The sequence below is a fragment of the Eschscholzia californica genome, unplaced genomic scaffold (assembly GCF_041429995.1).
Source record: "Eschscholzia californica isolate CP2 unplaced genomic scaffold, dmEscCali1.0.p SCAF_5, whole genome shotgun sequence".
In the NCBI taxonomy this organism is placed as follows: domain Eukaryota; kingdom Viridiplantae; phylum Streptophyta; class Magnoliopsida; order Ranunculales; family Papaveraceae; genus Eschscholzia; species Eschscholzia californica.
In genome coordinates, this window is record NW_028238472.1 from 33,017,949 (window position 1) to 33,090,037 (window position 72,089).

Sequence of the window (72,089 nt, forward strand, 5' to 3'; positions counted from 1 at the left end):
CCACGAACTAAATTCCGATCAGTATTCGGAAGATAAGAGCTCCAAGTGTAGCTCCTCTACTTGAGACACCGAATAATGACTTGAACTCCCTCCTTTCAGTCAGCTAGGACCTTCTTGAAGGTTGAGATGAAGAACTCCTTCTTCTTGACTAGATACTTGAGAAAACTCCTTTTCTCTCTCTCTCTCTGAGATGTATATTCTGAAACTCATTCAGACTTGGGAATTTCTCTTCTGAAATTGCCTCTTCCTTTAGGTTGTATAATTAGATATATATAGAAATCCCTAGAAGAGGTTTTAGACCCAAACTAGGATTCCATAAACCTAATTATTAGGCAACACCCAAAATACCCTCCATTGGGTCTCTTTAGTGTGGCCGGCCAACATAGCCCTTTATGGGCTTCCTTGGCCGGCCCACTTAGGGCCTAGCCGGCCCACTTAGGGCCTAGCCGGCCCACTTAGGGCCTAGCCGGCCCACTTAGGGCCTAGCCGGCCATCACATGGCCGGCCCTATTGCCTTGGCCGGCCATCACATGGCCGGCTTCCCTAAAGCCATTCCGGGCCTCCCTTTTGGGCCCGGACATGTTTATCTCTTTCGGACTTCTCCGAATCTTTCTGGACTTACCAATAACGGATCCAATCCACTTATTTGCCATTTCCCATCTAGTCAATTCTCTCCGTTCAAATCATTATTCTGTTGTGTAACCCTTGTAGGATCCGGTCTATGTTAGCCTCGAATCAACTCTTGATTCGACGATCGTAGTTGGCTTCTAGCTAAGCATTACGACCCCTAATTGGACCGGACTAATGATCTTCCGAATAAGGTCATTAAGATCCTAATAGCCAAATTGCACGCATTGCATCCTTGGTCGAAGGACACTCCTTCGGAAGGATACCATTCCTTCAGACTTTAGGCATCATATCCTTCAGTCTCCCACTTGTACTTAGAACAAGTGCAATGCTCGATTCCCATGTTTTTTCGTATCTCATCTGATATGTCATATTTATCAGACTCTATTGATCCCGAGAACAACTTCCAATCCAAACGATTAACTCTTAATCCGTTTGAGCACGGCCATGCATTTTTCAGTTGTTTCTCATCAAGTGGCCCGGAGATACTTTATCCTGATTTTACTCAGGAAAACATAATCCATTCTTGTACTCCCACTCAATTTCATGTCTATCCTGTCTCCCCCAGTATGCCGCTTTTATAACCACTTTTTACGGATGGCGTTTGACGGTACCAAAGTTCGACATTCCTTCCATAAACTGAGTGAGTACTCATGTTTTGAGGAATCTCTCCAATTTGCTTAAATGAGAGTTATGACATCTTATAACTTCAACTCTTGAAGTACTCTCATTCGGCGGGTTTCCAGTGTATCAACTATACACCCATGAAGTTGACCTTTGAATATTCCTATTCCCATAGCCCAAGAAACAGCGCCATCTTGTCAATCACTCATGCTAGTCTTCATAAGTCATTATTGTCCAACTAATGACCTGGACTAGGGATGGTAGGATGATGTGCTTCCATGTTCACTTAGTAGGGTTTCTTTCATTAGATCACGTATCTAATAAACCTACCTGGAACACTCCATCCTTTTGGACTGTCGTCTAAATTCTAAACCACAATTTAGATGACGAAATAAACCTAGTTTATTTTGGATAACAAGAGTTTGTAAAATTTGAGCACCCGCGTGAACTCCTTCACGTTCTCAATTTTACAAGTCTTCTTAGGATTCTCCTCCCGGATCCTAATTCCTTAGACCCGAGCATCTCATGATCGTTCTAAGGTGACAGTTTAGTTTCCTTTTCACTTCGCTTTGTTATTATCTTGCTTTCGAACTCTTTGTAAGCTGTTATGATAATATCAGTTTTCTCCCACTGAAATTAGCACTTCCCAAGTTCTAATTTTACTTTCTTATCTAGTAGAGTTAAGCAACGACTCCCAGCATGGAAAACTCTTTCCCATCTGTTAGCCCTTCCTAAAAGATTCCTATCTTTATTTTCGGAAGATTACTTTTATGACTTTCTTCAATCTTCTGACTTGTATGGGCGACGACATCTTTTCGTACTCCAAGTACTTTTTAGATGTACGGGTAAACAACAATCATCTCATGATCGTTCTTATGTTTTCTAACATAAGTGTCTCTCCTGTGTTTATCACGGGAGTTGGGTAGAATTTCTCTCCAAGAGAACTTCTTGTTCAGATCTCTTCAAAACTCCTTTTGAACGAGTCTTTATCATCCTCCGGTCTATCTCCATAGACTTTTGATGCCCATGGTTAATTCACCCTCGTCTTCTTGTCCTTTCTTGTATGTCTCCTACATACAGGACCTGAAACAACTCTTGTTTCACTCCCACTTACCTTCTTGTCTCACAAGATTTAACCATTCTTACTCTTATCTCTTTGGATTTCTGATCCAATTTCAGAGTGGTTTGTGCTATAGTTCTTTTGAATCTTCTAAAGATTCTTTGGGGTTTTTGAGCAACCTTCTTAACTCCTTAAGAAGTTTCCAGGCGATCGTCTCTTTGAACCATTCAAGTCGACATCCCCTTTTTCCACGTAAGCCGAGTAACTCTTACTCTCTTTCGTTTTAAAGCCGAGTAACTCTTACTCTCTTTTGTTTTAAGGCAAGTAACTCCTTACTTCCTCTTGTTGCTCTTTATCGAATCCCATTCGATTTTTCCTCCCACTTGTCTTCTTAAAAGGACCCTCCTTTTAATGAAGACACCATCGAGAGCAACAATCTCATTGTGTTCCGATGATTGGCGAGAAAACCCCGTTCTTCTTTTCGAAGAACTTATGTCTAACACGCTTTAGACATTAGAATAATTGACAATTTTAGAACTCCTTCTAAAATAATATCCATTTCCAGATGGACTCAATTTTTCACTATAGCTTTTAGGTTTTTAGTGGTTTGGCAGATACGTATTAGACTTTGTGTTTTGGAAGACCGATGACTATCGAACTCATGATCTCATCATATTCTTTAGTCATCCAGACCCACTTCTCGATTTTGGATTTGTTTCTAAAACCTCTCCACAATCAAGTCTTACGTCCATTCTAATCACACTAATCGCAGACTTTCATGTCCAACATTGTTTTCTACGATTAACTGAACTCTTGTACTCTTACAAGATTTAGAATGACTAAGTCGGATCGTTCGTTAAAATTACTTAAAAGTTAGATAGGCTCTTTTGAGAACATCATAAAATATCTCATATTTTATTCACTCCCATAATCTCATTACAGAGTCAATGTTCTAAAAAGAAAAAGAAATACTAAAACTACTTTAAAGTATCGCCTATCGAGTCTATGATCCTTCTTGAGCTTTTCCAGCAACTCTTGCCTTCTCAGCTTTCGACAGGTTCATCTCCTCTTCAATAAATACTCAGCTCCCTCTTGCTCCTGTCATTCACAATGATAAGAGTCTTTTAGGTATCACATACCTCGAGGAATGTGTATTTAATTGAATAACTTTTAATAATTTTTACCTTGACCGGAACTCCCAGCTCCGTCGTTTTGTTCTTCCAAGAATCGCGGGCAATCTCTTAATCGAATATGAGATGTACTACCGCACACAAGACATCTTTTGTTAGGAAGGATAGTTCTGGGTCTTGGTGCTTTCTTGCCCATTCTCCTGCCAGACGGCTTCCTTCTCCTAACGTCTTCCGTTCCCGTATTTACAGTCTCATGAATTCCTAGAATCTCTTCTAGAGTTTCAGGGGTGCTGAAACTACTTTCAGCAACTTCCAGAATCGCCAGTAGACTTTCGAAGGATACCCGTCCAAACTTATCTTCAAAGTTTGCTACTACATCCTTAAACCTTTCATCCAATGAATTCAGGATGATGTCAACCGCCAGTTCGACTGGCATAGGAGACCCCATCCATTCCATGTCTTTGAAGTGATCAATCATCTCCAAAACATGATAACGAACGGGTTTCCCTTTCTCCAGTCGCATTCCCAGTATCACCATTGTGATTCTAAATCTTTCTATTCGACATTGTGTTCCAAACACTTCTCTTAGCCGTCGAATAATGGTGTATGCCTCCATCTCAATGAACATATCTATATATTTTCTTTCCATGGCCATTAGCATTAAACCGGTTACTGGCGCTGACTTCCTTCGAATATCGTCTACTTGCTTACGTTCTTCATCAGAAGAAGTTTCTGAAAGCACGGGGATCGGAATGTCCAATATTTCTGCGCTTTTTCCTAGAACCTTTCTCAGGTTCCTCTCCCATTGAACGAAGTTGGTATCGTTCAATTTCTCAAGTATGGTGTAGAGGTTGAAGATGTTTGTTGTCATAATTAAACTACATGTAAGAAATGCGAAAGTGATTAAACTTGTTATCCTGACAATTTTCTTAATTTGCCTATATTATTCTACTTTTGTCGTCCCCTTAGAATAATATAATTCCAAGATCCCATTCCTGTGAAGCTAAGCGTACTTTGGCACTGCCCTTAACTTCACCCTCCTGGGTGAGTAACTCCTTACTGATCATATCTCATATGAAACTTGGTTAACGATTTAAACATTAAATCGTCCTTTAGCCTCGAAGTCCAAAACCCTTTTGCTGACTCGTTTGAGAATAACCATTTAGACATGTAGACCTCTTCATAGATCTACCCGTATTGTCCCGAGGTAAAAGATGGCACCCTGCTTTGGCATGACCCACCATCGATGAACAAGGGCTCAACAGGTGTCTTAATCTGGGTAGGCTTTACTCAAAATTCTTTTTGGGACTTATTACGTAATTTATCAAGTTGCGTTACTGTGAACTCTTGCATAACCATTCATGATTTATTACGTAAAAGTTTATGTGGGTTTGCGTAATGATTTGTTAAATCTTAGTATTACCCCTTAAAAGATCCCATCTTTTAAGTTTATTTCTTGTTCGCCTATGGTTCGATTGGATTCTTATCCAAGAACCTCTATTGACTACTCCCACTTGAACCATGATCTCATCATTCAGTTCGTCAATAGATTCTAAGACCCTATACTCTAAGTATTATTCGGGCACAACTCCTTGCGCTTAGAACAAGAAACGATAATCCTATCTAAAGGTATACTATTCTACGCAATCACATATATCCGTACATACAAAAATATGACAATCATAATAAATAAAGTATGTATCCTAGATTCGTTTCTAGGTTTTGCTATCGCATAGCTATTCGTGGGAATTTGTGACATCTCTATGTCTAATGTTTCTAAAGTTTCGTATTCTCAATACTCAAACTAGAACATTATGTTTCTTCCTTAATTGTTTCCAAAATCAAAATAAGGAAAAACTCCGTTCGGGTACTCATCTAACCCGGGTCTAAGTCGGAAAAAATTATGCTCGGAACCGGGAGAAAAGTCTGAAAAACTCCCTTTCAGATCATGGCCCAAAAAGCCCTTGAGTCTCACTCAAAAAGATCTGAGTCAACCCTGGTCAAAGTCCCTTGACTGGTTTCTGGTCAACTCTTGACTCAGCCTGGTCAAGGTCCGGTCCTCGAGACAGCACCTTCCTGCCGTGCTATGTCTCTCGGGCAGACGCGTCTTAGCCCAGCTAGACGCTTCTGTCCTAGGACAGACCATAGACATCTCTGGTGAGATGTCTAGGATGCGTCCTGGTCGCGTCCCAGACGCGTCCAGACCATCCGGTCGCTTTATATGCCTCTCGGATGCTCAATCCGAGAGCTGTTGGAACTCCCAGACGCGTCCCAGACGTGTCTGGTCTCGGGACAGCACATGTGCCATCTCGGATGTTCGGTCCGAGATGCACCCGTGCTTCACAGTCGCGTCCCAGACGCTTCTGTGCACAGACGGAGAGGCCATCCTATCTGGGATGCCTTCTGGACGCGTCCAGACGCGTCCTAGACGCTTCTGGATGCTCCGGTCGCATTCGAGTTGCGTCCGGAAGCTTCCAGTCGCATCCGAGATGCTTCTGGTTGCTCCAGACGCATCCTGGATGCATCCGGACGCATCCTGGATGCATCCGGACGCCCGTCCAGTGTCTCGGTCCTAGATCGAGACGCTAAATAGGTTCCCTCGAGCGCGTCCCAGACGCGTCAGGGATATCCGAGACGCTCCTGTCTCGGAATCCTATTCCGTCTCGGACTGGGATGTCCCAGACGCGTCCCACGCGCTGGGACGTCCGAGACCCGAGAGTCTCGGACTCCTAGTCCGTGTTGGACTGGGATTCCCAGACGCGTCCGAGACGCTCTGGGATGTCCGAGACCCGAGAGTCTCGGACTCCTAGTCCAGCTCGGACTAGGATTCCCGGTCCTTCACGGACTGGGATTTCCAGTCCGTGTCCCTGTCTGTCTCGGACTGTCTGTCCGAGACGTGCTGGTCCGGCCCGGACGCGTCCTGGCCGGTCCGGCCATTAGGGTTTCCAAACTTTTTGGAAATCCTGCCGTTCCAACTAATTTTTCTTTTCTTTTTCTTTGTTCCAGCTGCTGTTAGGTACTGTTTTTGATCAATTCATCAACCAATCTTCATGGTTTTGATGATTTTTATCAAAATTCCAAAACCCTAACACTTGTTTATGAAAACTCTTTTCATAAAACTTTGTTTCTAGTGTTTCTAGGTCATGAATCTCATCCAAAACCCTAATTTGATCTCATCAAACTTATGTTTAAATCTCTATTCAAACATTAAAACACTAATATCTAGTTGTTCAAGTATGAATCTAATTCATCTAGTCAAAGATAGTTCATGCAAACGGCTCGTGATGCCACTGTAGGGGAATAACCTAGTGTATCTCATACACCTAATTGAATAGTGTTGGTAGCGGAATCTCAAACATCATATGTTTAAACACTATATCCAGGATCTATACATGAACATACCAATGAACTAGATTGGAAAGAAGATTACCTCTTAATCGCTTTCCCACGAACTAAATTCCGATCAGTATTCGGAAGATAAGAGCTCCAAGTGTAGCTCCTCTACTTGAGACACCGAATAATGACTTGAACTCCCTCCTTTCAGTCAGCTAGGACCTTCTTGAAGGTTGAGATGAAGAACTCCTTCTTCTTGACTAGATACTTGAGAAAACTCCTTTTCTCTCTCTCTCTCTGAGATGTATATTCTGAAACTCTTTCAGACTTGGGAATTTCTCTTCTGAAATTGCCTCTTCCTTTAGGTTGTATAATTAGATATATATAGAAATCCCTAGAAGAGGTTTTAGACCCAAACTAGGATTCCATAAACCTAATTATTAGGCAACACCCAAAATACCCTCCATTGGGTCTCTTTAGTGTGGCCGGCCAACATAGCCCTTTATGGGCTTCCTTGGCCGGCCCACTTAGGGCCTAGCCGGCCCACTTAGGGCCTAGCCGGCCATCACATGGCCGGCCCTATTGCCTTGGCCGGCCATCACATGGCCGGCTTCCCTAAAGCCATTCCGGGCCTCCCTTTTGGGCCCGGACATGTTTATCTCTTTCGGACTTCTCCGAATCTTTCTGGACTTACCAATAACGGATCCAATCCACTTATTTGCCATTTCCCATCTAGTCAATTCTCTCCGTTCAAATCATTATTCTGTTGTGTAACCCTTGTAGGATCCGGTCTATGTTAGCCTCGAATCAACTCTTGATTCGACGATCGTAGTTGGCTTCTAGCTAAGCATTACGACCCCTAATTGGACCGGACTAATGATCTTCCGAATAAGGTCATTAAGATCCTAATAGCCAAATTGCACGCATTGCATCCTTGGTCGAAGGACACTCCTTCGGAAGGATACCATTCCTTCAGACTTTAGGCATCATATCCTTCAAGAAGAACGACTTAAGCAGGGAAAGGCTGAATATGCACACTTGGCTATACATAGCAAGGGTAAGAAACCATTTAAGAAAAGGTTTGTCAAGAAGACAAGTAACAAAAAACTGGAAAAATAGGTCAGAGTTCTACTTCTGCACCAAAGGCTAAAACTGATAATCCAAAACCAGAGGAGATAGAATGTTTTTTCTGTCACAAAAAGGGTCATCTGAAAAAGAATTGCTACAAATACAAGGCTTGGTTGAAAAATAAAGAAGGTAATAATAACCTGGCACTTGTTTGTCTTAAAGCTAATTTAATTGATGTTCCTTCAAATACTTGGTGGATTGACTCTGGTTCCTCTGTTCATATCTCGAATTCATTACAGGGGTTCATCAACAAAAGGGAAGCCAGGGAGGAGGAAAAAGTGTGGGTGGCGGACTCGGATGCTGAACCAACTAAAGTAAAAGCTGTTGGAACTTATAGATTAGTCTTAGAAGGAGGTTTGTTTTAGATCTAGAAGGAACATTTTGTGTGCCTAAAATTAGGCGGAATTTAATTTCTGTTTCGAAGTTGGATTCTATTGGTTTTGGTTTTCTTTTTGAGGATTCTTCAGTTTTGATTAGATTAAATAAGAAAAATAATGGTTTTTGTACGTTGATTGATCGGATGTATAAAATGTCCTTAGATGCTTGTTTTGCTTCATCATTATGTTTATCAGTCGATTCTATTACATCTTCATCTTCTGGTGTTAAACGACCTTTGCTTAAGGAAAATTCTTCGATGTTATGGCATAAAAGACTAGGACATATCTCTAAAGAACGTCTTCAAAAGCTAGTCGCTGAAGGAGTGCTTGGTGCATTGGACTTCTGTGATTTTCATACTTGTATTGATTGTATCAAAGGAAAATTGACAAAACGTAGGAAACTCACTGCTACTAGAAGTTCTGGTCCTCTGGAATTAATCCACACAGATATATGTGGACCTTTTCCAACGAATTTTTTGATGAAAGGCCCAAATTTTGGGCCCAAATACAAAAAAAAAAACCGAATAGGGATTATTAACCCACCCAAAACCCAAAAATCAACTAATATTTCAAATCAAACCCAAATACACATCCCTATGTTCAATCCGGGCCCAACTCGTATCTCTAAGACCTAATATTTTCTTCTAAACCCTCTTTTGCCCTCCTATATATATCCAACAACTCCTAAGAAATCATATCTTTCTCTCTCAAAAATCTGATTCACTTTCTCTCTCCGAAATCTATTTCACTTTATCTCTTTACCTAAACCGAAACACAAACCCTATTCAAACTTTTCCACCTTCATCTCTCTACAGCCATCATCTCTTCAATCATCATCTTCGTTTTCACCTTTCTCTCTCTAATATTTTCATCATCTTTGTTCAGTCATCACCTACAGACACAAACCGAGACACAAACCCTCTCCTTCATTCATCATATCGAGTCATCTTCTCCAGCCATCAACTTGTTCGTTTCTAGACTCTGCTTCAGCCATCAACTTGTTCGAATCACCATCTTCTTCTCCTATAAATCCAGGTAACTGTTGATGATGAAACTCTTTTTTATGAGATTTTATGCTTTTGTTCATCCTTCTTGTCTAATGCTTAGTTTCTGAAGTGTCCCTACAGTTCTTTCGTTGTCCGTACATTATTTTGGTTTTTGGTACAACTTTAAAGATTGTGTTAACACTTATTGAAATTTATGCACATTTTGTTACATGTTAACAGTACTTTATCATGTGTTAACACATTTGTTTCATAGCTATGGAATTATCACTTTGACCAACATTTAATAGAATGATCAGACATTGCTTCTTCGACCACCTGATTATACCACATATTCGAAACATTCAGTAAAATGTTATCCATCATTTTCACATAAACTCACACATTTCATATAAATGTAAAACATTCTCCCTGTTAATTTAACATTCCCACGCATGTCGGTACATTCTGTTTGGTGGCCCGACATTACACTAGATGTTCATACATTAAATAACCTGTTAGGACATTTGACGATATTTTCATAACATTTTATTCAATTTTGCAGTATGGAAATTGATAGGTCACTTTCTACATCTCAAAACAATGATAAGAAGTTAGTATGTGAATCATGGGGCGACATATTTACTGAGATTGGGCAGATATTTCCCGGTGGTGTCAAAGCTTTTCGACACGCTCTTGGTCGATATACCATTGCGACAAAGAACAACTACAAATATATCAAGAATGAGCCAGGTCGTGTGACTGCCGTTTGCTCTAAACCCGGATGTAATTGGAGAGTTCACGCGGTTGCACCATTGGGATGTAAATCTGTGTTTCTGTTGAAAGAGTACGAACCGAAACACGATTGTTCCGATGTTTTTCTCAAACCTGCGGATCCCAAGTTGTCTAGTAAACTTGTTGGCAGCCTAATTGATCAAGACATCAGAAAACACCCAGATTGGAGTACGGCTGAAGTTAAAGAAAAGTTTCAAGACGATTACGGAGTTGAGTTAAGCTATTACTTTTCTTAGGGTGGTAAGAAGGTTGCGATGGACAAAATATTTGGGCAGGAGGGTGATTCCTATGCAAAGTTGAAGTGGTACGTAGATGCTTTGGCGACTACTAATCCCAATAGCAGAGTTGATTTGCAAATTGAACCCACTACCAACAGATTTGTTCGAGTTTTTATTGCCCTTCACGCATCTATCCTTGGGTTTCAACACTGTCGCCCTGTGATCTATATTGATGGAACATTCGTAAAAACTCGTTTTAATGGCTGCATTTTAGCCGCGGTTACCAAGGACGGAAACGACGGTATGTTTTCATTTTCACATTTTACATTAACATTCTAATGTTCCTGCTAACACTTCACAATATTTTATCTGGTTTATCGAAAATATCGCGGCAGACGGTGCGATGCTGCATCATTTATATATGTCAATTTTCATTTGTCAATTATGTGTAGACATTTCCGCAAATGCTAATGCAATATTGCTTTATGCATCAACATAACTAATTTTGTATTTTTTTTTCTTTTTTTGTTAGGTCTTCTCTCCATTGCTTACGCAGTTGTGGACATTGAGAATGATCATAATTAGGATTGGTTTCTGCAAAATTTTAAATTAGTGGTGGATCTGATAAAACGTTACACCTTTATTTCGGATAGACATGCTGGAATTTTAAAAGGCGTGAAGAATGTTTTTCCCACCGCTCATCACTCATTCTATGCTTGGCACTTACGATGTAATCTGAACTTGAGAATACGGAACGGGACGCGCCAATCATGTTATTTTCAGAGTCTTATGTTTACGGCGGCACGGGCATTACCCGAGAGTGAGTATCACGCAACCATTGAACAAATGGTTGAGATGGGTGGAACCAATGTGGAGAGGTTTTTCCAATCCCTTAATCCGGAATCATGGGCAGATTCTTTTTTCCCAGGGGATAGGTATTTTGTTTACTCTTTTTCAGTTGAAATGTTGAAACACCATTAACCCTGTTATCGACACACTTTAAGTTTACTCAGTTATTTTTTCACACTTAATCATATCTTCTGTTATGGAAGGGCATTCTTTATAGTGTTCCGTCATTCTGCTACATGTTACCACATTTAGTGAACTGTTCTAACACGACACGATTTATTATAAGCATTCCGTTAACTGTTGTAACATTCGTTATAATGTTTTCTTACAGGTATGGCGCCATCACTTCTCAACTGTTTGAGAGCTTCAACAACATGGTAAAGAAAGCCCGCGTCCTCCCTATTACAGCATTGTTGGATGCCATAAGACAGAAGATTATGAACAAGATGAGAAAGCATAGAGACGCCGTTATTGGAGGGAATACATTTCTTTGCCCATCCATTAACTTGGAACAGCAAGCGAAATACAAAGTTGCGGAGACTTGGAGATACGTTGAGGCAGCCCCACTTATTTATGAAGTATATTCGACTCCACGCCATTCCGTAAATCTTGGTACTCTCACATGCTCTTGTTGGCGTTGGCAAGTAGATTCGCTTCCGTGTCAACATGCAATGCTATGCATCAACAAGACTCGTGGTGATAGTACATGTTTTTATGATCCCGTCTGGACGGTGGAGGCTTACAGAAACACATACCAACATTGTGTTTACCCCGTTCCAAATTTTGACGAACCTTATACTTTTGATCCATTAACCAAGACTCTTCCTCCACTACTTAAAAGGGCACCCGGCAGACCACTTACAACACGGTTGTAGAGTTCTAGGGATGTTACGAGGAGAAAAAGAATATGTCGCAGGTGCAACCAACCCGCTTATCACAACAGTGCGACATGTCGAGCCCAACTGTAGTTCACATTTTACTAAATGCTTTAACATTCAACGATATGTCTCAACATGTAAGAGACTGTCTCTACATTGTGTTGAATGTATTAGTAAAATCTTTTGGTCTTAGTAAATCGACTTAAATGTCTTAGTGCATATTTTTTTGTCTAGTGAATGAATCCTTACATTCTACTAAATGTTCAGTGAATGAATACTTACATGGCTAGCTATTATTTACAATGTGTCAACATTATGAAGTTTTTTAAGGACATTCTGATTAATGAATGAACATTATTACATATTTCCCAAACAATTTGCACTATGTTCCAACATTTGGAGGAATGTTCTAACATTTCTGTGTATGTTCTTCCCTGAAACAAACTCTTTGTCGTCAATGCATGTCACATATGTTCCAGAAGAAAAATAATAATATATTCAAATTTACTTCTTATTGTTTCCACATAAAATATCCCATTCCAAATCATTGTAAGTACTTAACATCCCAAAATAATTTACAAACCATATTTGTTTGTAATCTAATCAAGAATGAAGTCGTTTCGGGTTTAGTGATATGAACATAACCCGTTACCTGAAAAACTACTTCATTTTTTATTAAAAGATCCTTTACAAAAAAAACATATGTGGGGGCAACCACACTTTCAAGCTCGAGCCATCCTCCAAGATGTCGTATTCTCCTTCAATATGTTGTGGGTGAGCTTAGCCCTCTTCCTTTGTGCCAGGGAAACCCAATCTGGGTTTTGTGTACGCTCTTTGGGTTCTGTTGTCATGCAGTCTTCAACCCGCTCTTCAATTTTCAAAATTACAAAGAAACCGCAATCCGGGCTGTTCACGCCACAAAAGAAATGTTAAAGCATAACAAATAATGTTTTCACAGTCACAGACAATACTGAAACATAATGTGAAATGAGACTACATTACTAATAATTACGTGACTTTTTATCAATTGTCTGAAAACATGAAAGGTTTTTGAAATAACATTTCGCGGAATGTTGGAACAATTTCAAACCAATTAAAGCATTCATCATAATGTTGGAACAAATAAAGAGTGAAAACACTTACTTTTCTCCCTGTGTAGGGAATTCTGGCTCCCCAAGAACATCTGCATATTTTTGTTAGGTTCCAAACATTGTGAATCCCACCTCTTCCATTACATCCTCCACATATGCCGCATACTCCCTGGCATTTTCGAAACACTCCTTGCCCATCTTCTTATCAAATGACATCAAATCATAATGGGTCCACCGATGGAGAAATACATTATATATCAAGAGTGTCCAGTGCCCCCCTCCCTTGCGGTGTCCCCCGTTGTTGGGTGACAGATGGGTGCACACACAAATAATATTTCCGGTTTCCCAGCATTATTACTCAATGTACGATTGAGCATTTGTTCGATGGAAGCTTGGTTTACCTCAGCCTTTATCATTGTCTGTACCACAAACACAAAGTTATCAAAATGTTCACTCATATAAAAGATGATAGGAAAACATCCTAATCACTTAACTTACATAGATTTCGGATGGGAGGCATAGCACACATTTTTCTTTCAATTTCTGGTGATTAGTGAGGAAGGAACTCGCCCAGTTAATTATTTGTGAATCGCATTCGAGATTCATCATTAACATATCGAGCTGCTTCCCACAGATGTCGTTAATCCCGTCACTAAACTAGACCTTCTTACTGCAAAATTTGGAATAAACAGTGTCACCTTTTCTAATGTTAGGACATTTCAAGGAATGCTGAGACATTACAGTAAGCGAATAAAAATGCTGCAACACTAAACCAGACCTTCTTACTGCAAAATTTGGAATAAACAGTGTCACCTTTTCTAATGTTAGGACATTTCAAGGAATGTTGAGACATTACAGTAAGCGAATAAAAATGCTGCAACACAAACACTAATGTCACTATTAGTGTCAGTGCATCAACATTACAGTAACCTACTCGTACCTTTTGTCACTATTCCTAAGGAATTCTTCCAACAAACCCTTTTCTTGTTCCTTCACATTTTTTCAGACTGGGCTTTTTCTCCAGTTTCCAAGCTTCTGACCTTTCTCCTCTTCTGACCTTCCGGCTCCCAACTCTACAATGTCTTCTACATTAATTGTTTTTTTTCTCGAGTTGCTTTGCTTTCTCGGTCATAGTTCGGGTTCGTGGCTGAGTTTTAACCCTCTTAACCAAAGAGTTTGGTTTGTTTTTCTCTTTCTTTTCAACAACTTCAGCCATTTCAACCTTTGGCTTATCTACAAAATCGTCTTCAGAAGAACTTTCATTCTCCACGATCTCATAGTTTTCATATTCTTTTGCCACCTCACAAACCTCTGAAAAGAAAGCTGAAGGCCAAGTCAGCTGAAAGTCAACTTCTTCCATCTCATTTTGACCTACATTTAAAAAACTTGGAAATTGCTTTTCACCTGTTCCCACCACCACACGTTTAACTAGTCAACATTCGATAGAAAAACAAATTTTAACATAAATAATTCTCCAATTCTTGATCAATATATATAAACGTTATCACGGATATTCTAACATTTTACTTATTTATGTGGAGAAGAACACTTACTTGTTTGTTTCTTATCTATTACTTAGCCGACCACTCTACTGTCGTTCGTGGTAAAAGACAGTCTTCAATTGTCGTGGTAAAAGACATCGTGGGAGTACGATAGAACTCTTTTACTTATCGTTTATCAAAAAACTTGTAACGATGGCGGGACAATTTATGTTCATACCAATCATCTGACAAGTAAGTAAGAATTTCAGAGAAGATAGAATGATTCCACACAAGTTAATACGTTGTTTAAAAAAAAAACTAGAAATAAAACCAACTTAAATCTAAAAAAACAATATTCATTTCTTTTATCAATGTAGACTGCCTTAAAAACATTATGTTAAATGTTGAAGCATTCTGGTATTTGCTTCAACATTTTTAACTTCTTTTCAAGCAAAGACAAGAATGTCAACAGAAGTAAAAAATTGCGTCAGCATTTACTCACTTGACCCAGCTACTTGGTTCTCTGTCTGCTCCTGGTTTTGCACATCCCCTAAAGATTGACCCTTTACAAACTCATCAGAAATTGCCTTCTTACCCTTGTTGTCTATTTCCGCTTCTCCAGTTTGGGCTTCAGCATTATTTTCTTGTTCGTTGCGGGCTTCTACATTTACTTGTTCGGGATTTTTTTGTGCTACTTCCTGCTCTACTACATTTTCTCCACCATCTCCACTCTCTACCTCTTGGCGACCCTCCACCTCCTGTCCACCTTGTACGTCCTGCCTACCCTCCACCTCCTCTCCACCAATCACCTCCTCTCGACCAATCACCTCCTCTCGAACATCCACCTCCCCTCCGACACCAAAATCAAATTCTAAAACATCATTCTTCTCTTCACTCTCTTTCTTCATCCTCTCCAATTCCTCTCTTAATACTTCTCTTTCTCTCTCTTAACCAACTCATTCTCTTTTCTCAACCTCTCAACTTCCTCCTTCAATTTTTCAACTTCCTCATCATTCATCTCCACCACCACCCTATCAGTGTACTTTAACAAATCTTCCTCTTCAACAGTCTCTGGCACCAACTCCACCTTCACCTACAAGGATGGATACATATGGTTATTATCTCAACACTTCCCAAAATATGCATACATGTAATTGACTATTCCAACATTCCAAACAATGTCACTCAGACATCAATTATGTTTTAACATTTATTCAAATCACAGAGACATTATAGTAAATGTTAAAACACATTACCTGCTCCTCTTCAATGCTATCCAGTTCTGCTTCCAGTCCTGTAAGGAAGAATGGCTCGATCATCCATCGTGCTATTCTAGGACTTACCCCTACTTCTTCTACCAGGTCCTCATGGATCCTGGTATGCATGCAATACCAGTACTGCAAATAAATTAAACACAAATAGGTCAGAAGTGTTTTTCTGTATCATCACAAGGAATGAAAAAATATATTATAAGATTCTCAAACATTCTACAAAATGTTTCAGCATTGTATAAGTCCCCCAAAATAATGATGAAACATATTAGAGAATGTCAGAACAAACTAATTTGACTCTTATCATTATAAGAAATTATAAAACATTTGAGTTCATGATCAGGAATACTTACGGGAAGCAGAGTCAGGCAGCCTGAAGCTTTGGTCGGGTCTTCCGAGTGCTTGTTGATTCTCTCCATCATGAAGGAGTGAATAGCTCTCGGCCATGAAACTCTATTTATCATTCTCTCCGTTTAGAGATTGTGATAAAAACTCCCGACAACAGAGGAGCCGGCCGCTGAAGCAAACAGGAATGTGGCTGCCATGTACATAATCCAGAGTTTCAAGAACTTAATGGCAGGAGCCTTTGTTCTGGCAGCCACACTCAAAGCCCTTTCGATGCTGGGGCCGCCAAATGATGCAGACTTTCCCTCTACAATACAGTCTCTGAAATACTTGCTCAGAAACTGGTCCTTTGTGGCATCTAGTGTGACATTGTTTGGGAATGCTTCATATACCTGTCCTTCCATGGGGACTCCCAACAGCAAAGCAACATCTCCGGGAATGAACTGAATCATCTTCCCTCCGATGTTGAAGGCTTGGCTCTGTTTGTCGAAGCAGTTGAGCAGATCAAATATGGCTTTGTTAGGCTTCTCCGTCACATTCTCTTTTCGGAAACTCCCACTGGTTAGTGCCTTAAAGAAGGCCCCGAATGGGGAAGCAAACAACATCTTCTTTTGCTCCTCAGTCATGTCCATAACAGATTCCCGCGCCACCTTAAAAACTGCTTTTAAATTACATTTGTAATTTAAAGTAGTTTTCTTCTTCTGCTCCCGGGCCTCTGTTGGTTGAGCCTCCACCATCGGCTCTCTCATTTTCAATGTATACGCTCGATGCTTCACACAAACAGTAACAGATATGTCAGGGCATTCAACAAAATGTTCAACACTACACTGAATGCTACATCGCGATAAATAATGAGAGATCATTTTTCAATGTGTCTACACAATAAGCCTAGGCCAATGGTCTACACAATAATGACAGATCATTATGTGAAGTAACACTTTACAGAATGACAACACACTAACAAATATGCCAAACCATTAAAAGAAATGAGAGAGCACAAACATTAATTAGAGAACATTCTCATATATGTGTATAGAATATCATACCTTAGCCTGTTTAGGACTCGCTACTTTCTTGCCTTTTTTGCTAGGCCCAGCGGATGATGGCTCTTCACTAGCCCTCTTTCTAGGGCTAGCCCTTACTGGAGTCTGTTGTCTGGTTGCAGGGCCATCTCCTTTTATGGTTGCAGCTTTAACCATCTTTGTAAATTTATCTGCAAAATTTGTTATGTTTGTATTAGACACCCACATGTTTGAAACAAACCCAAAATGTATGTACCCAACCAAAATGTCTAAACATAATACTAATTTCTTTTACACAAACCTGAATGTTAAAACAAACCATTCATTTCATCAACAAAGACAAACACCCATAAATCCAAAACAAAGTACTAAATTTCTCCACAGAAACATAACTTTCGTATCACACCCCTAAATGTTAAAACAAACCTAACCTAGAAACTTGATGAAGATTCATAAACACCCAAATTACCTTCTGTGAAGATGCATGCTTCTGAAATCACATACAACAATCAAAATGTCCAAACATAATCCTAAATTTCTTTAACACAACCCAGAATGTTAAATCAAATCATTCATTTCATCAACAAAGACAGACCCCCAAATATCGAAAACAAAGTACTAAATGTCTCCACAGAAACCTAACTTTCGTATCACAACCCTAAATGTTAAAACAAACCTAACTTACAAGCTTGATGAAGAACCATAAACACCCAAATTACCTTCTGTGAAGATGCATGCTTCCGAAATCACAAAACAACAACCAAAATGTTTTATCACAAACTGTAGAGCAACTTAACCCTAAAACTTTTTTTAAAAACAACCCAAAATGTTTTATCACAAACTCAAGATCAAAGTACTGAACTTGAAAGAATAAACCCTAATTGTTTGAAAACACCCCCAAATGTTCGAACACCCCTAAAATTGTACCAACAACCCTATAATATTACCAACAAACAAAGATCTGAAAGAAGAAACCCCAAATATGTTTTAACAATCCTAAAAATTTACCAACAACAGAGATAGGAACAAGATTTAGAGGAAGAACAGAGACGTACCTGTGTTTGATGATGCTCGAACAAGAGAGAGAAGCACCGGATTTGTTGAAAGAGAGCAAAAATAGAGAGAGAAATGAGTAGATCAAGTTGCTTAAATAGCTTTGATAGAGAGAGAGAATCGCCGGTAACGTTTCGATTCTCAGGGGTTAATGGCTGAAATGGTTTCGGTTGAAAAAGAGATAAAGAGAGAGATAGAGATGGACCGTTTTGAATGAAGAGAGATAGAGTTTGATCGAGATAGAGAGAGAGATAGAGAGGAATCGTTTGAATGAAGAGAGATAATGGAGAGGTTTTTTGTGTCTAATCAAGAGAGAGGGTTTGAATGAAGAGAGAGAGCGCGGAGACCGAGAGAGAAAGAGAGAGGCTGGCATGTGGGGTTAGGTCAAATCAAGTCAGGGAGGGAAAGAGAGAGGCTGGTTGTTTGGCGGGAAATGAGTGAGGGACATAAGAGGTAACCATTTCTTTTGGAGGGATAGAGAGGTAATCTCACATTTTGGGTTTTTTTGAGATATAATTCCCTATTGGGTTGGATTTCCTATTTGGGCTCCTTTTTTGGGCCTTAGATTTATCCTCTCTTTTCCAACTCCATCTCGTGGAGGTCAACGTTACTTTATCTCTTTTATCGATGATTTCTCTAGCTATGCATATATATACCTTATTCATCATAAGCATGAGGCACAGGAAACGTTTAAGCTTTATCACGTGGAAGTGGAAAAACAATTAGATCGAAAGATCAAAGTTATTCGTTCTGATCGTGGTGGGGAGTATTATGGAAGATCAGATCAAGATGGTGTGAATCATGGAAACTTCGTTGAATATCTTCGAGAAAAGGGAATCGTTCCTCAGTATACAACTCCTGGTACACCAGAGCAAAATGGAGTTGTAGAAAGGAGGAATAGAACATATCAGAATATGGTTAGAAGTATGTTGAGTCACTCTGATTTACCGGAAAGTTTTTGGGGGGAGGCATTAAAAACTGTTGTTTACATACTTAATAAAGTTCCTAGTAAAGCTGTGCTGAAAACTCCATTTGAACTTTGGATTGGAAGAAAACCAAGTTTGAACCATTTACGAGTTTGGGGTTGTCCAGCAGAGGCAAAGCTTTATAATCCAAATATTCGAAAATTAGATCCACGAACTGTTACATGTCGTTTTATTGGATATCCAGAGAGATCAAAGGGTTTCAGGTTTTATTGCCCTACAAGGACAACACAGATTGCAGAGATGCATAATGCTAAAATTTTGGAGCTTGAACAAGACAGTAGTAGTTCGAATCATCAAAGTTCAAATTTTGAAGAACTTATAGATAACTTCATTGGTGTTTTACCAGGTGTCTTAATTGATCTCCCACAGACCGATGAAGCTATACCAATGGAAGTTGTCGTACCTGAACCTGATGAGCTGGACCAAGTGGCACCTGAACCTAATGAGCCGGAACAAGTAGCAGCTCTTGTTGATGATCCTGTACCATTGAGGAGATCGAGTAGAGCAAGAAGATCATCAATATCTGATGATTATCAAACCTATTTGGCAACAGGAGATATTCTTGATATAGATGATCCATCAAGTTTTTCAGAAGCTATGAATGGTAGTCATTCGAAAGAATGGAAGGAAGCCATGAAAGAAGAACTTGAATCCATGAATAAGAATGATGTTTGGGAACTTAAACCATTACCAAAGGGTGCTAAGATGGTTGGGTGCAAGTGGGTATTCAAGACAAAACGAGATGTAGAAGGAAATATAGAAAGGTATAAAGCTAGGCTATTGGCCAAGGGATACAATCAAAGGGAGGGAAATTGATTGTTCAAAAACATTCTCTCCAGTTTCAAAGAAAGATTCCCTCATAGTAATAATGGCATTGGTAGCACATTTTAATCTAGAACTTCATCAAATGGACGTCAAAACAGTTTTTCTTAATGGAGATCTAAATGAAGATATTTATATGGAGCAGGCTGATGGATTTATAGAAAAGGGCAAAGACCACTTGGCATGTAAACTAAAAAAATCGATCTACGGGTTGAAGCAAGCCTCAAGGCAGTGGTACTTGAAGTTTGATCAAGTAATTACAAATTTTGGATTTAAGGAAAATCCAATGGATAGATGTATATACCTCAAGATCAGTGGGAGTCGATTCATCTTATTAGTACTTTATGTGGACGTTATTCTTTTAGCCAGCAATGACATCCATTTGTTGCATGAAACCAAGCATTTCTTATCGAAAAGCTTTGACATGAAGGATTTGGGGGATGCTTCATATGTTCTTGGAATTAAAATTCAAAGGGATAGAGATGTTGGAGTATTGTGTTTATCTCAGAGAGCTTATATTGATAAAATTCTAAAGAGATTTGGAATGGAAGATTGTGCACCAGGAGATGTGTCAGTTGTGCAGGGAGACGTTCTCAGCCAACAACAATGCTCGAAAAATGAGATTGAAAAGCGATAGGTTAATCCTATTGAATATGCATCAGCGGTTGGCAGTTTGATGTATGTGATGATTTGTACCGGACCTGACATTGGTTTTATAGTCGGAATGCTTGGAAGGTTTCAAAAGAATCCTGGAGTAATTCAATGGAAGGCAGTTAAGAAGGTTTTTAGATACCTTCAAGGAACAAAGGATTACATGCTCGTGTATAGAAATTCTGGTGTCTTGGAAGCTTGTGGATACACTGATTCAGACTTTGCTGGTTGCCGAGATAGTCTGAAATCTACTTCAGGATATATTTTTATGCTTGCGGGAGGTGCAATATCTTGGAGGAGTGCAAAGCAATCACTTATTACGTCGTCAACCATGGAAGCAGAATATGTTGCTTGTTTCGAGGCTACCCAACATGCTGTATGGTTGAAGAACTTTGTTAGTGAGTTGTCTATAGTAGATTCCGTTCATCGACCGATGAAAATATATTGTGATAACGCCGCTGTTGTAAGGTTTGTGGAGACTGATAATCTGTCTAAGAGAAGCAAATATATCATGATCAAGTATCTCTATGTGAGAGATAAGGTTCGAGAAGGTCTCATTGTCATCCCTCATATTTCAACTAAACTCATGATTGCAGATCCATTAACTAAAGGACTTCCGCCTAAGGTTTATAAAGAACTTGTATCACTTATGGGAGTTGTAGAGTCCTTTGTTTGAGTTTATCAGTGGGAGTAATTGTAATTTCTTCTCTTTTTGAAATAAATATTATTTTTCTGCATTACGAATAAATTTGCACATGCAGAGTATATTTAAGTAGTAGCCCAATGAGTTTTATCTAAGCTCTGGAAGTAACTTGGGCTGAACATGGCAAGGCATCATGTTTTTTTAAGGCCTTCATCTTGGATATCAGGTGATGGTTATTCGTATAACGGATGTTGTAAAATATCAAGATGACATGCACAAAGATTGTTTATTGTAGTACTCACAATTTGTGTTGTCACTCTAAATACATAATCTCTCAGATATATATACAAAGAACTTTAGATTATTCAAAATTAAAATATTAAGTAATAAGTTTATAAATGTTACTATATGATGGTAGTAGTACTCCGATTAGACTTGTTATTACGTCTTACGGTTAAAAATTCAACTTAAATCGAACTTGTACGTTTTGCAATTAAAAAAAATAATTTTTATAACTAAAATTAATTAAACAAAAAAAGATATACTATTTAAAATTTAATTTAACTTTTAATAAATTTATCATTCTATTCAGAATATTTGAGTTTATTCAAACGAGACCCAAAGCTTTTAAATATGTTACACTAAGACATCAATTCAAAAAGTGTTCATTTATGAAAAAATTTCATAGTTTTACTATCGTCGTAGAATAAAATACGACACATTAATAGTAGCCAGTTACTATCAAGTATAGGTTTTACTAAACCTACATTAAGTGAGTTAAAAATAATAAACAAAATTAACATAATCAAACCACAATATTATTAAGAATAAAATTAAATAAACAAAAAAAATTTATATTTACCTAAATCTTTCTAATAGATCTTTGGTTTCATCGATGTAAAGATGTTTGTTTTTATGTTTAAATAGAAAAATGTTGGACTATAGTTCTCATGCTGTGATAATTTAAAAAATTTAAAACTATTAGATAACAATATCCAGTTAAAATAATTATTAAAAAAATTTAAGTAATAAAATCTTACCGCTCATATAAAGATGATGAGATTAAGGTTTGAACTGATAATTTTTGCACTGATATCTAGATTAAACTTTTCTCTCACAACTTTGAATAAACCCTAGTAACATAAGAAACATAGATAATCAATTTTGAGTACCGGGTGGTCGTCAAGTCGAGCTACGACGTCTCCCTCACCTAAGTTTTCACTTGTATTACCCACCATTTATATTGTCATAAATGACTAATGACATTCACATATATAATGTACTAGTCGTTATAATATGAAACACCATAATATTTTATTACTTAATATCATTTAGTTATTAATTTAATTAGATATTATTATTTTAAAGTTTTAAAGTTTTTAATTTTTTAATTTTATTTATTTGAAAATTGTACTCGAGTATTTTTTAATACGAAAAGGTTGAGGCGAATATCTTTTCTGTAATAACATTTATAAATTTTTAAACTAAATTCAATCAACTACGGTTATAAACTTCACGACAATGATAAATATCATATTTAGTTATAATAACTTAATTGTAATATCCCAATTTAAATTATTAATTATGTTAGTTATATTGATAAAAAAAAAAAAACTTTAATATAAGATATCATTATTTTCGTAACTTATAAATTAAATTTGATTAATTACGTCGATAAACTTTAATATTGTTATCGCGAAACATATAAGTAAGTCTGATATAGATATTTCTAAAAAAACAAAATGCTACATTTATTAATTACGTTTATAAACTTATTAGTTAATATTTATAACTTTTAATTATGGTTCTTTTTATAGATATAAACAATAATAACATGTACCACATGTTTGAAGATTATTTATAAATCCTTAAAAAAGTTTAAGTTAATTATCGGGTCATGTTACACTGCCACATATTTAAAACATTAAAATACATTCTATAACTTAACATTTTCTCCATGTGGAAATTTAGTGTCTTCTTACTTTGAGATTATCAATAATAAGTAGATTGGAGTACATTTTTGTAGTTTAATTTTCTTTTATTTGTTTTCTAATATAAATAGTTATTGTTCGTACTAAGTTACGATTTTAAACTTAGCAATATAATTAATAAAATAAATAAATATTATAGTTAAAATGACGATATTTGTCATAACCGAAAAGTTTATAATCGTAATTAAGTAAATTTAATTTGTAGGTTTATAATCGGGGTTATTGAAAAAAATATTTGCTTTAATCTTCTTACATAAAGATAATCGACTATACAAACCGATCAAATTAGAAAACTAAAAACTTTTAAATACCAATATTTAATTAAAGCATTAAATAAAAACATATTAAGTGATAGAATATTGTCGTATCTCTTAACACAAAGAGATAGTAGTAATACTCTAATCATTTCGTAGAAATATCACGATCTGACTTATCGTTATGTTTTGCGATGATAATATTACTTACTCACAAGTCACATTGCTCCCCGTTTAAGAAATATTATGAAATTTAAAACACTATTGTATGCTTTCGAATATTTCAGTTCACACTTGAAGAGGATATTATTTTTATTACCGAAAAGTTTATAACTGTAACAAATAAAAATTTAGGTGATAAGTTACGAAACTAATGATATCTAACATTAAGATTTCAAAAAAAATTATCAACCTAAGTAATATAATTAATAAAGTAAATAAATTAAGATATTATAGTTTATATTATAATTCGTGTTATTAGAAATTGATGCACTATCATAAATCTTTTGAAGTTTTACCACTCCTGGGACTTTGTCAGTACTGAAGACGAAGATTTGTTGATGATCTTTTAAAAATCGAGTTAACTCGTGTCTTTCTTCTCAGGTCAGGTAATTCTTATGTATGTGGCCTGCAAGGAGGAGTTCCTGATTTGCACAAGTACAGTTATGTCGAGGCATATGTCAGCCCCTTCCATGGGAACGAATCCTGCCTCTTTCATGTCTTCATCGCTCTCTCCAGCCATGGGTTTGTCCCCAGAGTTTGGGTTCGCTTCTTTCATTATCTAATTTTGTGGTAGATTTCGCACGTTGAGCAAGAATGTGATTCCATCAGGAATCGGGTTAGGAATTCCAGTTACTGAATGATGGTAGTTTTGTTGGAGTCAGCCCTCTTTCTAGCGCCAATTCGATGATGTCAAAATTTGTCATTTTGGTATCGCTCGAGATGTTGAGACTGCTAGGTTGAATCTCGATCTGCTCATCTCGAACTGTGGGGCGAAACCTGCAAGAGACTTATAAAGTTCTCTGGCGCTCAAGACAGTCAGATTACCCTTAGAGTTAAATAATTGAATTTGGAGTTATCCGAGTTTAGGAATTGGACCTTGTTGATCGTTAAGCTTGAGGCTTAGCTTGTGATCGTGGTGTCTTCTTCAATGCGAGTTCATACTTTTATAGGCTCCTTATTGCATAGAAACCATTATTTCCTACTTGTTACATGTTAGAATTTCTTTTTGGGATTTTCTCTTATATTTGATATAGATAAGTTTTCTTGTTCAAGGATATTCAGTATTTAGGATAGATTGTATTTTTTATCGTGTTTATCTTTTAGGGAAAGGTTTCTCCCTGCGGGATTCTTGTATCCCAAGTTCAATAAATACTTAAGATCCTTACCGACTGAGATATTTTGATAGACTTCGTGATTAAGTCGATCAAGCATCAGGCACGCTTCTGCCCCCCCCCCCCCCCCCCCCCGCCGCATATTTCGAGACTGAGGTATCTGGCCCACTTAGGCGGACCATCCTTGTATTCTCAAGAATCTTAGAATAGACCTTGTTGTATTTGAGCTAGAGTAAAGTTAAGGCGCCTAGGACAATCGTACCGACCCCCTAGATCTGCGCTTGAGTGACACGACTCTTTCGGATTCGACCTTCCCGTTGACTTGATACAGGTTGACCCGTTGGGCTTTTGGTCATTTCTTGACTTATTCACGATAGTCAACTGATGACCATTTTTGGATCATCATGAGTTTCGTCACTCCTTAGTCGAGAGTAGAGAAACTAAGGAGTAGAGAAATTACGGAGTAGAAAAACATATAGGCCATGTTTGACGCGCGGGAATGGCGTGGGAATGGAATGTGATTCCCGGGAATCACATTCCAGATCATTGTTTGGCTCGCGGGAATGATGTGGGCCTGGGAATGTGATTCCCACAAAAAGGGGTAATAGCAAACCCAGGGGGGAGGTGAGTTTGTGATTCTCATTCCCCCAGAATCACATATATTAATATTTATTGACAAATATATCCTTAACAAAATATTGAATTACCAATTTTATATTTATGAATAAAATTTAATTTTAGATAAATTTTTATTAAGGCATTTATTTATTATCTTTAAATTCTAACCCTTTGATGTTATCATGTTATTATTTCATATCTACGAATTTGAAAAAATAATGCTGATTTTAATATATAACAAAGTCGATGTGTATATTATGTGCAAAAAAGAAATTGATATGTATTTTATGTAGATTAAGTAAGGGTAAAAATGAACTTTTACAAATATTTACATTCCTATTCCTATAAGAACCAAATACCTAATTAAGAGTATGTCAGGAATCAAATTCCCATTCCTGGTCAAACCAACCAACAAACTACAGTAATCTGGTTCTCAGGAATCACGTTATGGGAATGTGATTCCTGGGAATCAAATTCCATTCCCGCGCGCCAAACATGGCTAAAAGGATAATAATCTAGCATTATTAGTTTCAACCCTTTTTTTAAGAACTTCAAAGTTTTGTGTTATTAGTTCAGACTTTTATTTAAGAACTTTAAGGTTTCGTGGTATTGGTTTAGATCTTTTTTGAAGAATTTCTAAGTTTAGTGTCATTGGTTTATAACTTTTTTTAAGAATTTTAAAAGAACGCGTTATTCATTTTTAAGAAAGTTCAGAACTTTTAATCGAAGATCTGGCCCAGGAACTTTTCGAGACAAATTTACTCATAAATTAGTCAAATTCAAAGATCGATCTATTTAAGTGTGACTTTGAAATTCTTACTTTGGGTGTACATAAAAATTATTGTCAAGCGTGTGTGGCAAGGGTATGCACTTGGTCCCCACCACAAGGGGTCAATTCTTTCTTCCTAAAAAGTAACAAGCTACTTACTCTCTACCTCCACAATTTTTCTCTCTCACACACACTGACACACACAGGTTTTTCCATCACATAAATGTTTTTTCTCTTATTATCTCTCGAGTGTTACTGATTTCTCCCTATCTCAAATCTTTTTTTCCTCTCGAACTCCTAATTTAATTTGTCTGTCTCCATACCATCTATCTCTTATAAGAAAAAAATTATTTTTTCATATAAATAATTGATTTTTTCTTTTTAATTCTTTTTACGCGAGTGAAAGAAGTCTATGTGTTTAATATTTTGATGCAGCGCGTAGTAGGCAAGAGATAAAAAGTATACAGATCGCTCCTCTATGATTAATTAAATCAAACGAAATTTTATTCAATAAACTAAGCTCCCTTAACAATGAAAATAAAAGGCCTGTTTATGGGCTTGAAACCCTAAAATAATAGAAGTCTAAAATTACTAAAACTCTAAAATATCTAGAAGCTAGAAACTGCTAAAACTAGGAAAACAACCAAAATTGAGAAACTGCTAAAAACTAGAAAATCTTCCCTAAAGCAACTAATATTCTGAAACTACTAAAACTAAGAAAATATAGAATTCGGAAAGGCCGCGGCTTTGAGGAATAAAGAAAACTCTCCCAGAAATAAAGACATGTCCATTTTCAGTCCAAAAAAGAGTTCTTTTGATTTATGCCCCTAAATCTTCATCTCCTTCTCTCATCCCCTATCTCTTGCTCGTCCTCTCCTTCAACTTATAAAGCCTAGTTGAAAATAAACGGCGGAACCAAATAAAAGATCTAGAACTAGTTTTAATTGAAGAAGCCAAAATAACCCCAGACCCAAGAAGTTCAAACAACCCTCTACTGCAATTCATAAGATAACATCAAACTACATATATTAGATCATGCTATCTAAATATGAACTACTAGAAATTAAGAAAAGAAATGGTGAAATTTTGCAAAACCTAAACAAGAAGAAGCAAAAAATCCAGAATGGTTTCTTAACATATCTCAACTAGAATTTAGAAGTAGTTAATATATACATACATAGACAAAAAAGAACTGGATCTGGTACGTAAAATCCAGCTCTCCTAGAAACCCTAGTTTTATTCAATTGAATCTTCCTTTCGAACCAATAACCTAAATCTTCGAATTGTTAATGATAAAATTTAGTCGGATCCATAAGCTATAACAACAGAATCACCACACTCAAAATCAAACAAGACTATAGGAGTTAAGATTTGATCGAAACCACCATAGTTACAACACTTAAACTAATGAAAGTTACTTTCAATGATATGAATTTAGTTCTTGGATCTGTGGAGGATCGAGCAAAGGAGTTAATACGAGAATTACAAAACATATGTGTAGCCCAATGGTCGATTATGTTAAGGGGTTTAAAATAAGAGAGATAGAGAGGGCGAGCTAGCTAGAGAGAGAGAAGCTAGATGAAGATTTAGGGGCAGAAATCAAAAAAACTCTTTTTTGGACTGAAAACGAATATGTCTTTATTCCCCCGAGAATTTTCTTTATTCCCCAAAGCCGCGGCCTTCGGAAACTACTAAAAATAGAAAATCTTCCTCTAGGTCATCCACTCCCCGTCTTGTCACGACCCCACTTAGCATAAAATTTTAATGTTATTTTGTCAGCTGCATCATTCTCCCCGGGTTTGATAGAATTCGACCTCGAATTTGAATCGTCCTCATCCGAATCATCTCCAGAATATGGTAATAAGTCTTTGACATTAAAAACATCTGAGGAGTGCCCACGACTTAGCAATTTCAGACGATATGCATTCGAATAAATTTTTTCAAGTATCTCTAGTGGTCCGATTTTTCTTATTGATAACTTATTATTTTCGCCCACTAGGAATTTTTCTTTGGTTAAACCAACCCAAACATACTCGCCCTCCTCATACTCTACGTGTTCCTCTAGGATCCCCTTATAATGAACTATATTCGATAAAGTCGCACTAGAAAATTGATTTAGTTGATGCGAACATACTTTAGAGGAGGTAAACCGTCAGATACATCTGTATGGAAAACATTCGCGGTTCCTTCCAATGTTGGCGAAACAGAATATGGAATCACCTCATCCACAATACTACTTTCCTTACCAATCATCATATGTTCAACATCAGTTTGTTCAACCTTCTCAATGAACAACCCATGAGATAACAAATTTGAAGTGTCACCTTTGTTAGTTGTAGGCACATCAATTTGTTCAACCTCCTCAACGAATAGCTTATGAGATGACAAATTTAAAGTGTCACCTTTGTTAGTTGTAGGAGGAATCTCCCTACTAGGTAGCAACACAATTTTCTTCATGTCGTATTGAAAACTATAAGTGTTCTTTCCTTGCTTCACTTGTTGCGATTTTTGATACATTAACTTGGTGTAGTTATGTGGAAGAAAAGTTGCACGCATATATTTCTTCATCTTCTCCCACGAAGTTACCTTTGATTTCCCTGTTCTGGACCGCACCAACTTATGTTGCTGCCACCATGCAGCAGCCCTGTCACGAAGTCTAGTAGCCACAAGAGGAACCTGTCTCTCCTGAAGTATCCCCTTAAACTCTAGAATATCGTCAACCGCAGTTAGCCAGTCGAGGAATTCTTCAAGTTGACCACACCCTCTGAATTCTGGGATATCAATCCTCAATCTCGTTTCCCATCTCCGAGAACCGTGATTGGTTTGGTTCTTTCTTCCCCGAATGTCCCTAGCAAAAGGATTATGAAAATCATCTTCAGTAGATTCATCATCCCTTACCAAGTGACGATTTGGTGAAGTCAGTTTCCATTGATGAACAATGTAGACATCTAACCGATGCGTTAATTCTTTCATCATTCGAGTCATCTGTTGCCGCCATTCGTCAACACCGTCTAATCGTTGGTTTATAGCTTCATCTCTTTCATTAACAATATCCATGGGATCCTCCCTACCTCTAGCAGCTTGTCTTCTCGGTAGCATTGTTAAAGATCAACGCAAGCTCTGATACCAACTGATGCAGCGCGTAGTAGGCAAAAGATAAAAAGTATAGAGATCGCTCCTCTATGATTGATTAAATCAAACGAAATTTTATTCAATAAACTAAGCTCCCTTAACAATGAAAAAAAAGGCCTATTTATAGGCTTGAAACCCTAAAATAGAAGTCTAAAATTACTAAAACCCTAAAATATCTAGAAGCTAGAAACTGCTAAAAACTAGGAAAACAACCAAAATTGAGAAACTGCTAAAAACTAGAAAATCTTCCCTAAAGCAACTAATATTCTGAAACTACTAAAACTAAGAAAATATAGAATTCGAAAAATGCTAAAAACTAGAAAATCTTCCCTAAAGCAACTAATATTCTGAAACTACTAAAATTAAGAAAACATAGAATTCGGAAACTACTAAAAATAGAAAATCTTCCTCTAGGTCATCCAATCTCCGTCTTGTCATGACCCCACTTAGCATAAAAATTTAATGCTATTTTGTCAGCTGCATCATATTTATTTTGGAGTCCACCTTTTTATTTTCTTCTTGAATTCTAAAATAATACTTTGTACATCTATATAAAAAATGACATAGGGTTTGGTGCAATGTCATAACTTTGGTTTATAAATCTCGGTCGTCCAATTTTCTTTTGTAAATCATGACTCTTCATTTTAAAAGATAAAGACATAAAATCAAAATAAACTACCCACTTCCTATAAAATCTCACACTATCTCTCTCCCTATTTCCTCTCTTTCTAAATTTTCACGAGTCTCTTTCTTTTCTCTTTTTTTTTTAAAAAATTTCACATTATTACAATTATCATTTTTGTTTTATCGACTTGAAAATTTCTTAATGACCAAAGCATATGTCGATAATTTAACGTAAAATACTAATAGAAAACTTCGTGCCCTACGGGCACGGGCTATACCCTAGTTGAAATAAAAGCCTTCTTAAATTTTTAATTTATTAGAAAATGATACGCTGATAATATGGGAACGCCCTGAACTTTCATTCTAAAAATAATACTTTGTAGTAGAAATAAAAGCCTTCTTAAATTTTTATTTGTTTAATTGTCTCGTATTTACATAAGAGTGATATAAAGAGACTGGATGAGAGAGAACGAAGAAAGAGTGGGTGCGTGAAAGAGAATGATGGTGTTTGCTGAGGATAAAGAGAAGATGAAGAAGAAAAGTAAAAACTAATATTTAAAGTTTAGCTCTTAAAATAATATAACTTTCGTTTTAATCTCAACCATTAGTTTGGACGACTTAGATTTAAAACAAACCCTTTAAAGTTCTAACAAAAAGTTCTGGATTTTCAAAGTTTTAATAAAAAAGTTTCTGAACTTAATGATCTACGACTTTTAATGTCCCAAACCTTTAAAAGTGTTTGAACGTTTAAAGTTTTTAACATTTATGTGTTAGAACGCTTAAAAGTTCTGAGATCTTTTGAGATCAAAAACAAAAAGATCTAGTAAAAAGGTCTTAACGAATAACAGACCCTAAGACAACTTAAATTTCCGCAACATAATACTTGCACCTAACTTTAATGTCCAGCTATTGTTTCGCCTGTTGGTTGTACATTTACCTTGAAAATCCGTCATATTCGATTCATGGTGGAGGTAGAACCCACCATCTATATATTGACTTGTGATAAATGGTATAATCAAGTAAAACGTATGAATGACTTTCGGCTTTGGATCCGTCATATTCAATTCATAGTCGGCGCCTAATCTTTGTTGATGCTCTAAATACAACCGGGTCTGCTCTGGTACGACTCTATTTTGGATCCTAAAGCAGTAAGAGAGGTCTACGGAGAGTGGGTCAGATACCTTCAATTCCAAAATTTGGAGGTAGAAGCGTACTTATACTTCCCAACCTAAATCCTAATCTAATCTAAGGTTTTGAGTAAAGAAAACTCTAGAATCTAAGTAACTCTGCGAACAAGAGTCCGTCGAAAGGTAACTTTCTATACATAGTATACAAAATCGTAAGAAGATTTATCTAAATACAAAATTTACGCAAAGAAGGAAACTTATCCTTGACCGCCAAAGTGTGGTTCAGTATAAGTCGGTGATTTGTCACTGCATCATCTCAGCCGCTTATCAATAACCGGCTAAACGAGCCTATATAAAGCACAATGTTCGCCTTAAAAGGGCCATTGAAGGAGCCAATCAAGATCTAATACAGCTAACCCATGGTTCATTTGTTGGACATTGTACTACTTTTAAACAATTGCTACTGCCAACCCCATGATTTAGATCCAACAGGAGCCAATGAAGAATCTCAAGGACATATTGAAGATAGGAAAAAAATATTACAAAACTTGGTTCACATATACTTATCTGCTCTAGATTTGGTGGAAGAACAAGAACGAATCTCACTTTCGCAACAAACCCCTAGACCTGGATCGCATCTGGTGGCAGACGAAGCAAGAACTAAATAAAAACCCACAAATATTTCTAAATATTCATCCTTTTGTCTCTTTACAAGAAAACAAATGGTATCCACCGCGTGGAGGAAAATTGAAGATCAATGTAGACGGTGCATATCGAGCGGAGGGAGCAGCAGCAGCAACGGCAGTAGTTCGTGACTCAAATGGTGAGATTTTGACCTCTGTACAGTGAAACGATAGGGTTTTGGCTAATGTTCGACTCTGCTGATGAACTCTATTTAAAAGAATTTGAAATGGAAGGGGACTCTAGGGTTTTTGTGGCTCTGGGAAGCAAACACATAATCCTCACTCATTGCAACCGAAATTCTAATGAAGCCCCTCACTACTTGGTTGTTGAATCTTTAGTACCTTAGAGATGTTGTAGTACGACTCAAATTTCATGACTTCGCTGTCAACTTTCACTAAGAACTATTAAACTCTATTATTATAAGGATCATGTTTTTTTGTTGAAAATCATTTGGTTGTATATGAATCACAAGCTCTAAAAAAACAATAGTCCAACAATTACAAGGTGCAAAAAAAAACACTACTTTATTTTTTTTGTTGAAAGAAGACTACTTAGACTTTCATTCACAAACCAGGTCTAGTAGATATTTCAACAAAAAAAAGGTCAAGTAGATGGTAATAAAACGATTTGCAAACCGATTCAATACTTCCCATTCTCCGCCGAGCTTTGATCCAAATAGCTCAATAGACTCACATTTCCTCCTTCGCTCCTGCCGTTACTCTTCTTCATCATCATTATCAAACACAAACAACTACACACGCTTCAACAACTATCTCTCTATACTCATAGTTCATCTAGTTCTTCATCTTCCTGGTTTGCTTACCCAAACCGATTCATTCGACCAATTTCACCTGGTCTCGTAAGAGCAGTTTCATTCTCACTCGATGTATCTTTTAATACTCAAGATTTGTTTGCCAAAGAACCTCTTGGTGGATTTTCCTCCTAGTGGAGAAACTTAGTTGGGTTTGATTTAGTAAACCAAATTCGAGGCCAAAGAGGTTTTCTATGGGTCGGTAGGGTTAGGGTTAAGGGGAGTCCATAAATACTACCTTAATATAATGTAGAAGTGTGCGAGAAGCACAAACACAATTAGAAACACAAAACAGAAGAGATGAGAGAAAAGAGGTCTGCCGAGAGGAAGTTGTCAGCGGGTTTGTTTTACTCTTTCTTGTGAGGTTTTCTTCGTGTTTGAGATTGATTTCTTTTGGAGTCTGAGTGTCGGGTTTTGTTCTATTGGAAAAAAGAGGACGTAGTTTTTAACTTAATTGCTTATTATAGTTGATTTGGAGTGAACTACTTGTCCTTTGCTTTTTACTTCTCATATTGAAAATGTTTTTCACGTCAAAGTCGTTATCTTATTTACTTTTAGTTCTTTGTATGCTACCACTATTCTTCATATTTTTCTCGTAACTAACACAAAAGGGAAAACGACTTTTCCGTTGGACCGACTCCCGTTTTTCCCAGCACCTCCTTCATCGGATGATCGGAGCTTCTACCTAAAGAAGTAATACTTTATCAGTATGAAGCTTGCCCTTTCTGCAACAAGGTCAAAGGTAATCAATCCTCTTTCTCCTACTAATTTCTCTCAATTTTAACCTAATTCTTTTTTTATTCTTTATTGAACTCTCTGGGTATAATTCGATTTTGTGGATTTGTGTTTGAAACAGCCTTTGTGGATTATTATGACATACCATATAAAGTTGTGGAGGTAAATCCCCTTAGTAAGAAAGAGATTAAGTGGTCTGATTATAAAAAGGTACCAATTTTGACAGTAGATGGCGAAAATTTGGTGAATTCTTCAGGTATTTTCTTTCTCTACTTAAACTTACAATTTTCTAATTGGATTGGTTGAGATTTGATATTTGGGTTGTGTTGTGCTCTTTGAAAAAGCCCTATTTTCATTGTGCAGATATAATTGAGATTTGATATTTGGGTTATGTTGTGCTCTTTGAAAATGTAGGTGGGTTGATATAATCACTTGGTTCATGTGTTGTCACCAAACATATATAGGAACACTTCTGAGGCACTCGAGTCTTTCGACTATATCACAAACAATGGTAAGTCAGTTGAACATTTGGTGTCTTCGAAAACCTAGCTTTGGTGCATCATCAGATGTGTTGTGTCTAAGCACTTCTGCCTTCTTTTATTGTGTTTCTCTAGATCATATATTTTCCAACTTAAAGATGATAGGATGGGAATATTAGAATCTTCAGCTTATAGAACTTGTGACTTATAGAGAAAAAATGAAAACCGAAGGATCTGAGAGGTCGAATCAATTTTTTGTAGTTTGGTGATTACCATTTGGTGGAATTGAAGACATTGTCAAACATGTAAGAAATCCCCATGTGTAGATTCTTAGACATCTTTTAATGGAGAAACTACTAAAATTTGGGGTTTCAGTAAAGACTTTTTCGAAAAGTTGAATGGCAGGGAGACTGGTTAAGTAATCCACTAGCTCGTGGAAATCTTAGATGGTTTATATTTCACTTAGAGTTAAAAAAAAAAAGTTTTGTTCGGAAAAGCCCTAAACCTAGTCTAAAGCTATTATGAATTGGAGAATTTCAGTTTATTTCGAGTCTTTGATGTCAGACCTTTGAAGGTCTTCCCTGATTTCCTTTCTTTCACCAAGTTCGACTACTTTAAGGAAATCTTTTTTGAGGGGTTTCTTAATGACTGAGACTTCCGCCATACATTGACTTACTAAGGTGGTCGACCGGATCCTAAACAACATAACAAATTAATGAATTAGATTAATATTCGCTTTTAATACTCTAATGCACTTCGAGGGAACTTTAAGCATGAGAGTTTCCAATTAGACGTTGAATCTATAAGACTATCCAAACCTTATCGGACTTTCATTTCCCATGGTCCTCTGCTGCATTGCTTTCGCATCTTACTTTTTAGAAACTTGGTAGTTCCTTTGTTCTCTTTTCAGTTCAGACATCTCAGTTTAAATTCTCCGTCATTTTTAATAATTTCATTTCTCATGTATGGCTTATTTTTCCTTCCTACTAGGCAATTTTAGCTATATGGAGTAAGTAGCAGTGAAGTATGCTGGCGCTGCAGCGATGTATTTTGTGTTCAAGAATTTGAAGAAGAAAGATAACATCACTGACGAGCGAGCAGCATTTTATGAAGCCGGAGAAACATGGGTAGATGCCGTAGATGAACGAGAGTTTCTTGGTATAGATTATTAACTCATTCTTCTTTCTTTAATCTTCCATTGTTTTAAAAACAACTTATCTTTTTCCATGCTATGATTGTAACAGTTATAATGACTATTTTTCTGTTACATTACGTTTTGCCATGAAACAACTGTTGATACTAAAAAAACGCTCTGTGTTATGTTGTTTACAGGCGGCTCAAACCCTAACTTGGCAGACATTGTGGAGCACACACCGATCGGTGAGTGGTACTCTAGAATGGGGCAAGTTGTCGGAGATTCTTCCCGAATTAAATCTTAAACTAGACACATATTTTTCTCAAATTTTGAATCCATAATAGAATGAAACAGAACAAATCACACTTAGACATTCCTACTTTTGTTTTAGAAAATTTTGCGATTCATAGTTATACGTAATTATCAACTCATCAAATTAAGACATCAAGATCATACATTATCATTGAACATAAAATAAAACGAATCAGTCCACCACTCTTTGGTGTAACGGTTGGACACCCCTCTTAAGCCCATGAGGTTATGGGATCGAGTCTCGGTGGAAGCAGTTTGCCATCAAGATTTGTCCCATGTAATTTAGGCAATATATAAAATAAATATTGTATTAAATTTGTCGGGCTTTAGGCCTCTTTCATATTGTCGGGCTTAATTTAAGTCTCCGTCATTAGGGTTTAAATTAGGCGGTTATCGTGCTCATCACATCTTCTTGATGTATCAATGCCTTGTAACTACTAACGTAGATCGTAGTCGATTTCTCAAAAAAAAATAAAACGAATCAAAAACATAATTCTTCATTTCTTTTGATAATATATAGCTTGCTTGTTCTAATGAAGTTTTTCCTGTTTATATTTTAGATATCTGCATTATTTTCTTTGGTAGTGTTTGTTTTTGGATAAATCAGATTAAAGAGTCGAGGTCTGCATTGAATCAAGTCAGATTTCAAAATATTTGTTTTTGTCTGACTTGTGATGTCTGAATGTTTTATTTTTGCTGATTTGAATCCATTCAATTTAGACTATTCAGATTTCAGAGATCAAAACCAACAAATAAACACCACCTTATGAACAAAAAAGAACATTCACTTACTAGATGGTAAAGAAAAAACTAAACATAACCAGAATAACATTTTACAATCTAGATTGAACAAAGCACTACCCATGCAGAAATATCATTTTTTGTTGTTCACACCATTACATGATAGAACAAGAATTAGGATTGTCATCACTAAATGCAGTTGAGTACTTGACTTCAGTGGAACTAGCTCGTGCTAGAGTTACCGTTTTAGGATCGTCTAGGGCGTTTCTCACATACCCAGGAGGTGCTTTCTTGTCGTAAACACCCGGTGCATATGGGTGATCAACGACATCGTAAGGGATGTATGGCCATAGCTCTGCTTTTTTCCCTGTTCGACTACATACCCTCTTTACTACCTTCTCTGGTATTACATAACCTATCACTGTTAGCTTGTTCTGCTTTGGATCAACTTCTACTTGTGTCACTCCTGCATAAAACAACTTATCAGAATCCATGGATCTAATATGTTATTTTAAAAGGAGGCAATGTTTTCTTTTTTTTCTCGATATGAATCTGACTCGTCTGAATCTGAACTCAAATGGACCCAAAATCAATTAAATTAGCAACACAAATCAGACCAGACAACGGAAAAAAATTCTAAAATCTGACTCGAGTCGGATTTCATTCTTAAAAGGGAACAAAACACTAGCAAAGAAGAAAGGAAATATAGGAATACCTTTCATTCCTTTTACTGCCTTTTTGAGCTTCCTAACACATCCTTCACAGTCTATCTTTACTTTTATCTCCACTGTCTGAATTGTATTATTGTTAGTAACAATTTTAGTACTATTGGAACTAAAAAACTATATATTATATATAGGGAGAGAGAGTACCTGCAATTCTTTGGGTTTTTTGGTCTTCTTTGTCTTAGGAGATAAATTGAAATGATCAGAGAAGTAATCAAGAATACCCATGGACTACAGTAGAATAAACCTAGAATTGGAGAATGGTGAGAAGTGTGGAAATCAAAGTTTAATAAAGTGTATGAAGAGATAGAGTTTTTCTGTGAAGAAAAACTTTGCAGAAGAGGGAAGACAAGGTTTTTTTATGCAGGTGGAGAAGCCAATACAAGACAAATTGGTCTGATTTGGATTCTGACATTTTTAAGTGGATAAGGAAGTAATTTACTGGAATTTAGAAACTACTAGAGAGAGAAAAGACTAGATGAGCTATGGAAAAGCAAGAACCAGAGAAACTACATGAAGTGAACCCACCACCACAAAGACTTTTAGGTTTTGTTTCTTGTCCTTATTTAAGCTCAAATGTTTTTTTCAAAACAGTACACCACTTTTACACTGCTGCACCAATTCATTTTTTGTTAATCTTTACAACTAAACACATCACATCCCAACCTAAGAGTTCCAATTCTACTTGGTTACTAGTGGCTTCATTCAGATTTAACAGCCTAACGTCGTTGTTGACGATCTATCTGTTCTAAATTTTGTTGTAGCTAGATTCTCCGGAACCGCAAAAGTCTTTAGAATGAGATTCTATATGAGAATAGTTTCTTCCTTGAGGATAAATATTTTTTCTTTAGCAAAATTTATCGCAAAAAATAAAATTAGCACGACTGCATGAGGTAGCTTCTCATGAAACGGACATCCGAGCTAAATATGTTTAAAGATATCGCCTAGTTTGGAGGTATTGCCCCTCAAATATAACCTTAACTATTTTATGTAATGTTAAAATCGATGATTACCTGCCTGTGAACGATACTAATGTGGAGGGAAGATTAGGTTTGATGAAATCTTTGGCTATCTTTAGAGTAATCGAATAAACCTCTATCTCAACACTAACTAAATACATCCTTATAGTAGTTTTTTTTTTTTTTTTGTTGAAAATCCTTATAGTAGTTATGATCAGGCAAAAATTGCATTTCATTTTCATATACACACAATAAAGAAAACCCAACAAATAACTAGGTTTCAGTACAACAAACCAAACTAAACCAAAATAACATTTCCGCATTCCTCTCTAGGGTTTCCTTCTGCTAAAATACAAAAGATAACACCCAAATGAACATCACCCAAGATTGTTTTATATGCTAATTAGTCGATATTGACTTTTTTTCATATATCACTGATATGAATGATGTATCTGTGACATATTGTGATATGAACTATAATAGATTACATAATAGAACACGCATTAGGATTTTCGTCGCTAAAGGCATTTGAGTACTTAACTTCAGTTGAACTAGCTCTGCCTAGATTAGCAGTTCTTGGATTGTCAAAAACATTTCTAACATACCCAGGTGGTGCTTTTCTGTCGTAAACACCTTGTGCATATGGATGAGCTACTTCGTCGTACGGGACATACGGCCAGAGCTCCGCTCTTTTTCCAGTGCGTCGGGCCACCCTTCTTACTACCTTCTTTGGGTCGACATAACCAACAACTGTTAGCTTATTATGCTTTGGATCAACGTCTACTGACGAAACTCCTGCATCGAAAAAAAAGACAAATATTTTCATCACTCCATGGTTCTAGAACAAGAACAAGAAAGATTCGCGAAGTGGGCAAGTCATGGTTAGATTTCAACTTGATTCGAAGAATGGGTTCTTTTAGGTTCGATTTATTTTAGGAACAATGTTAGTAACCAAAGTTGCCCTTTTTCCAGAACGGTGCACCGAGGAGAGGGCCCAGAGCCCCAGACCCAGAGAACAAGACTAAAACTAAACAGACATCCTACAGCCTAACATATCCCTTCGCCTTCTTGTCTGAAAATGATCAAATTCTGAAATTTTGAAGGTCGGAATCTGAAGACTGCTCAATTCAAAGATCAAAACCCTGTATCCAACAAGCCCAAAAATATAACCGATCGAACTTCATTTGTCATCTGTGCCTACACTCTCTACCACAACTCCACCAACTACGACCGCCACAACCACACCTCCACCAGCTACTGCCACCATGACCACACCACTCCAACCGTTACCCATGTTAAGCTTGTGGTCATCCAACTCAAAATCAATTGGCAATGAGTCGATTAGACCTAGACATTATTTGTACTTTTTATTGCTATATCGCTTTTCTCTCGTGTGAGACTATTCTCACCACCAAGACTAACCCATCTTGAACCATAAAAAAAAGGGTCATTTGAAAAGTTTGTTAACTCTCCTGGCCATCATTTTGTTAAAAGGTCCATCAATTTTTCAGACTTGGGTTCCCTATGGTTTGCGCGAATACGGTTAACGCAAATTTGTACGTAATTCGAACTATGCATAGGGAGGTTAATTTAGCCTAAAAACATCTAGGCATGTCTTATTAACCAAGACAAAATTGTGTCCTAGGTATATGATAGTATATGTGTAGATAATACCTTTCATCCCTGATACTGCTTTCTTTATTTTCCTTACACATCCTTCACAGTCAATCTTCACCTTTATCTCCACTGTCTGCTTGTTAACATAAAACAACCACCATTAGAACAACAGAGATATACATGAACAAACAGAGACAGAGAGAGACAGAGAAAGAAAGGGTACCTGCAACTCGTCGGATCTCTTGAAACTTTTGGATCCAAGAGAGAAATCAAAACGATCAGACAAGCAATCAAGAAAACCCATCTTCTCTAGTAGAAGAAGAATAACTCAGAATACAAAAAGTCTAAAGGCCAAGCTTTAAGTGAAAGAGTGTTAAACTGGATGAAAATATACAAATTTCTTTCAAGGATCAAAGTGAAGGTCTCTCTCCCTCTCACTTATTGAAGTGAAAGAAATGCTTTCAATAAAGTGAAACTAAAACTAGAGTGGGTAGACTAGGGATATTTATGAGCTTACTGGAAATAGGATTGGGGAAGGGGTCTTTTGTAGTTGGATAACCCATGCCCTTGGTTTTGAGATGAACCATCACAAATTTAACAAATGAACCTCTACAACTAATACCCAAACGTGTTTTTTGTTTGAGAAATCAACTGCGATCTACGTCAGTAGTTACAAGGCATCGATACATCATGAAGATGTGATAAGTCATGATGGCAAACTGCTTCCATCAAGACTCGATACCCAACCTCGTGATCTCAAGAGCGGGTGTCCAACCACTGCACCAAATGGTGATGAACATACCCAAGAATGTTACTGTCTCGAAAACTGTCTATCTTTCGACTTTTTATATTTTCTAACTTATCTACTCTATGTATGAAGTTGCACGACTAGAACAGTAACCTCTATAACTTGAACGATATACGTTGAAATTTGTGAGGACTTGAAATATAGATCTAGGATCTGTTCAGACTATCTAAAAATATGGAAATCAGATATTTACCTTTCATTAGAGTACAAAAGTACATCATATAACATAGAGTTTGAAAAGATTCCAATTCAATAATATCTCTTATTAATTTGATCTTTATCTATCATGGGTGAGTCAAATATTTTTGTTTTCACACCATAGGCTATAGATATTTTTTGCTCCAAGATTAAGACGTGCAAAACATTTTGAAATTAGGTGGAGAGTCTAAAAGAAGTCAATAAATAAATTATTAGAAACTGAGATATTTAATTAAGTTCAACAAAAAAAAAAAACTGAGATATTTTTATCTTCCTCCAAGAAGACAAATGAGGGAAGGAGAAAGCAGAACAGTTTGGCCCACCACTACTACAATGACTTAAAGCATAGAATATTTATAAATTGACATATATCTGACCGACTTCCTTACTTGCCCTCGAAGGTCCATGAGTTGTGTCTATCAATTTCTTAAGACCATGTTACAAACTTCTCCAAATTTTCGAACACTTTCTCTGTCTCAAGCTAACATAGATATAAGGGAATGGAGGGTTTTTGAGGAGAGAGAGACTCTGAGATGACGTCAGCCACTTCGAAGTCACCCCTCTCCTTTCTCCCCCACTGAAAACCCTAATGCATGCTTAGGTATCGGTGAAATTACTTGAAGAAGTAATCAATACAGGCAACTAGGTTAAGGGTATCTCAAATCTCTTAATAAATCTCAACTCCCAAGAAGATTAACCAGCAAGTAAAGGAAGATCAAAGAACTTCTTGCCTCGGGAAGGAGAAGCGAAAGGATATCCAGGCATATCTAGGTAAGATCCTATACCCTCCATCTTAATTACAACTGGCTTGATTATTCTGGAATTACTACCATGTGTTATTAATAGGGTTTCAACCGAGTAAACTTCTCGTCTTCCCCTCGCGTGCGCCGACTCTAGGGTCTGTCAAGGCCATTAACCAGTTCAGTGGTTCTCATCTCTCTTAACAAGTGTCGAAGATCTCTAGAAGATCTTCCACTTCTCTAGACGAGTGTAATCATCCGAGACTACACGTGGTTGTCGGAGATGAAGGAGATGTTTACGAGGAGAAGAAAGAAGAGTCCCAATATATTCTTTAAAGTCCATTCCTGTCTTCTTCTAAGCTGCATGTTCTTTCTAGATCGAAGAAACTTATTCTTCAAATTTGTCTTCTTCTTTCCATCTAGTCCTCTTATGTCGACCCACTCCTCTGATCGAAACCTAGAAGACTTAACTAGGAAAATGGCCGTGCAACTTAGTCTCTCTGAAGGAGGTAACCTCACCATAAGCTACCCAAAACCTTCTGAAAATAAGGAACTCATGGAAATTTCTTCTGGTTTCCTAGCTCGTTTATGTTGCAGGTATGATTATGGTATCGGCTTTATTAGAAAACATCTCTCAGGCCAATCTAGATTCTTTAGAGAATGTAGAATTACCCCCTCGGCTACTGGCCCTAACCATTTCCTCATCAAACCACGCAACCTTACTGTTTTGAACGAGATTCATCAAGGTAGGCCCTGGATTATTCGAGGTTTCTTAGTGGTGATGCAAGAAGTGGAACTACCTCTTAAAGAGGTTATTCCTGCACTCATGCTAGAGCCCATGTGGTGCAGTTTCTCGGGCTTACCTTCCTCGATCCAAAACAGACAAGATTTAGAGCTTATTTTCTCTTGCATGGGGTACATCATACAAATTCAACCTAGGAACTTCAGCTCAGGGTCTAACTCCACTATTAGAATCCAGTTCATGTACGATGTGAGGACACCTCTCTTGGCCACCCTCAACTCCATCTTCACAGACAGAGGTAAACCAGTTAACTTTAGTTACTATAAGTTCCCTAAAGCCATTTGTCATAAGTGCAGAATAGTTGAACATCCGATCACTCCCTGTATGTTACCCCAACCCCATGCTTTTGGTAATAACCTAAAGACTAAGCTCCCTGTTCCCCTCTCCACTGATTCTTGGGCACTCTCTGTGGTCACGTCTACTATGGCCAATGAAATGTTAAACCCTCCTATTCCTCCTCATGAAATTTTTCAAAGTAGAGGTAAGAGGAAAGATTTAGACATGATTATGGAAGTGAAAATAGAAGAGGATGTCAGGAGAAAGTCAAATCTTAGGAAAGCATTTGAGTTGGAGAAGATGAAGGATGTTTATCTTATGGAGAATCAGGTAGGGTGGTATTCTGGTCAGTCGTCTTCGTCTTCCTTGCACTCATCTTCCATTCCTCCTAGCTGGTTCTCTCCTCCAATGGAGTCTATTGACAGCACTGAAGAACGACGCAGGCACCTCTTTGCTGATACTCTAATGGAATCTCCTGGCTCAGCCAAGGAGACTAAAGAAGAAGGGGATCAGGATTAGTTTACTCGGTTGAAGATCAATTTCTTGGTGTTATATTCTGTTGTTTAATTAAGTGTTTTGTTAGTTTATTTTGGTTGTTAATCTGGTTTGTTGACTTTAAGTGCATCTAATATAAGATAGATGCTTTTGTTTTCTGTAAGTATTTGATTGATAGCTCTCGGTTATAATCGTATTTGTTTTTAGTCTCTTTAATTAGATAGTTGCATATTTGATGCACCCGAAAAGGTTGCACACCCAAGCGGAGGTATCAAATAGTAATCCGGCAAAGCCGGGATCGATCCAAGGATAGGAAGGTAGCTTGGATACCGAAGGGTCTTATCCCTCGGTCTAGATATTAAAAGCTAATTTAGACAAAAACAGAAAAGAAACAAGATAACATGGGGGGGGGGTTTTGATGATTGATTGAGAAACAAAAGAATAAAGCAAATAAACTAACTAATAATCAAAAGTAAACGGGTGAGAGAGATTCGAGAGAAGAGTCGGAGGAACAAGAGTCGGGAGACGGTAAGAGTTGATTCGGACAAAAGTTAATTGAGACGGATACTTCGATCCACAAGATCGACTATGATAAATACTATGTATCTATTCGCATGAAAATATAACTAACGTCACCCACATTGACAATCCTAAGCATCATGTGTCTAACTAAGCATAACCGATCAAACGTCACTAAGCATCGACTATCAAACTTACACACATTATCTAATGAATTAAAATGAACAAGTATGACACTAATAAGTATAATACGTCAAACTAAGTATAACCGATCAAACGTCACTAAGTATCGATTATCAAACTAAGTACGCATTATCAAACTTTGTGTCAATGGACGATTACGGTCGAGGCTTCTAGTTTATACAACTAGACGAAGTCAATTAAACTCACATGTAAACAAATAATAAGTCAATCATCACATTCAAATCATACTTCAAGAGTATCCGAATACGAGAGTTCATGTATCGAAATCCGGGAATCTATAATGATAAACCTACAACTACGTATTGTCCGATGTAATGTGTGAAATACAATCAATGTTCGACTCCTAAAGTGATGTCTATAAGTACTACGTATATCCGGAGATCATACTTAGTCAAACAAACGTCCTAAATCTGTTAATGCCGAGTCGTCGAAAGTGTCGTTTAGTCGCCTAACTATGTGAAGTGCATGACAAGACACATGAAATTATGACTTAGACTACTATCGATATCGAATACTTCGTTTCATCTATTAACTATGCGAAGTGCTTGAGAAGACACATGAAAATACGATCGAAACGATAATCGAATCAAATGAACATCAACTCATAATCAAAACATCAAATCATATTAAACATAATCACGAATTTATCACATTTCATCTCATATAATCGACACACTTGATTTAGCTAACATGGTTAGTGAGTGATAAATGAAAAGAAGATGATGAGAAATCCCCCTTTTTCGATGTGGTTCGAGGCTAGGTTCGTCGAGAAAAATGAGTCTCTAAGTGTAGTCGATCTCCCCGTAGTAATTTCCTGGATTTCCCTTTAATAGTGAACTTTGGGTGTCCCCGAGTAAAAATCAGATTTCCCCATAGCACTCATCATCATCTTCTCCATCTCAAGAACATCCACCATTAAAGCTTCATCAAGCTTTCTCTCTCTAGAGATTTTTCACCCAAAATCAAATCAAACCATATGGGAAGCTAGCCAAGATGATGGGGAGTAAAAACCCTAAGTTTTCCGGCCAAGAAGATGGCCGGAAAACTTAGAATAATCCGGCCAAAGAAAGGGAAGAAGTCCGGTAAAAAACCATGGTATCCGGCCAAATCCGGGTCCCTAGCTCTGCAGCCGCGTCCTCCATGCCGAGCACGTCCCTGCGGTCGCGTCCTCCATGCTCCGAGCAAGCTTCCCGTGAAGCGAACAGCAGCTCCGAGCATATGAGGAGCTTCTGTCCCGTGCTTTAATGGTGCTGCTCGGCTGCAGCTGCTCGGGCTGCAGCTGCTGTTCCCGTGAGATGTGCACGTCCGTGACAGCATCCCGAGCTCGGAGCAGCTGCAGATCCCGTGCTCCAGCAGCTCCTCCCGTGCCATCTTGTGTCCGGCCAAAGCTTTGGCCGGCCTAGCTTGGCCGGCCAAGCTTTGGCCGGTCTCCTTCCTTCTCTCTTGTTCTCCTCCCAAACCCTCTAAAACCCTAGTTGATTCTCTAAGTTTTTGATGATGAACACTCAAACCCTAGCCACCCTTTTTCTCCTCTCTCTTGGTTGTTTAATGACGAAGGAGATGAATAGTGTCTTGACCCTCTCTTTTTACTCAAACCCTAGACTTAGTCAAGACTTGACTTTGACTCAAACTTGAGTCCATAAAGAGGGTGCCTCCAAAATCTCTTCCTTCTTTCATCTTCTTTGGGCTTGGGTTTTGTTCCTTCATATCTAGGCTCTTGGGTTTTAGACTTGGGCTTTAATCTTCACTTGGAAATCAAGGGGGGTGCCTTCATAGAATCTTTGTTTTAAGACCGAACCTCAACTTCTTTCTTCCACAACTTCCCCATCCGAACTCGGAATTGACTTCCGTTTTCATCGTTAGACTCGTCTTTGACTCCTCTTGTCATATGATTTGCTTGAAATCTTTTTCTCTCGTTTTCGGCACATGAAATGATAGTGACAATTCGTTCCCTTTATTCCGGTTTACACGCTTAACTCCAAAATAAGTACCTAACATGAAAAACACATAAAATATTATTGATAACACTCGAAAATGACTAATTGGTCTAAGTTAGGCTCTCCAAATGTGACATTTTCGTGTCACATCAATATTCTCTCTTGCTTTCCTTTCAATTTGGTTTCTAATTAGCTGTATCTTTCCCTATGTCTTTAGAGATTTTCTCATCTTTAGTGCTGATATTAACCTAGTTTATTGAGTTTTGGTGGTAGTAATCTTCCTCTCTAGGAAAAATTACTTCTGTTAGTCTTCATAGTCTCATTAGGCCATTGGCCATCTTTCTCCTTTAGGGGAAGGATTTGGAGACCGCATTTAATTAACGCCTTTTAGACCCTCAGGCCTAATGCAGAGCCCTCCTAATCAGAGCCCAAGAATTCTAAGTTGGAATGTAAGAGGGATTGCCCAATTCCTCACTAGAAAGCACCTTTTGGCCTTAATAAACAGATATGACCCGGATATTATTTTCCTTGCGGAAACTAAGAATAGATCCAACGTAATTAATAAGAATATAAAAATAAAAAATACAAAAATACTATAGCAGTCATTTTGTAGATCCTATAAACAAAGCGGGAGGTCTGGTTATGTATTGGAAACACCATATAAATACTACCATTTTATACTCTGATAATAATATGATTCACGCTAATATAGTCAACTCGAATAATAGTTTCAACACTTTCATTACGGGGTTTTATGGCTGCCCTTATCACAAGAATAAGCTGAAACCTTGGAAAACTCTCTCTTCTCTTAATGTGGATAAGAGTATGCCCTGGACGATCATAGGAGACTTTAATAGTGTGTTAGATAAAGAGGAGAAAATTGGCGGGTCCTCAGCCACTAATTCTCATCTAGCTAGGATCCTTTCTCTTATTAGCCAGCTGGAACTCACTGACTTGGGATTCCAAGGCAGTCCGTACACTTGGAGCAACAAGCAATTTGGGGAGAATCTAATCCAAGAAAGACTAGATAGAGCTCTATCTAACTTTCAGTGGCTCCAGACTTACCAATTATCTAGTATTACTCATTTTGACTCGGTGGGTTCGGACCACCTCCCTATCCTTCTAGCTGACAATAATATTATTCATAGGAAGACTAAACCCTTTAAATTCATCCGGACGTGGATGAATCACCCAGAATGTCATGATTTTATTGCGGAGAAATGGAGGGTTAATCTGGACATTCAAGGAAAACTTAAGAAATTAAGTAAACACTTAACGGTCTGGAACAAAAAAGTTTTTGGTAATATTGATAGTAATATTAAGAGTCTAACTGATAGAATTAACAGTTGTGGTAATAGAGAGGAGCTCACTAGGTTGAATGAACAGTTGGAACAATTGTACCTAAACCAAGAAAATATTTGGAAGGAAAAATCCAGAAACAACTTTATTACGGTAGGGGATAAGAATACCAAATTTTTTCACTCTCAAGCCGTTCAGCGGAATCGCCAAAATAATATTAGGGCGATTAAAGATAGTAATGGAGATTGGCAGGAGAACATAGAACACATCCAAGATATCTTTACCTCTCATCTTTTAGAAATTAATACTTCTGAACACACTTTGACCGCTTCAGACATTCTTAACCTCTTTCAACCGGCTATTTCCACTCAGCAAAACAATAATCTAACCGCCATCCCAGATGAATATGAAATCAACCATGCTATTAAGAGTCTTAAGAGAGAAGCGGCGCCTGGGCCTGATGGTTATCCTCCTTTCTTCTTTCAAACTAACTGGGATACGGTCAGCCCGGATATCCTCCAGCTGGTTCAAAATTTTTTCCTCACAGCTTCGCTTCCTGAAGGAGCCAACCACACTCACATTTGTCTTATTCCTAAAACGAACACCCCGCAGACCCTGACAGATTATAGGCCCATTAGTCTTCTGAACACGACCTATAAGATCATCACAAAAATTCTAGCGGATAGGTTCAAAGACACCCTAAATGGTATTATCACCCCAGTCCAAGCGGCCTATCTTCCAGGTAGACAAATTTCGGATAACATAGTCATCGGACAGGAAATTATTCACTCTATGAAAATATATGAAAGGTGCGACAGGTTACTTTGGATTGAAACTAGACATGTCCAAAGCTTTTGATAGAATCGAGTGGAATTTTTTAACTGACATTATGCTGAAGCTAGGTTATTCGGAGCACTGGATTAGGATGATTAACTCATGCCTCTCCACCTCCTCTATGGCAGTTCTGGTCAATGGTCATCCCGGGCGCACCTTTTATCCGACCAGAGGCATTAGATAAGGAGACCCCCTATCCCCTTTCCTGTTTATCTTGGCTATGGAAGGGCTGAGCAGATTATTAGCAGACTACCAAGACCAAGACTCTTTTAAAGGGTTCCCTACTAACAGTACAGACCTTACCATTTCTCATCTTCTGTTTGCTGACGATTGCATTATCTTTGGCCGCAACTCCTTGGATAACATTCACATCCTAAAGAGCATCCTTAAAATTTTCTGCGATTCTTCAGGCCAGATGATCAATTATAAGAAGTCTAACATTTTCTATTCGAAAAACTCCCATCCGAAGTTTAAACGTATGATTATGCGCGCATTCAAAGTTAAGAATGCATCTACTTCGGATAAATATTTAGGGGCGCACCTATTTATTGGAAAAAGCAAGAAAACTGCTTTTCAGGATATCCTTCAGCAGGTAAAGAATAAACTCGAGAAATGGAATTTTTCATTCCTTTCTCAAGCTGGGCGCACTATTGTTATTTCGACAATAGCTGTCGTCGTACCCCGATACCAAATGCAATGCTTTGCCATTCCTAAAGGCATCTGCAAAAGCATTACGACTCTCCAAAAGTCGTTCTGGTGGGGTAAGTCCAGAGGTATCTGTACGAAATCGTGGTCATCCATTTGCCTTCCTAAAGCCTTGGGAGGGTTAGGGATTCATCACACTGAGCTAGATAACGCAGCTATGCTCAGTAAATTAGCCTGGAGGCTTAAGGCGGAACCCAAAGCTATGTGGGTTCAATTCCTTAAAGCAAAGTATTTCCCTCATACAGAATCCCCAGGACCGGTTAAATCCCATCACTCTTGGCTATGGAAGACTATCAGTAAACAGCTTTATCAGATTGAAGATTTAACTACATGGGAAGTCCACAATGGATTTCAGATAAATATATGGTCTGATCATTGGATCCCGGATACTCTACCTTCTCAGCTATCTCACAGAGATAGTCATATCACGAAAGTGGCACAGTTAATTAATAATAATAGATGGGATGAAGAATCTCTTAATAATATTTTTGACCCCCAAACACATAACCTTATTAAATCTATTCCCATTTATCCGATAGGAGAAGATCAACGGATGTGGAAGCTCACAAAATCAGGGAAATTCACAGTTAAATCCATGTATAAATACCTTACCACTAGTATAAATTCTCCCACTAATTTTAATCCCAACTGGAAATTCATTTGGAATATCCATAATGTTCCTAGAATACAAGTCTTTTTATGGAAGATTTGTACTAAAGCTCTACCGGTTAGAGAGAGAATTGGTAAATACATTGATAATAACCTTATCTGCCCCAACTGCAATGAGATTGAATCAATAGAACACACTCTTCTTCATTGTCCGTTAGCTAAGAATATTTGGTTCTATTTCAATATTATCTCAGAAAATATTAAGAATGTAGCAGAATGGATCTTTTCTTGGGAACACACCCCTCAATACTGCGACTCAGACGTTCAAAATCTTCTATCCACTATTCTATGGATAATATGGAAAACTAGATGTGATCATTGCTTTCAGCGCGAAATCATTGACCTCACCCACATTATTAAAATGATTTATAATTTCCCTAAAAAAATGTCATTAAACAATAACAAAACCAAACCCATACAAACTAGATGGAATCCACCAGAATATCCCTGGTTGAAAATCAATGTCGATGCATCCTTTATCAATGTGAATGAAATTACAGGTACGAGTTTAATTATTCATGACTCCGGTGCAAATTTCATAGAAGCTCATACGGCTATATCCAGGAACAGGAATAGTGAAGAAGGCGAAGCTGTCGCTATCCTTAATGGCCTCATCTAGGCAGCTGAACATAACTATCAAGACATAATCATTGAAAGCGATAATATTAATATTATCAATCATATTCAGAATTCCAAACGGGAAATACAATGGCAATCAAGAGTTCACATCAAGAAAATCCTTGAAATCAAAAACCGGATAAACAGGGTGAAGTTAACTACATAAACAGGAAATTCAATCTGCCAGCGGACAAGTTAGCGAAACGTGCGAGAAAGAAGAATAAATCGGAATCTTGGCATAGATTACCTTTCTTTTTAATTCCTATGTACTGTAATAACACTTTTATTTCGTAATGTATCTTGAACCTCTTAAAAAAAAAAAAAAACTAACATAGATATATAAACACTAGGACATTTTCGTTTAGTCCCACTCTTTTGTTTTCATCTAAAAGTGGTATTCGGGGATTTATTATTTATGCTTGAAGACGATCTCACTTTTAAATACTCCGTATAAGATATTTTCGTCTACAAATAAAGCATTTACTCTCCCTTGAAACACGTAGCGTCGATATGACACTCAAAAACGACCTTCCCGCGTTCATCTTCGTGAAGTTTATATACCCTAACTTGATAATTACTTGGAAATATAGTTACTTTCCAAACCAACATAGCACCATAAGTAATATTTTTGACCGCAGTGTTTCTTTTTGTATAAGGTATCGTAGCAAAAATACCTATCTCATTGATCTCTCGAAGAAGCATTTCAGCGAAGACGTTGGAGACATGAAGGATCAGTCCCATCAATCTCCATATACCTCTCTGTAGTAATTCTCCTGTTTTATGATCTTTAAACCCATCCAATGTTTCTCCAATGAAATTATCTAGAACACCATGATGGAAACCAATTAGGAGAGGAGGAAGAAGTTCATGCACTTTGTAATAAAATCCCAGCTTTCCACCATTAAAAGGCGAAGTGATCCAGTAAATTGTAACAAAAATACAAGTGTGGTCGAGTAAATTGTTTAAAACATACCACGATTGCGTTGCATATTTGTTCCGAGTAAGAGATCTACTGTAATAGACCAGCATTACCATATAGCGTTTTGTGTTGATGAGATTAGGAAACACAGGTGCTCCGAATCGGGATTGCGGTTCACATGTTATCTCAAAGATGGTATCACTTGTGCCAAGATGTATTGCCAAATAACTACTATACATCCATATGGGTGATTCCTTTGTGTAGAAGGCATCAGTGACCTGATCACTCAATGGTTTCCATGGATTAAGAGCAGTCAACTTTGCTAAACTTCCAATCTGCCAGTAGACACTAACATGTTGTCCACTACCCGAGAAAACATCAACCGTGATGTTAAGGGGCAGCCTCTCAATTTGTATGGGGTAGCCATGCTTTATATTTTTCTTACTCGTACTTGTAGGAGCATTTAGTTGTACTGGTGCAACCTTCGCTATTGTAGGATTTTCTACAAAGTTCGGCACCTTTATAGATCTTAACATTGATGCATAACACGACTTTGAAGCATCTTCTTTCGAATTTGTTTCCTCCACAACCAGGGATGGTTTGTCTACATTGGCTTTCACAATTGAGGGCCATCTATTCCAATCTTTCACAATTGTGGGTCTCTCACTCCATTGGTAATTCCTAAGTTCACGTTGATCTTCTGCTTGACCTCCCACAATTAGGTGATCTTGATCGAATGCCGATTGATCATCTACTTAGATAACTCTCATTATCTAGAGAATCTTGGCTTTCCACTTCGACAGTTTCTTGGAAATACTCCCTCACTTGATCTTCCACATTAACATGGTCGTCCATAATTTCCGGTCCATCATCTGTTTGACCTTCGAAGCTTTCATCGTCTTTTTCTTCTTCGGAGTATGGTTCAGTTAGGATTTTCAAGGTTTTGAGAATAGAGAAATTACTCCTCTTTTTCTTCATTGTTTCAAGAGAATTTCGCAGGTGGAGATTTGATAGAGAAAGATTTGATGTGGGACTTAATTCATGCGGAAAAATTTTATGATTCGAAACAAAGATGTCTTCTCCCGAAATTGGATATGAATCAAATAATTGGTCCGGACTTGATTGTTTCGTACCACGGCTAAGGTTCAGGTATGATGAAGGGAAGTTACTTCCTTCTTCTTTTTCCTCAATTGAAAAAATTTTGTTCCTTTTGTCAAGAACTTCTTCTTCAATATCATCAATTACGGTGACCGGAGTAACATTGGAGAACTGTCTACTTGATTCAATCTTTGTTTCCGTATATGAAAAATATTCATCGAGAGGAAGAAAATCATACCTGAGGATGCTTTTCAATATAACCCAATTATCTATGAATTGTTTACCTTGGTCAATGAGTCTCCATTGCATTGCATTGAAATCTTCGTAGATTCTTTCGGACATATGTTGTTCAACCAAAAAAACCTTACCTTTGTCATGAACTTCTTGATTTTTGAACCAATCTTCCATGCTCTGAATCCAAAAATTTATATGGAATTGACCTTCGAAGAGTGGAATTTTAGAAACTTGATGAATTTTTCTTTCATCCTTCCGATCCATATAAAATTGAATTGTATCTCTAATTGGATCCCAACATAAACGTGGAAAATTTTTCCAACATTCAAGAGGAGATGTATCCATCGATATTTTGTTGTATTATTTTTTTTTTGTGAGAGAAAAAAAAATTCCAGAATTTTGATGGCTCTGAATACCACTTGATGTAGACGCAGCGGAATTAAAATAAGAACAATAAAATAAACGAAGAACGGTAAATAACTGTAAATAAACTAAACTTTATTAAACTTCAAGGGGTTTTTCTTTTCAATATGAATATAAAAATAGACTAGACCTCCTTTTATAGGATATTAGACTTTCCTAGATAGACTCAAACTAGGATTCCTAAATATTAAAGATACTTAAACATAGAAACTTCTAAATAATAAAAATATTAACATAAGGTAATTTCCTAAACCTAGACTAATTAGGACTACTAACTCGGCCGACTAGGGCATGGGCACGTGGGTTTGCGGGCCCGACTCGGATGCGGCTGCATCACAACTCTTGAAGGAGATGGAGATGTTCAACATGTCTCTGTCATTGAAGCATGAAAGCACTCAGATTTTTTATGTAAGAATTACATTCTTAACTCACTGGAAAATGGTTTATACAATGTATGTTATGGTATAGACACGACTAAGGAACTCCGGGAAACCATGGCTAATAAATATAAAACTGAATTAGCGGGAGTTATTTATAGTGGGTAGATTTCTGAATTTTAAAATGACTGATATTAAAGTCCAAGAATTTCAACTTCTTCTACAAGAATTGAAATATGAGAATATGGTAGCAAACGAATCATTCCATGTGAGGGCTATGATTGAAAAATCACCTCCATTTTGGAAGGATTTTAAGAACTAATTGAGACATAAGAACAAGGAAATGTTTGTTGAAGAAATCATCCTCAAGTTAAGAATTGAAGAGGATAGTCGTAATGCAGAGAGGAAGATAGAAAAGAATAAAATCTTCTGGAAAAGTCAACATAATTGAGGTTGCACCAAACCCCAAAAAGAAAAGAAAGAGAATGAGACCAGGTAAGCCATCAAAGAAAAATAATGACCGATTTGATGATATTTGTCACAATTGTGGCAAAAAGGTCATTTTGCTAGAGATTTTCGTACTAAAAACGGAAAATTCAACAAAAACAAGAAGGTAAAAAATCAGGCATCTCTTGTGGAAGATGAAAAACTCCAGAACTTATGTGCTATGGTTACTGAAATGGAGGAAGAAATGAAAGAAGTAACAGAAAACCTTCAGAAACTTAATATATGTAATGTAGTTTCTGAAGTTAACTTGGTTGGTGGGAATCCAGGAGATTGGTGGGTTGATACAGGTGTCACTAAACATATTTGTGGAGACAAAAGCATGTTCTCTACATATACCAAAATTCCACAAGGAGAAACCCTCATTAGAGGAAATGCTAATACTACCCAAGTCGTTGGGAAAGGAAAGGTGGCCCTGAAATTCACATCAGGAAAATAAGTTACCCTCAATGATGTATTTCATACACCAGATATTCGTAAAAATTTAGTATCTGGTTCTCTACTCTCAAAAAATGGGTTCAAGCTAGTTTTCTAGTCTAACAATTTTGTTTAAGCAAGGGTGGTATGTATGTGGGTAAGGGTTATCTATGTGAGGGATTTTTCAAGATGAATTTAATCAATTTCATCTCCAAAAATTATTAATAAAGATAATGTTTTTTATATTTTGTTGATTGTTGTAGTATTTGGCATAAAAGGCTCGGTCATGTAAATAATTATTCATTAAAGAAGTTAATGAATATGGATTTAATCCCAAGATTCGAAATTGGCACTCAAGAAAAGTGTCAAACATGTGTTGAGTCTAAATCAACAAAGACTTCATTTCATTCCATAGAAAGAAATACATAACCACTAGATTTAATACATAGTGACATATGTGATTTAAAATTGGTTCAGACAAGAGGTGAAAAAAAATATTTTATCACTTTTATTGATAATTCTACTAATTTTAAGTAAGGATGAAGCAGTAGAGAAGTTTGAACTTTATAAAAATAAAGTAGAAACCCAACTTAACAAAAAGATAAAAGCACTAATAAGTGATAGAGGAGGGGAATATGAATCTCCTTTTAAAGAATTACAAGGTATAACCTGTGACGAAGGCACGAAAAAATTGTTGGTTTTTTTCTTTTTCTGAATATTGCTACAATGGTCATTACAGAGGCACTGATACATCGATACGATGTGATAAGCACGATAACCGCCGAAATACCGCTAGCCTAAAGCTCAAGAAACTAAATGGCCTAAAAGAACACATAAACTACTTTATTTATACCCAAGTTTGATATTCCTGGATTTGCACTTCCATGAGATCGAACCTGGGACCTCCGCACTGTAGAGTATATGCACTTACCATACCAGTTGTTGGCGAAAAATTTGTTGAACACGGTGAAAATGCACGACTGTCAAGTTCATGTTGCTGAATCCAAAACGACCTCAAAAAATTTATGTGAGAGTTTAATTCAATTTAATTTACAATTTACACATAACCCTTACATACTTTCAAGTGGAGACAAATTAAATGCAGATTCTCTCGTGTGGGTAGATTGTCATTTGAGACTAAGAAAAAACTAAATAAAAATGACAGAGAAAAAAGAGAATATGGAGAGCCAATGAGAAAGAAAGGTCGATATATGGTCACAGGTGGTGGATTAGAGGTTTTTGACAAAGAGATATGAGAGTTCCAAAATTAATTGCCATACGCTTGCCCATAGGTCACCTGCAGTATGGTGTAATGGGATACCTATGCATAAGAAATTAAATCTTCCTTTATAATATAAATAGGAAGCCAAAATAGTGGTATACCCCAAAGTGGTTATCACATATTTGATGTATCAACGCCATACTGCAGGTCTCGAGTTCGATCTTCAGAAGAGGTGGAATCCTTGGGCTATTGTATATGAGATTATTAGGGTATAAATAATGTAGTTGGGCTTTAGGCCATAGTTAGTTGGGATTTAGGCATGTTTTTGTTAAATTTGACAGTATCGTGCTTATCACATCTTTGATATCTCAACGCCATTGTAATGACTAACGTACATCGTAGTCAATTTTCCAAAAAAATATAGTGATATATCCAAATGATACTAATGAAACCCAAACCCACAATATCAAAGAAAAATAAAAAGGGCAAAAAATAAGAAATATATATTGGACCTAAATTTATTTACTAAAACTTGGATAATTAACTTTATTGAAAAATGGTCCAAATACAGTAATGACTATGGTCAAATAGACGTCTGACCACTTCAATCGTTTATCGATATCACAAGCCTCTAAGGATTGGAAAGAGAGTGTTCTGATCGTTCTAGGCTGCATGGAGTTTATTGAAGTTTCTCTATCTTTCTTCTTCTTTCTAAAATCATCGACTCTTTTCCATTTATCAATTATGGAGGTTTCAGAGTTATAGGGTGTAGTTATGGTGTTTTAGGTAATAGCCAACTTTGGAATTAATTTAATTCTATTATATTAGTTATTTGTATCTACTATTGCAGAATTCATCTAAGACAATGCTCATATTCTTTTTTTTTTTTTTTTTTTTGTTGAGAAAGAGAAAACCAAAAGAAAAACAACCTAACGCTCCGAGAACGCCTCCCTGAAGGCCTGATCTGTCACCCACATCCAATTTCCTTCATGCATTCTGCCCCATTTTGCTAACTGGTCAGCCCTCTTGTTCCTTTCTCTCGGGATGAAAGTGAAACCTACGTCCCCTATCTCCAGAGCTAGCTGATCAATGATAGATATGAGCTTCTCCGATTGCCAAGCTACTGCTGATGGTTGTTTATTTAGACGCCTTATTATGTTGAGATTGTCACTCTCAATACGGATATCTTGGATGTAGTTATGTTTTGCCCACTCCAGCGCCTTTATGATCGCCAAACATTCACATTCCTCCGCGTTTTGCCCTTTGATCGTGTAAGCAGCCGCAGCCTTAAAACCTTCATGCTCGTCCAGCATCAGACATCCAACACCTGCTACTTCCGTGACTACTTTAAACGAAGCATCGACTTGTATCACAACACTAGGGGTTGAGACTTGGACCGGCTGTTCCGTCTCTCGCACTACATCTAGATCACTAATGGCATTGAGAAACCTGGGGGTGCTTTTAATCCTGTTGATCGTCATCTCAGGGGTCATATTAGTTTGAGCTATGCATTTTTCACACCTAGCCTTCCACAGATGCCAAAGCACTGTAGCGAATAGCACCTGAGCATCTGCATCTATGTCCCTCCATGAAGTAATCCACTCCTGCAAACTATGAATGTTTTCTGAAAAGACATTAAAACCAAACCAAACAAATTTGGCGAATTCACAATGTAGCAACACATGGTTAATAGTTTCTCTTTCATTACAGTAACCGCAGTTAAAGATTTCTCCAATGAACTGACCTATTTTGTCCCTTACTGGTAGGCATTTGGTACAACATTTCCACACAAATAGTTTTATTCTAGGAATAACTGGAAGATCCCATATAAAATTCCAATCTTTCGATTCATTTTGGTTACTCGCATCGCGTAGGAAATGATACATGGATTTGATCGAAAAGTTACCTGATTTAGTTAAAGACCATCTAGCAGTATCCACCTGATTTGCCTGTAAATTAATACTAAGAATAGCATTGCATATGTTAGAATTAAAGTATTGGGATAAAATATTCGTATTCCAATGGTTATTGGTGATAAGTTGCTCCACCTTCGTAAGTGGACAATTCTGGTCATTAGCAAGAGGAGGGGGATGGTTTGGTATCCAGAAATCATTCCAAATATCAATATGTGTACCTTGATTGACGTCCCAGAACACCAGGTTAGCCACCAGACTGAGATGTTTGGAGATAGACTTCCAGAGCCAGGAATGATGCTGCTTAGCTTCAATTGGACGCTCCTCTTTCTTGTAGTATTTAGCCTTCAGAATTTTAGCCCACGGAGAGTCAGGATATTTAAGAATGCGCCACACAATTTTGCTAAGGAACGCTAATGTAAGATCTACTTGGAATTTCTTTATTATGCAATCTTCAAAAGTTCTTTAGGCTTCTTCTCCTTCTGCATATTACAAAGATAATCTAAAGATTAAAACTTCAAAATAGAAAAAGGAAGATAAAATTGAAATTTCAAATATTTTGATATACCATTTGAAGAGTCGTTTGAACATCAACCAAAAGCTTGATTTCTTCGGACTTTTGAAGTTCAATCTGAGGTCCTAAAAGGTCTTTCAAGAGCAAGTCTCCTTCATTCTTTTCGGCTCAAACAACTTCCCAGTAACATAGTACAAGCAATTGCATCTTTTTTTCTCATTCCATCCTTATCCTTTGAATCCTCTATATTTCAATCAAGTTACCTTTAGTAAAGTCGATAGCCATAATTGGAAAAAAAAACTTGAATGGTGATTTTAGTTAGTTTATTGTTTTTCAGTTTCCCCTCCTATTATGTGATAAACAAACGTGTCTGTGCCCTACAGGCACGGGCTATACCTAGTCTATATAATAAAATAGGTGGATGGTTGCTAACTCTAACAAACCCTGGATAAATCCAGCCGTTTGACCCACATCAGCATCCGTATAGACTGTGACGCCCCGTGTTCTGAGTCACGGTTTGCCAGGCAGTTTATAAAAGAAACTAGGTCTAAGTCTCACTTAAACAGAGTTTCTAAAATAAACCAAAGCCAAAAACTTATCTCCGATAACAACTCAATAAAATGAAGCAACAGAAATCTAAAAAGAAATCATGTTTTCTGAAAACGAACTAAAAGTCAAACGGTCAAGACTAAATTTGGGCAGAGTCTCCTCTGTAAATTTAGACAATCAAACCTGAAAAACCTGTCAAACATTTATATATATACTCACATAAACTTCATATAACACACGTCGAAGTCCAAACTCCAAACATCTCACACGTAACTAAATACTACAGTGATACATATATAAGGTTCGTTCTGTGATAATATACATAACTTGAAAATATCAAAAGCTGATCGATCTTACATCAGAAATTGCTCACAGGCAGTATGAGATCGATCTAAGTATATAGTACCTGAACAAAAACAAAAGGAGTGAGATAACTCGAAAGTTAGCTCAGTAGGATACCCAGACATCCTACCCGCACCACACACATCAACATTTTATTATACCAATAGTTTATATATGTGACATATATACAGAGATATCAATATGCACATCAAGCAAGGCGATATAGCAAGATAATTCTTCTAGCTTACCAAGATCACGACTGAATACGCCCTCAGTCGGGGTCACCTACTATTCGGCTAGGAAGAACCGTTCGGCCTTTGTTAGTATGTAGGCAGGCGGCGCCTTATCGAGCGTTTGACTACTGCAGTGTACACATGGATCCACGTAATACCCCGGTAAGAGCTTCCGTAACTCTCCCTTCGTAATCATCGCCCATCGGGCTGGCTTGTGATCTCAATACGCATCGAATAGTAAATCTCACCCAAACAATGATACGCTTGGAATATGTCATGACTTACCCAGACGACTATAAGAGCATCGTCGTGTAGCAGAGCCATATACCCACGGCGATACAATTATCTCATCTTGAGGCGCGTCCTATCTCCGGCCAGATCTGACGCTTCCTCGCAAGGTAACTCATTGACCATTCGAAGAATACCCAAACATATGCATGAACCTATAATAGTATTAAATGATCTGATAGGCTCCCAAAGCTACAAGAACAGAGCCCTCCTAAAGGTCCCATCAACCCAAAGGAGAAGAGCGTTCTCATGTCTTAAGGTAGGGTAAATCCTGTTTAAAGCCAAGCTTTTACTAGTGTCCACTTTCAGGGAATTAGTATTTTCTTACTAAGAAAACTCGGGTAAACACCCTCTCTTATTTCGGTGAAAACATTGTAGGTATCAATCACAACAGAATTCAAACCACACACACCAGTGGTTTAGCAGAATAAATAAACAAGCATGGCATTGGTCAGTCCCCTAATCACTCCAAGGGTCGGAATACCCCAACTCCCATCCTCTCCGGACCCCATTCCGGGTAAACTAGAATGGTCGTTACCAAACGGCTGGCCACGAACCGAGTGTAACCCTTGACATAATTCATGGCTAATCCATAACATAAAATAAACAAGGGGACCAACCAATGCCCGTGGTAAAACAACCATTACACGTAACACAGATCAAGCGATTCCGCCTCCATGTTATACACGCAGCTCAAGCGATTCCGCCACCACGTGTTTACAATTCACACAAAAAGATCACACAGATCAAGCGATTCCGCCTCCATGTGATTATTTTTCAGAAAAACCAATTTGTTTTTAAAAGAGAAACATCCATAGCATAGAGCACACCACATACATACATATCATACCATATCATGTCATAAATTGAACTAGAGAATTATAAAAAGAAGAAAATGACTAAATATATACATATATATAATGGTGAAACGGGGAATACCCGTGCTCCAAGTAAGATTCATAGGATCCTACCTCAAATATAATACACCTCAGGTTCAGTACTATCCTCCACCTGAGACTCGGGTTCTTCGAAGACCTCTTCTACGTAGTATTCACTTCCTGTTGCAAGTAAGAAGAAACAAGAGGGTCAATTGACAATTAAAAAAATTGTCCGAGGAGATCCTGCAATCTCATAAGATGCTCAGATGCATGAGAATGAACTTATGAACGATATAAGATTCAGTATATAGCTCCACCGAATACTTAACTCGCGTCCTAAACAACTGGACAAGTCCATATAATCTTATCCGTAGTTTCGAAGCCATCATATCATATAGACCTTGATCATATGAATTTTCTTAGCCAAATCATCTATATAACAGTGAACCCGACATATAATAGATACCCATTATATACCAAACTATTCCACAACTGTTTGTTATACAGAAATCGACTATTAGAAGTAATTCGGTAGCACCTCGTCTGCATATGGGTACCCCAGATAAGTCCAAAAGATTTTAAACGAGTCCCAAATCATAAAATCATTGAAAGAACTTAATAATTAACTATTCCAATAGCTCCAATATATGAACCCACTAAAAATTATACCCAACTATATAGCTTCTGATATTACCATCCAATATCTCTCAAATTGAGACGAAACTAAAAAAATTGAACCGCTAGAAACGTAGATGAAGTTGAATAGAGTTACCTGGAAGAAACGGCACAATTTTTCGACTACCGACGATAAACTAATTGGACCGGGAAAATCGAAGTTTATAAAACCCTAAGTTTCCACCGAACTTATTATGGTTGCTGTTGGAATTGAAATTGAAATTGAAACTGGGCGGCTGGAGTTAAACGTGGGCTGGGTTGGTTTATAAAGAAATTTAAATGCATGCAGATGCCACTTGTAAACAACTAAAGTGGCCAACAAAATGCCTTTGCTTTAAGTCCCTCAATTCCTATGTCCCTTGCAGATAAGTCCCACTAAATTTACAACTCACTATTCCAACCACAATAATCATTTTATGACCCCCAATTTAACTTCTTATTTTCTCTTTCCTCCCACAACTAACCATGAAAAAAATAATTAATTCTTCTCGGCGCTCTAATTCGTCTGATTTTCCAATTCAAAAAATCTGGGTGTTACATAGACCGTTGGATCCAGCAAAATCAATGAGATGGGCACCGGGCGCCTATAGCCAACTTTAGTGTCTCCTCTCTCTTCTGGACGAACATATCTTTCACTTCTACCGGACATATCTTCTCAGTTCACGTCCTCTACAACACGATGACTTATCCCTCATCTACTTCATTGATCATTCTGAATGTTTCAAGCTTCTCATCCTTCTCTGTCTTCAACAATGTTAAGGAAAGTGAGTCAACATCTAATTAGATGATTAAGTTAATTAGATGTATATAATCGAGCTTAGTTAGAGTAGGTAGTTATAAAAGAAGTTAGTTATTAGAAAGTTAGTTAAGACTAAAAGTTAGTTGTGAAACCAAATTGTTAGTTTCATAACAACTAACAACCTTTTTTTGTTTCTCTCTCTCTTCAGATTCTCTATATATATCTTAATGTAAATTGGATTAAACTCAATGAATGAAATCAGTTTTCATCTTTTACTTTTCTCTTTCTGCTTCAAATTCTAACATGGTATCCGAGCCTTCTTCGATTTCTTCTTTTTTTTTCGATATTCAAGCTTGATCTTCTTCTTTTTCCTTTTTCAGATTGTTCTTCTTTTTTGATTCTTCTTCAATTTTACTTTAATGGCGAATGGTTCTTCTTCTTCTCCAAATTATTCATCATCTTCTTCTTCCTTCCATCTTCCATCTCCTTCTATTGTTAATCAATATGTTTCCAATAAATTGACATCTACTAACTACATTTTTTGGAAATCTCAATTTCTTCCTCTTTTACGTTCTTATGATGTTCTTTAAATTGTTGATGGATCTTCAATTTGTCCTGATAAGTTCATCCGAAATCATCCTACTGATCATCCTTCTCTTAATCCTGAATATGCGAATTGGATCAGGCAAGATCAAATGATTCTCAGTTGGCTTCTTGCCTCTCTCACAGAAGAAACTCATAGTCAAGTTCTTGATCTCACGACATCTCATGATGTCTGGACAGAGCTAGAAAGATCTTATTCTTCTCACTCAAAAGCTCGAGTTTCTAATTTGAAATCTGACCTTCAAAACCTCAAAAAAGGTTCTGATTCCATTCAAATCTATTTCAATAAAGCAAAATCCATTGCTCTTCAATTACGACAAGCTTCTAAACCTATATCTGATGAGGATCTATGTGATATACTATTAAGAGGACTCTCTTCTGATTATGGCTCTTTTCGAGCTGCCTTTTCTCTTCAATCACAATCTTACTCTCCTAATGATTTGCTTGGTCTTCTATTGATAGAAGAAAATCGATTACAACATGAAAATTCTTATAATCTTGTTCACTCTTCAATCAATTTTACTCAAACATCCCCTTTTAGAGGATTACACAGAGGTCAATCATATTACAGAGGTCGTGGTCGTTCTGATATAAGGAATCATGGTCGAACCATGATAAGAGGAAGATCTTCATCTTCTTCTTCTCCTGTTATATGTCAAATTTGTGGAAAATCTGGTCATTCAGCTTATTATTGTTATAATAAGAACAATTCAGCCTTTCAACCCAAGTCATCCACTACTTCTACTGAAAATCAATCATATCTTACTGAATTTGAAGATCCTAATACCTATCTTCCTGATTACTCTTCGGATTATCATCATTATTATCCATATTCTGATTTTGATTACTCTTCTATGTCTCAGCCAGTTGACTCTCATCATTTCACAGATAATGAGACATATTTCCCTGAGATTCACAACACTTATTCATCTGCTCCACCACATTCTTCCTCAACTACTTGGAATCCTGATTCAAGAGCTACTCATCATGTTACATCAGATATGACCAATCTAGGAGTTCAAACAGAATTCAAAGGCAAAGGTCATGTTAAAATTGGTAATGGCATAGGTTTGTCTATCTCTCATACTGGTTCTACTATTGCCTCTTTTGATTCAAATTCCTTTTTCCTTCATAATATTTTACATGTTCCTTCTATTACTAAGAACCTCTTATCTGTTCATAAGTTTGCTAAAGACAATAATTGTTATTTTCAATTCTTTCCTAACTTTTTCAATATCAAGGACCTACAAACTAACAAGGAGCTTCTTCATGGTCCATGTGAGGATGGTCTATACACTGTTCAACTCCAATCTCTTCCTTCTGATGCTCAAAGCTCTGTGTTTTCTACTTCATTATCTTCTGATTGGCACTCAAGATTGGGACACCCTGCCTTTCGAACAATGAAACACATCATTCAAGCAAATAATCTACCTTTCTCCTCTCTTGTTCCATTTATTTGTGAGTCTTGTCAAATGGCTAAGAGCCATTCTCTTTCTCATAAGTCAAGTATATCTTCTGTATCCTCTCCATTAGAATTAATACACTCTGATGTATGGGGACCTGCCTCATCTGCTTCTTTCAATGGATATAGATATTATGTTACCTTTTTAGACACTTTTACCAAATATACTTGGATTTTTCCAATTTTACATAAGTCAGATGTTTCCTCCACATTTCTTCTTTTCAAATCTCATGTTGAGACATTATTCTCTCTTAAAATCAAATGTTTGCAATCTGATTGGGGTGGTGAGTTTCGAAACGTATCCAAATATCTTGAAGCAAATGGTATTGGCCATCGAATTTCATGTCCTCATGATCATGCTCAAAATGGCATGATCGAAAGGAAACACAGACACATTGTTGAAACTGGTCTGGCCTTATTAGCTCATGCTAATCTTCCATTATCCTTTTGGGATTTTGCATTTGAGACTGCTGTCTATCTCATTAATCGACTCCCAACTCCCATCCTTAATAACATTTCTCCTCTAGAAGCCTTATTCCATATCAAACCTGACTATCATTATCTTAAAATCTTTGGGTGTGCCTGTTACCCTTATCTCAGACCTTATCACAGCCACAAACTTGATTTCAGAAGCTCATTACATATCTTTCTTGGCTACAGTCCTAAACACAAAGGATATAGGTGTCTCAATCCTCACAATAATCAGATTATCATCTCTTCTAATGTTGTCTTTGATGAGTCCAATTTCCCTTCTTTAGCTTCTTCTATTACTACCACCTCTTCTTCTGCTCCTATGCCTTTCTCTCCTCCTCCTATTTCTTCCTTTCCCTCTTCTACTGCTCCTTCTCTTCCATCCATTCCTTCTGAGCCTCCTCCCTCTTCCATTGTTCCTCCTCCTTCTTCCACTGTTTCTCCTCCTTCTTCCATTGTTCCTCCTCCTTCTCCCATTGTTCCACCTCCTTCTTCCATTGTTCCTCATTCTTCTTCAATTGTCCCTTCTTCTGTTTTTAACTCTCATCCTATGACAACCAGAGCCAAAGTGGGAATTCAAAAACCCAAAGTATATACTACTTCTCTTTCTACTTCTGATCCCACTCCATCTACTTTTCTTCAAGCTTCTAAAGATTCAAAGTGGAGACTTGCTATGTCTGAGGAGATCAATGCTCTAATTCAAAATGGTACTTGGGATTTAATCCCCTATTCTCCAAATATGAATGTTATTGGTTGTAAATGGGTTTTTCGTATTAAGAAAAATACTGATGGCTCCATTTCTAGATACAAGGCACGATTGGTGGCTAAAGGATTCAATCAAGTTGAAGGCCTTGATTATGAAGAGACTTTTAGTCCAGTCATTAAGCCTGTCTCCATTCGAATTATACTCTCTCTTGCTGTCTCAAAAGGCTGGGTTCTTAGGCAACTTGATATTAAGAATGCTTTTCTTAATGGTTTTCTCAAAGAAGAGGTTTTCATGAGCCAGCCTACAGGCTTTATTGATTCAGATAATCCAACCCATGTTTGTAAGCTCCAGAGATCTCTTTATGGTCTCAAGCAAGCTCCCAGAGCTTGGTTTGATAGATTGAGCACATTCCTCTTAAGCATAGGTTTTCTAGCCTCTCAGACTGATACATCTCTGTTTTATAGCATTACTTCCTCTTCAATCATCTATATACTAATCTATGTTGATGATATAATCATCACTGGTAGTGATTCTTCTCTGGTCCAGTACATCATTGCTAATCTCTCTCAAGAATTTGTTATTACTGATCTGGGTACTCTCAATTATTTTCTTGGTATTGAAGTTTCTTCCACTACAGATGGTCTGCTTCTCTCTCAAAAGCAATACATTTCTAATCTTCTTCTCAAAACTAAGATGCATGAGGCTAAGCCTGTTTCCACACCTATGGCTACTTCTGCTACACTTAGAAAAGATGAGGGTGAACCCTTAAGTGATTCTGATATCACCTTATATAGAAGCACTGTTGGTGCTCTTCAATATGCTACCATTACATGACCAGATATTTCTTTTGCTGTGAACAAAGTTTGTCAATTTCTCAAACTCCCTACTGATGATCATTAGTGTGCAGTCAAACGCATCCTCAGATATCTCAAACACACTATTGATTACACTTTCAATATTCATAAGTCTTCTCTCACTCTAAATGGGTTCTCTGATTGTGATCTTCAAGCCTATTCTGATGCAGATTGGGCTGGTTGCCCAGATGATAGGAAGTCTACTAGAGGAATCTTAATTTTTATGGGTTCTAATCTTATATCTTGGTGTTCTAAAAAGCAAGGCACAGTGGCTCGTTCAAGCACAGAAGCTGAGTATAAGGCCTTAGCAGATGCCACTTCTGAACTTCTTTGGATTCAGTCTCTCTTCTCTGAATTACAAATTCAATCGAATTCATCCCCAATTTTATGGTGCGATAATCTGGGAGCTACTTACTTGACAGCTAATCCCATCTTCCATTGTCGCATGAAGCATGTAGAGATTGCCTACCACTTTGTTCGAGATATGGTTAAACAACAAAAGCTTCATGTTAGACATATTTCGACTCATGATCAAGTGGCTGATATTTTCACCAAACCTCTCTCTATTTCTCGATTTTGCTCTCTTCGATCCAAACTCAACATCTCTCCACCCATGTTGAGTTTGCAGGGGGCTGTTAAGGAAAGTGAGTCAACATCTAATTAGATGATTAAGTTAATTAGATGTATATAATCGAGCTTAGTTAGAGTAGGTAGTTATAAAAGAAGTTATTTGTTAGAAAGTTAGTTAAGACTAAAAGTTAGTTATGAAACCAAATTGTTAGTTTCATAACACCTAACAACCTTTTTCTGTTTCTCTCTCTCTCTTCAGATTCTCTATATATATCTTAATGTAAATTGGATTAAACTCAATGAATGAAATCAGTTTTCATCTTTTACTTTTCTCTTTCTGCTTCAAATTCTAACAAACAATCGAGGTGAAATTTCTGAAATGATTATTTTATTTTGATTTTTTATCTGGATCTAATTTGACTTGGTGACTAAGGATTTTTATGTTCCTCCATGAAATATGTTTTGATCTTGAAATTTGGTTTGTTGCGACTAAAAACGATTGAAGGCACGTCAATGATATTATATTTGTCTAATCTGATTTGGTAACTAATGAATTTCTATCTCTGTCTCATTTGCTTCATTTTTTTCCTTCACTTTTTGGCTTTGTTGTTGAGGAATTCAGGGCACGTCATAAAAATGTTGGTATATTTGCTTCATTGATCATATTTTTTTATTGCTTCATTGATCTTTGTGCATGTTTCATTGTTAATAGTTCAAATCTTTGAATTTCTGTTAATTAGAAGGTTATGTTTTGATAGAGAGTGATTTACCTCATTATGTGTTTGTGAATGTGTTTGATGCTGCCATATATGTGTTTAATAAAATGTGTAATACTCTTTATCAAATGTCTCAAATACGTTGGAGTATGATTTTCGGGTAGGGTTTGATGTATTCGAGTATTTCATTGTTAATAGTTCAAATCTTTGAGTTACGGTCAAGTAGAAGGTCATGATTATGATAAAGAGTGATATACCTCTTTATGTGTTTGTCAATGTGTTTGATGGTGCCATAAATGTGTTTGATGAAATGTCTAAAAAGGTAAGAGATAAGAAATTGACATAGAAAACCATTGGGATAATAACATGTATGTGTTTAACTCTTTATCAAATGTCTCGAATACATTGGAGTCTGATTTTGGATAGGGATTGATGTATTTGAGTGTTTCTTTCCAACTCTCTGTATTCTCTCTCATTTTGATAGAAACTCTCAATTGAAAACCTTTATTCTTTAATCCAATTTTGAAACCTTTCATCTTTCTCTTGATGGAATGATTGAAACTTCAAACGAATTTTTCACTCATTTGATCAATCCCTTCTACTAATGTTTCATTCGATTATTCAAAGTCCTCATCAATATCCCTTTAACTTTGAAGCCAACGATGGCGATCTCCTCCCACGTGGTACCGCAGCTACACTCAAATCTCAGAGTAAGAAGATAATAATAAAGGTTAGGTTCATTACTTTCTAGAAATTTATGTTTTTCTTTTCAGACGAATATATTAGGTTTTGATGTATCAAATCGATTACATATTTACAGACTTGTGTGGGGATGGCCATGGAAAAACCTTCACTAATCGATGTTGCAATATATGCTTGTAATGTTTTCTCTTAACCAGAAGATATCTTGTTCAAAAATAAAATAAAAGAAATTATAAGAATATGTATTTAATTTAATTTTTGTTCTATTAAGGCGTCTTTTAGGCTTCCATGACTAGTTAATTAACTTTAAATGTTATGACTTTGTCTTTTAAATTTTTAATTAATTAGGGTCTATTTATTTGAAATTAGAATTTAGGGTGGAATTGAGGAACCCTAAATTCTATGTTTATATCTTTTTCGTGTTTGGTGTCAGTAGGATGTGATCTTTGCTATGCCTGACTAATTTTTATACTTTTCGAAAACATATTCCACCTAAACTTGGTTTCTTTTGGATATACTCTTCAGGTAGAGAAGTTAGATAAGTTAGTATGTCAAGTTATTTCTGTTTTCTTAAGGGTTGCAGACTTACGAGGTAAACTTTGCATTTTGTATACATATTTTCTACGTGTTTCTTCTCTAGTTATATGCAAATTATGCGGTTCTATCACCTGTTAGAAAATTCGATGTAGATAAATCTCCTGGTTAGATTCATAAATTTGCTTTACAATATTTATCTTCTTTTAAACATTAATTGATACTAACACTAAGAAAATTTCACAATATTTACATGACAAGATGCCAAGTTCTATCGAGACAAAGCTCATGCCGTTTCAGCAAGATGGAGTTAGGTAGGTAGCATCACTATTTGGATTGTGTAGTCCAACTAATTGGTTTATTTTGGTTCAGACTGTTACACTTTAGGTCCTCTTATGCAATTTTTTGGTATTTACTTTCTTTTAGATTTGTGTTGAATCATGGTGGACGTGTTCTCTTAGCTTTCGAGATGGGCCTCGGGAAAACTTTGTTGGCAGGGAATTTGTATACTAGTGTTTATTCACTACTTCTGCTTTAATTGTATAATTGACATATAAATGACTTATCTTTCATGACCATATCATTGAGTAACACATGATTCTCCTAATAATATTTAATTAAGTGAAAAATTCAAATGACGTAATTTGAACTTAATTAACATTAATAATTACGGACCTTAAAATCTTGCTAAGTATCGATTAATCACCTATTAAAATTGAGTATCATTGCGGGTATCAACATACCAGTAATGATTTCTAGCAAAGTCTGTTGGATTATTTCCCTAATAGCCCCCAACTTTGTGACCGATTTCCTGCCTAGCCCCCTACTTTATCAAATATACCTAGATGACCCCCTTTTTTAGATTCCGTTATAACACCGTTACCTAGTCATCATTTCTCTCTCTTCCATCTCATTACCTCTCTCTGCCACCTCATCATCTTCACAGGCGAAGGTCACCGGCCGGCCAATTTTCCAGCCGGCGACCTTCTTTAAAAAAAACAACTTTTTTTTTCCTCTCTCTCTAGATATGAACCAGATCTAGAGAGAGAAAAAAGAATATATTTTTTTTTAGAGAGAGGAGAGAGGAAAATTTTTTTTCAATGAAGGTCGCCGACCGGAAAATTGGTCGGCCGGCGACCTTCGCCGGTGAAGATGATGAGGTGGCAGATAAAGGTAATGAGATGGAAGAGAGAAAAATGATGACTAGGTAACGATGTTATGACGAAATCTAAAAAAGGGGCCATCTGGGTATTTTTGATAAAGTAGGGGGCAAGGTAGGAAACCGGTCACAAAGTTGGGGGCTATTAGAAAAATAACCCAATTCTGTTTTATAATATAGGGATCAAGAATTAGAACCTATAAAAAATATATGTATTCGTCCGGTATCTATAGGTTTCTTAAAAGATAGAATTCTTTTGCTTTTGATGACTCTAAAGTTACAAATCGGTCTAATTGTTTAGGCATTAGACATATACTCTCACTACATCATGAGATTGATAAACAGAGCGCTTAACCAAAGAAGAAAGTTGATTGACGGTTATAAAACGTATCTTTCAAATGAGACGAGGTGAACTAGAAAAATTTAATATTTTGTGAAAGGCCTCTAAGATAAGAAAAAACCTATGCTTTCATGATCCGCATTAACTTAACGTTTTGTAAGAGCCACCCACTCCATGTTCAACTTATGTGATGAGATAACTTTATCTAAAGTCTAACTATTTTTTATTAAAACTTATCTTTTTTTTTTTTTTTTTTATGAAAGTATTAAAACTTATCTAATAAGAAAGATAGTTGAATCATTAAAATTTACAATAAATTTTATTATTATATGTTTGAAGTTGCTACAAAATGTGATACTAAAATTATTTTGATTATCAATTACGAATATATTTTAAGAAACTCAAATGACGTAATTAGAATATAATGAACGTTAATAAGTCATTTAAACCTAATGAATATTAATAAGAGAGATGGTCGAGTTATTGAAATTTACACTAAATTTTATTATTATATGTTTGAAGTTGTTTTAAAATGTGATAGTAAATATATTTTGATTATTAATTACGAATATATTTTACTACGTGAGAAATTCAAATGACGTAATTAGAATCTAATGAACATTAATAAGTAATTTGGACCTTAACAACTTGAAAAAGTATCAATTAATCACCTATTAAGTTGGGTATAAGTAAGGCTATCAATATTGTTGTGATTTTCGAACATGTAATAATCATTCATGTGGGGATTGTTGGAATCGATACCTAGCTCAAAAGTAGTTGGACCGGTATTTCTTAAATTTAAGAGACCTACAGTTATCAAATACTCGAGCAATATGTCTCGTTGGATTTGTCTCATCGAGGTCTTGAATTTAGACCTAAATTTTGTCTAAATCTGAATCCGTATGAATGAGATATTACCAAATTAGTTTGAATTTAGACCTAAATTTTGTCTAAATCTGAATCCGTATGAATGAGATATTACCAAATTAGTTTGGTATAAGTATTACTAACTCTAAACCGGGGTTTTGAGTTACTACCACATTTATGATATTGGAGAAATATTATTTCCTTATGTAGACTCTTCCATATATTTATGGTATGTCTGTTGAAATGGAAAGGTGATTTGCGTGGTTTGCAAACTGCGCACGTGCGGCGTGGGCGAATGGGTGTGTAGGGCGCATTGGGCGCCTACACGCACTTTGCACGTAAGCATCGCCGCGAGCCACGATTGGGGCCATTCGTTTTACGATCATAGATTCGATCTGACGGTCAGGATGTTTGGCGCCCTTAAGATAGATACGCTGAGGATCTAACGGTGGGCGTTCATGGCGCGAGATGTGATAGTCCCACATCGCTCATGAGAGTGTCCGGAGCCTGGGCTATAGGCGTATGTTCAAGCTTGGTAAGTACCGAGGCCTCTTGGGAGGGTCTGTGGTGCCTTCGCCAAGACAAAACCTCACACCACGCTGAGTGGTGGCTAAGTGAGGACAAAATCGTGTATGTGGGGGGTCCACGTTGTCGCTATGTACTCTGATGGTCGGGTGAATCGTGTGTCGTCGCCCATACCGAGGCCTTTTGGGGGAGTCCGTGGTGCTCTCCCCAAGAACAAAACCTCCTACCATCCGTGCGAGGGTGGTGGTGTAAAGGGAGGACAATATCGGCAACTGCTGGGCTTGGGGCGTCACAAGTGGTATCAGAGCCGAGGACGGCTCTTCGCTGAGGGTGGGGGATTGTGATAGTCCCACATCGCTCACGAGAGTGTCCGGAGCCTGGGCTATAGGTGTATGCTCAAACTTGGTAAGTACCAAGGCCTCTTGGGAGGGTCTGTGGTGCCTTCGCCAAGACAAAACCTCACACCACGCTGAGTGGTGGCTAAGTGAGGACAAAATCATGTATGTGGGGGGGTCCACGTTGTCGCTGCGTACTCTGATGGTTGGGCGAATCGTGTGTCGTCGCCCATACCGAGGCCTTTTGGAGGAGTCCGTGGTGCTCACGCCAAGAACAAAACCTCCTACCATCCGTGCGAGGGTGGTGGTGTAAAGGGAGGACAATATCGGCAACTGCTGGGTTTGGGGTGTCACACGAGATCTTGATACATCCGTTGAGATCTGACGATGAAGATGGCACCCGACGGTGAAGATGGCACCCGAAAGCCAAAAGTCAAATATGACTTTTGGGAAGCATCCCTTCGCTTATAGCCACCTATCTGAAGTTCAATGTTTCTGTTCTTTAACCTTTTAATCTCTTTTTTAAATTATATTGTTTTTCCTTTTTAATCGATTTCGGAAACAATAATAATTTTTAGACACAAATGTACCTCTGAATTTATTTCAGAAAGATACTCTAAAGTGTATCCCTGTTTTTATTAAAAAAGAAGACCTGATTCTTGGTTTTTCATAATACCAGATAAACAACGGAACTTATTAACCTCCTCATCTAAACATCCTTCACGAACGGTATCACCTAAGTCCCAAGAATCCATAGATTAAAACCGAGTGTTCAAGATCTTAAGAAGCGATCATCCTAAAAGGTTTGGGAAAATTTAAAAGAAAGATTTAGCAATAGTTATTCATTGCCAAATGTCGAAGGCAACAAGTTGACGTGGTTATTAACCAATTAGTGAGAAACTTACTTATAGGTTCTACCACGCGTCGGTGTGTATCTTACCGATGTGTTCTCTTACCCACCGGAAGCTTCGTGTCCATGGGTCTATATACGGATCGCATTGGTATTTCAGACAGGTTACTTTCATGAAGCTTTTAGCTTTCCAACTAAAGTACCACTTTCATTAGAAAAATAAATTGAAACCGGACTTTTGGAATGCTTTTATATATTTTGAGTGGGTGATTTATATTTAATCATTGTTTTGTTTGGATCAAAATAGGTATTTGAGTTTTTTTTTTGGGGAGAATTTGACATACACCCCCACTATTATATGAATATTAGGACTACCCCCACTTTTTGAAAACTTTTGATATACACACCCACTTGGACGGAAACCGTCAACTCAGAGTTAAGTTGGGTGTGTGCGAAACACACGCGCCAACCATGACGATTTTACCCTTTTGTAGTTGTTGAAATATTTTGAGCGATTTTGACATACACCCCCACTATTATATGAATTTTTGG

General features: G+C 37.1%; 3 protein-coding genes, 1 long non-coding RNA gene and 2 pseudogenes across 5 annotated transcripts; 2 read left to right on the forward strand and 4 right to left on the reverse strand.

Moving 5' to 3' along the window:
* Positions 1-12,473: 12,473 nt before the first annotated feature.
* LOC147538685 (uncharacterized) lies at positions 12,474-18,846 on the reverse strand. The gene is made up of 6 exons (XR_015226084.1): positions 17,261-18,846; positions 15,077-15,332; positions 14,034-14,497; positions 13,592-13,763; positions 13,146-13,512; positions 12,474-12,908 (listed from the first exon to the last, which is right to left on the reverse strand). It is a non-coding gene; the product is annotated as an uncharacterized LOC147538685 (long non-coding RNA).
* A 1,912-nt stretch (positions 18,847-20,758) lies between these two features.
* Positions 20,759-21,400, forward strand: LOC147538686 (secreted RxLR effector protein 161 pseudogene; annotated as a pseudogene).
* Positions 21,401-30,218: 8,818 nt separating this feature from the next.
* LOC147538687 (uncharacterized) lies at positions 30,219-35,849 on the forward strand (annotated as a pseudogene). Its single transcript, XR_015225401.1, has 7 exons — positions 30,219-32,027; positions 32,630-32,826; positions 33,385-33,453; positions 33,568-33,747; positions 33,871-33,957; positions 34,916-35,083; positions 35,258-35,849. The product of XR_015225401.1 is annotated as an uncharacterized LOC147538687 (transcript).
* Positions 35,850-36,139: 290 nt separating this feature from the next.
* Positions 36,140-37,557, reverse strand: LOC147538688 (heavy metal-associated isoprenylated plant protein 27-like). The gene is made up of 3 exons (XM_086641119.1): positions 36,986-37,557; positions 36,829-36,904; positions 36,140-36,579 (listed from the first exon to the last, which is right to left on the reverse strand). The coding sequence occupies exons 1-3, from the start codon at positions 37,064-37,066 to the stop codon at positions 36,269-36,271; spliced, it is 468 nt and encodes a 155-aa protein (XP_086497245.1). The 5' UTR covers positions 37,067-37,557; the 3' UTR covers positions 36,140-36,268.
* A 457-nt stretch (positions 37,558-38,014) lies between these two features.
* On the reverse strand, positions 38,015-40,427 carry LOC147538689 (heavy metal-associated isoprenylated plant protein 26-like). The gene is made up of 3 exons (XM_086641118.1): positions 39,638-40,427; positions 39,472-39,547; positions 38,015-38,592 (listed from the first exon to the last, which is right to left on the reverse strand). The coding sequence occupies exons 1-3, from the start codon at positions 39,716-39,718 to the stop codon at positions 38,282-38,284; spliced, it is 468 nt and encodes a 155-aa protein (XP_086497244.1). The 5' UTR covers positions 39,719-40,427; the 3' UTR covers positions 38,015-38,281.
* Positions 40,428-55,641: 15,214 nt separating this feature from the next.
* Positions 55,642-59,899, reverse strand: LOC147538690 (uncharacterized). Its single transcript, XM_086642990.1, has 4 exons — positions 59,896-59,899; positions 59,539-59,609; positions 56,457-56,661; positions 55,642-56,336 (listed from the first exon to the last, which is right to left on the reverse strand). The coding sequence occupies exons 1-4, from the start codon at positions 59,897-59,899 to the stop codon at positions 55,642-55,644; spliced, it is 975 nt and encodes a 324-aa protein (XP_086499116.1).
* Positions 59,900-72,089: the final 12,190 nt, after the last annotated feature.

Bases quoted from the DNA above. Each gene is read 5' to 3' on its own strand.
- LOC147538688 (XM_086641119.1), bottom strand. From the start codon at position 37,066: ATGGGTATTCTTGATTACTTCTCTGATCATTTCAATTTATCTCCTAAG. The intron at 36,905-36,985 runs GTACTCTCTCTC...AATACAATTCAG, and splicing joins AAAAACCCAAAGAATTGCAG to ACAGTGGAGATAAAAGTAAA. The intron at 36,580-36,828 runs GTATTCCTATAT...TGTTTTATGCAG, and splicing joins GGCAGTAAAAGGAATGAAAG to GAGTGACACAAGTAGAAGTT.
- LOC147538689 (XM_086641118.1), bottom strand. From the start codon at position 39,718: ATGGGTTTTCTTGATTGCTTGTCTGATCGTTTTGATTTCTCTCTTGGA. The intron at 39,548-39,637 runs GTACCCTTTCTT...GTTAACAAGCAG, and splicing joins AGAGATCCGACGAGTTGCAG to ACAGTGGAGATAAAGGTGAA. The intron at 38,593-39,471 runs GTATTATCTACA...TTTTCGATGCAG, and splicing joins AGCAGTATCAGGGATGAAAG to GAGTTTCGTCAGTAGACGTT.
- LOC147538690 (XM_086642990.1), bottom strand. The intron at 56,662-59,538 runs GTGTATTATATT...ATTAATTTACAG, and splicing joins AGGATAGTACTGAACCTGAG to GCAAATCAGGTGGATACTGC. The intron at 56,337-56,456 runs GTCAGTTCATTG...ATGTCTTTTCAG, and splicing joins ACCAGTAAGGGACAAAATAG to AAAACATTCATAGTTTGCAG.